At 46.5% G+C, this 71,237-nt stretch overlaps 4 protein-coding genes across 4 annotated transcripts; 1 reads left to right on the top strand and 3 right to left on the bottom strand.

Annotated features, from left to right (window-relative positions):
• Positions 1-37,659: 37,659 nt before the first annotated feature.
• On the bottom strand, positions 37,660-43,626 carry b4galt7 (xylosylprotein beta 1,4-galactosyltransferase, polypeptide 7 (galactosyltransferase I)). Its single transcript, XM_070963221.1, has 6 exons — positions 42,953-43,626; positions 41,152-41,490; positions 40,486-40,711; positions 39,969-40,052; positions 39,779-39,883; positions 37,660-39,529 (listed from the first exon to the last, which is right to left on the bottom strand). Exons 1-6 carry the CDS (start codon positions 43,003-43,005, stop codon positions 39,374-39,376), a joined length of 963 nt encoding a protein of 320 aa, XP_070819322.1. The 5' UTR covers positions 43,006-43,626; the 3' UTR covers positions 37,660-39,373.
• A 979-nt stretch (positions 43,627-44,605) lies between these two features.
• LOC139331627 (transmembrane emp24 domain-containing protein 9) lies at positions 44,606-49,076 on the bottom strand. The gene is made up of 5 exons (XM_070963222.1): positions 48,911-49,076; positions 47,675-47,775; positions 47,448-47,573; positions 46,979-47,125; positions 44,606-46,607 (listed from the first exon to the last, which is right to left on the bottom strand). Exons 1-5 carry the CDS (start codon positions 49,056-49,058, stop codon positions 46,458-46,460), a joined length of 672 nt encoding a protein of 223 aa, XP_070819323.1. The 5' UTR covers positions 49,059-49,076; the 3' UTR covers positions 44,606-46,457.
• Positions 49,077-49,798: 722 nt separating this feature from the next.
• Positions 49,799-53,339, top strand: tmem216 (transmembrane protein 216). Its single transcript, XM_070962228.1, has 6 exons — positions 49,799-49,808; positions 50,603-50,616; positions 50,747-50,840; positions 51,758-51,850; positions 52,763-52,964; positions 53,096-53,339. Exons 1-6 carry the CDS (start codon positions 49,799-49,801, stop codon positions 53,109-53,111), a joined length of 429 nt encoding a protein of 142 aa, XP_070818329.1. The 3' UTR covers positions 53,112-53,339.
• On the bottom strand, positions 51,462-55,716 carry LOC139331628 (transmembrane emp24 domain-containing protein 9-like). Its single transcript, XM_070963223.1, has 6 exons — positions 55,552-55,716; positions 54,704-54,804; positions 54,332-54,457; positions 54,054-54,200; positions 53,838-53,953; positions 51,462-53,134 (listed from the first exon to the last, which is right to left on the bottom strand). The coding sequence occupies exons 1-6, from the start codon at positions 55,697-55,699 to the stop codon at positions 53,131-53,133; spliced, it is 642 nt and encodes a 213-aa protein (XP_070819324.1). The 5' UTR covers positions 55,700-55,716; the 3' UTR covers positions 51,462-53,130.
• Positions 55,717-71,237: the final 15,521 nt, after the last annotated feature.

Below are 71,237 nucleotides of genomic sequence, written 5' to 3'. Positions count from 1 at the left end.
TGGCGGCGTGGGCGTCGGTCTGGATTTGGCCTTCCGTTCAGACGAGTGGACGGCGGAGTGTGGGGACAGATCGTGGAGGATTTTGGGACGAGGCGTCTGTGTGGGCGTTTGGCCGAGCGGCAAGGATGTTTCAGTTTGGCTGAACTGGTTTCAGGGTCGAGGTCTCTGACGGTGATCCTGATCGGTGATCTGCTGAGCTGCACGTTCAACAACGAACATCATCATCATATAAAACGTCATTTTAAGATCATTTCATGGGTTTTTAATGGCTGTGTTCAGGTATGAAGTCTGTAAAAGTGAAATTGGCTCCAGAACAATGATTAATGATATTTTTACGTCAGTTATGAACTTCAGATCTATCAAATGATCCGTATCATCTTCATCCATACTGGCCTCTTCCTGCCGTCAGCTGCTTGTGCTCCTGATGATCTGAATGAAGTGACTGAAGGTGATCGAGGAGGAGAAAGCAGTCTTCTGTCTGGACTTTGTGCCTGTTGGCTCGGCTGGATTCACGTTCGAGGCTCGTTTTCTGGACCGGCGTGATCAGACTGTGCTGATGCAGGTCTTAAACTCACGGACGGTTCGGGTGACGTGAACGCTCTCATGCAGACACAAAGCTGCAGAAAACGAGCGACAATAGTTATTTTAGTGCCGAGAAGTGAAATCATACATCGATACATGAGCAGTATAGCGAGTTCTGGCACAGGCTGAAGTTGGTCAGCAGCCTAGTTGGCCATCGTCTTCAAACCACCTCCATTAGTTCTTCATGAGGGATAACGAACATATGTGATAAACGACACCAGGGAATACTTTCTAATCACAAGGAGAGTGTGTCTTGATGCAGAGAGGTGTTATCTTTTTGGCTGAGCTGTGTTTGTGTTGGAAAAAATGGAAGATAGTCCGTGATTCAATTAGAATTTTCAGCTTCTAGGAACTCAGAAAGTACTGAGAGAGTACTCAGAGAGTACGCAGTACGGAGTACTTCAGAGCCTGTGTGAGCTAAACGACAGCGCTCATTATGCTGAATGGCTTCTTCTTCTTCACTTCCTTCCTCCCTGAAAAGGTCGCTGCCTCAGAGATGGCCCCACTGAGCTGCTGCTTCTTGTCCGAAGCCGAACGTGACGATGATGTAAGTTCTTCGTCTTTGGTTCTTTCGGCTGCGCCTGCTTCGCATCTCGCAGCAGAGACGTTCTGTTTGTGTCGACGGCGTTTGTTCAGATTTCTGTGGGTTTGATTTGAAACCTGTTGCCGTCGTTTGAAAGCCAGTAAACACTCATAATGACCTGAAGTGTTGAATGTAAACGCTGCACACGAGCTCCGGGCCTTCGTGTCACTCCAGTAAATGTTGTGCGCTCGCGTAGAAAGCTGAGAAGCGCCTCCTCGACCACGTGACTAACGCCTCTCCTCCTGAGCTCGTCTCTCCTCTCATCTGCCGTCGGGTCATAAACCTCTCCTGCTCTTTTGTTGTGTTTCTGGTTAACCAGCCGCCGCAGCGCTTGTCGTGAACATCTCCCATAAACAAAGACCTCAGACAGCGTTTACAGTTACTGACACCAGACGTCTGTCGCTGAAAAACTGCAATTATAGATTTCCACAGATTTACTGCTGTCAGAGCGAGCAAACCGCAACACAGACAGCAGATAAAGGCTGGAGATCTTTATCTCGCAGCGTGTGGATGATTCATGTGAAGAGCTGCAGGGACTCACGTCTCACTCGACAGACAGCCGAGAGACACTCTGCTCGCTTTAAAAGACGAGAAGCTCCAAAAGCTTCATTTACAACCTGGAAACGGCGTTTGGCTTTGGCAGGTGTTGATTTGTCCCCCGTGAGGCCGACCTGCAGGCTCCAAGCTCCAAACCAGACGAAAACAAATTCTCACATATTCAATTGAATTTCCAACCGTGAACACGATGAAATGATGGAATTCTTCTACGCATTATGAGCTGATACCTGACAGGGTCCCACCAGCCACGGGCGGTCAGAGTGATTTGTGTCCTGAACGTCCTGCAGCGAAGCCACAGAGCTCCCACTCAGAGCACGGCTGACGTACGGGGTGGCGGCAGGCCGCCATGAGAACACGGCGGAGGACAACGCACGCCTGCAGCTGCTGCACGTCGAGCCTCCAGGCCGCACCGTAACGTCCCACCTTCAGACACGTCCCATCAGTCCGTCCTCTCCGTTGGCCTGTCGAACAGGCTCACGTTCAGTCACTCCAACACTGTCCATGAAACAAAACATAGAAACAAAAGACAGGAACCAAACTGTTAGCAGCATTTTTTCAGCCTTTAAAGCAGAAACACAAACTGTAAAGAACCAAACAAACGTTAGCATAGCCAGCTAACTAGCATTGTAGCATTACAGGCCAGGCGTTAGCGTAGCTTCAGCTAACTGAGTTAAAGTCAGCTGGCGTCTCTGGTCACAGAGAGTCTTTGTCATGGTACCGGCTCTGTGCTGAATTCATGTGCGTCTCCGTCCCTCTTGGAGCTGGACTCCTTCTTGACTCCTTTGTTTTGGTGCTTGGACTCGGGCCTCCGAAAATGGTTTCCAAAGCCAGACGAGAGGAGCGAGAGAGCATGACAGAGAGAGGAAGGATTACAGAGAGCGAGGGAGAGAAGCAAAATGAGCGTTTAGCCGCTGGTGTGAATTGCCTGTCGCACCAGACAGATTTCCTGATCCCATAATGGCTCGAGCTCGCGTTTCCTGGTGCAAATTCTCGGCGGCGCTTGTGTCGGCTGCACATGCTCCGGCGGCCTAATGAGGCAGCATTAGCCAGGGGAGACGCAGTAATTAGAGCCAACGTCAGCGCCGAGGACAGATGGCACGCTAAGACAAGCCTCTCGACTTCACCTCCGCTGCGTGTGTGTGTGTGTGTGTGTGTGTGTGTGTCCTGACAGAAGAGAGAGGGAAGGCAAAATGTGTCAGAAGAGAGAGAAAAGAAAGACGGGAGCCTGAAAACGTGTTGGTGAAGAGAGAGACGGAACAAAACAGAACAGCGCTGACGAGGAAGAAGATGGAGGTTATTTCTGAAAGGATCCACGAGAGGAGGCGCCAAAAGTATGTGGACACCTGAGCTCTGAACTGACGTATGACAGCACCACAAACACGCCATCACGAGCAGAAAGGCTGGATGAACGCTGCACACAGAGAGGGAACAAATATTCAGACGTTTTCAATCAGAATGAATAAAATGAAATAAAAGTGGCACAGCAGTAAGAAATAAAAAGAACTGATCAAAATATGTACAACACAACAGCAGGAGTTAAAGTCCTCGAGACGCCCGGCGGCGTCGCTGAGGTCCAGCTCTGATGCTGTGACGGGTCCGGCCCAGAGGCGTCGGCGGTGTTGAGGTTCCTCCACCCTGTCGAAACAGGAAGGACACAAACTCAAACTGTTGGACAATAAAAGCTGGAAGAAGAAGAAGAAGAAGGTCAGGAGCCGACCGTGAGCCACGTCTGCTTTGTCCTGGTGAAATAATAAAACACTGGAAGGCAAAGAAAATCACTCTGTGGCTGAACAGCTGGTGGATGTTTGTGAAATATAACTGAATGTTTGAATATTTCCCTTCATCTGAACTCAGAGGCTTCGATTCACGAGAGCGATCGATGTGATCGATTCACTGCACGTCCTCCAAATCAATACTGTTACTGTCTTTGAGACAAAACCAGCAACATGGAGGCGGCAAGCTGTGAGGACGATGAAGATGAAGAAATACAAACAAAGAGTGACGTCACTCAGAAGAGCTGAGGATGGGAAGTCTGAGGAAGAGGAGAAAAAGCAACTGATGGCAAGAACAAAGAGGACAGAAAGGAAGGAAGGAAGAGGAAGCAGGATTGCTGAGGATGAGGAGAGATGAAAACAAAAGGAGCATGACGTCGGAAATGTGTGAAAAAAAGAAATGATGGTGAGAAAAGGAAAAAGAAAAAAACAAAAGGCAGCAGGAGAGATTAAAGAGAGGAGCGCTGGAAGAAGAGATGACAAAGGAAAGAAAAGAGACAGGAAGAAAAGAGATGGAAAGAAAAATAGAAGAAAAGCTGGAAGGAAAAGAATGGAAAGAAAAGAGAAAGAAAACAGATGAGAGAAAAGAGATGAAAGAAAAGAAAGAAAAGATGGAAAGAAAAGATAGAAAGAAAAGATGGAAGAAAAAGATGGGAAGAAAAGAGGAAAAAGATGAAAGAAAAGAGGAAAAAAGATGAAAGAAAAGATGGACAGAAAAGAGGAAAAAGATGAAAGAAAAGAGGAAAAAAGATGAAAGAAAAGAGGATAAAAGATGAAAGAAAAGGTGGAAGAAAAAACTCTTGAATGAAAAAGAAAATGAAGAGTAAAACCAGAAATAAGGAAGCGAGAAGAAAAAATGTGTTGGTAATGAAAGGAGAAGAGAGCGAGAGAGAGATGAAGGGTGAGAGTGGAGGAAGACTGATAAAAATAGAATGAGAGGTGAGGAAGAAGAGGAAGAGGAGAGAGCGTGATGAAAAAGAGGCGAAGCCTGGAGGAAGAAGAGCAAAACAAAAATAGAGAGAAAGAGAGAAAAATGACAGAAGGATTGACTGAGAGAGAAAAATGGAGAGAATACGATGAAAAAGAAAGAATAGAATATAATAAAAGACAGCGTTTCACTACTCCTCCTCAAGAAGAAGAAGAAGAAGAAGGAGGAGAGTCTTCCTCTGAATCATGGAGGTCAACACGTGAAGAAGATAAATAATAAATAATAAAAACAGCCTCAAGTTTAAATTCAATGAAGTCTTTTTCTGTTCAGTCAAAGTTTTTTCAGGGGAAGTCGTTTTTAAATGTAGTCTGATTTTAGTCATTTTCAGGCCTTCCAGCCCTCAGGCGTCCCTGTCCGGCCCTGAGCTCACACATTAAAACAGAAATCAAAAAGTATTTAAGCTGTGCACGCAATCCAGCTGTGGTGCTTTTATTTTGAAAAGCCTTTTGACAGAACAAACAGTATTCTGTCCACACAAACAAACAAACAGTGCTCGTTAAAAAGGTGTTTATCTGCAGGTGAAATGTTTTATATGGAACGCAGCCGTCGACAGCTGTTCACAAACTCTCATCTAATCCCCAAAACTCTGAAAATCCTCAGATTATTCTATGAACTACGAACTCCGGCACCATTAAACACGTCTTCATCTTCAGCGTCCACAGCCAACAAGAACCAATGAGAGTCCACGCTGACAGGAAGCGCCTGGCGCTGCTCAGCGGGTCATTTACAGCCTGATCGAAGGAGTCAGTGCACAGAGGGACATCAGTTTCCAGGTAAGAATCAGGTGGACATGAAAACCTTCTACTTCAGGTGTTCAAGCTTCTGTCACTCAGCAGCTCTGACACTGACTCTGAGCTCAGCCCGTTACCTGTCCTCGCTCTCAGGTGACTCTGGGTAGTTCAGGGTCACCTGGGAGCTGAAGCCTGTAGACTCACTTCTGTATTCAGCTGATGAACATGAAGTACTGCAGGTAGACAGCAGTGATTTGCTCAGAGTGATGAATGAATGAACACATTCACCACGTCACTGACCGTACCTCGAATTGGTCGATGGACCTGTCGTCCTGTTTGGTCTTTGTCTCCTGTTCTGTACTTTTCCAGGTTCATACAGTTAATAAAGCGTCGGCTCATTATCTCGTCTGCGCCGTCTCTTCAGGTGTTGTTGACGTGCATGTATAATTGGCCGGCAGACGACCTGGCAGCGCTCAGACTCCTCGTTAAGGGTGATTATGATAACAGCGAGCTCGGTGTTACAGCTCTACCTGTCCTCACCGCCCCCTCTGACACCGTGGTTTTAACTGTACATAATTATCATTGTCACTATTTCCAGCGTGCTTCATGAGCGCGTTGTTGATGGTAATTTATTGTTCATGTAATCAAATATTGCCATGCGCTCTGCTTTTGCCCGGTGGCACATTTAGTGTTAATTAGGCTGCAGGAGAACAGTGTGGATGCAGGAAAGAGAGAAATGTGGAAAGTTGTTGACAGCCAATCAACTTCTCACTTCCAGAGAGAGATGGTACGATGAGAATCAGTGGTGGCAAACGGCTGCAGATCTGCAGCCAAGCACGGCCTGTTTGGGATCATTAGCAAGTTTTTTTTTTTTATGGGGGGGGGTATTAATATGATTTGTCATCTCAACTTCTGAACATATGAATCAGTGTTTGCTAAAGCGGCTCTGTCTGCAGGGAGGCTCAGCTGAGATCACGCTACGCTACGTTAGCGCTGTGGCTTCGATGCTAACGCCTCGGCGCTAACGTGGCAGAGCAGCAGCTTCCAAACATCAGCGACTGTTGAACCTGCTTTCAGTCAGTGACACGAAATCTGTCGGCTGAGAGAGGAAACCTACGAGTGTTTGCATCAAATGTCGGCTCAGACGCAGCATATTGATCAGATATCAGTGATCTTTACAGATGATTACATTTGACAACGTTGTCTTCTTTTGGGAAATGAAAATAAATGAGTTTGTAGAAAAACATATTTCTCAGAATAATCAAACCAAATGATAGCTTAGCTCTTTAGCTGATATTTTCATTAGCATTAGCGTAATATTTGTGTTCGTCTCCTCTAGTGCTGGATGTTTGTTTGATTTCTGTGTGTGCGGCACAGAGGACGTGTTTAGCCTAGCTTAGCACAAAGACTGAAAGCAGAGGGAAACTGTTAGCATCTGCTGTCCCATCACAGTGCTGTTTGTGTCCACCTGATGAGTCTCCGTCTGATGTGGACTCTCTTAGTCCTGCTTTGGTCTCCAGCAGCTCCGACCAGAGGCTCAAAGGTCCACAGAGCCGAGAACTGAACCAGCAACCTTTGTGTCTGTCTGCTGACTGCAGCAGTGTGACACACATCGACAGTCTGCTGGGGTGAACACACACACACACACACACACACACACACACACACACACACACACACACACACACACACACACACACACACACAATCACACATACACACAGATGAAAGGTGCAAAAACACGCATACACACTAACATACATCCTGAAAAACACACACTCACACATACACACACACACATCTATCACCCCACCCACCAACACCTCCAGTGTACATCCTTACACCTGTGGGACACACACACAACCTATACATCCGCTTCATGCCAACACACACACGCACACACACACGCACACACACACACACACACACACACACACACACACACACACACACACACACACACACACACACACACACACACACACACACACACACACACAAAATCACAGCTTACATTTTACAAATACCGGAACCTTTGCAGCTGCAGGGGGACATTTTTCATCCACACACACACACACACACACACACACACACACACACACACACACACACACACACACACACACACACACACACACACACACACACACACACACACACACACACACACACACACACACACGCGCGCAGACACTGCAGCCGGAGGAAGCATCAGTTCTCAGATGATTTCCATTTCTCAGCCTGATTGAAGGCCTTTAATCAACACACACGCACACACGCACACATGCACACACGCACACACGCACACACACACACACACACACACACACAGCTGTGAATGTGTGGAATGACAGGAAGTTGTGCGTGGTGTTACGTGAAGCCTTCAGATGAACTCTTATTGTTCCTGCAGAAGAATCATCAGACCTGAAGACGATCAGCCTGTCAGAAGGCTCCTGGCTCCTGGTTGGTCCACCAGGACCGGACAGGTGTGAATGACTGGAACCAGGGTCGTTCATTCACTGAGAAAATGATTGATTTATGACATCACAGAGACACCCAGCAGTCATCAGGACAGAAATCACAAATGAAATCCAACTGATCAGGGTGTGTGTGTGTGTGTGTGTGTGTGTGTGTGTGTGTGTGTAGATTCATGACATACATGTGTGACTATTTGTGTGTGTTTGGAGGATGTGACTGATTGGGGGGTAAATTGAGTCCATGTTGGAGATGAGGTGTATTCTCTCACGCACGCATGCACGCACGCATGCACGCACGCACGCACGCACGCACGCACGCACGCACGCACGCACGCACGCACGCACGCACGCACGCACGCACACCTTCTTCTCAGCAGCCTGCTGAACAGCTGAGGTGTCAAAGCAGAGGGAGGAGGAGTGAGGGGTTGTGGGTAACTGAGCAGGGTTCAGTTCCCATCAATGTCACCAGGAAGTGGGCACGCACACATGCACTCACACACACATGCACACGTGCACACACACATTCATTATAATTTAAATGTATGTTTAGTCATTTCTAATTCCTCCATTGATAAATATTTGTGTTTCATACGTAGATGCAGATTCTTGTCCTGTCAACCCGACATCTACACACAAACCGCACACATCTACACACAAACCGCACACATCTACACACAAACTGCACACATCTACACACAAACCACACACATCTACACACAAACCGCACACATCTACACACAAACTGCACACATCTACACACAAACCGCACACATCTACACTAAATCCAATAAGATAAGATAAGATAAGATAAGATAAGATAAGATAAGATAAGATAAGATAAGATAAGATAAGATAAATCCGCATCAGGTCGAATTCATGCTCAGCTCCTCACACGTGACTCAGCTGAACGAGAGGAACGGATCATAAAACCAGGCAGCTGTCTGCAGCACGCCTGCTCATGTGACTCGCTGTCATCGATCCATCGATCCATCGATTACACCAGATCCAATAAATACCCTCTCACATCCTGCTGACGTCATATTTACTGGCTCTGTTTGGAATGTGGGTCCATCAGCAGTAACTATTTACTCAAGTACTGCACAATTTTGAGGTACTTTATCCTTCTACTGCACTACATTTCAGAGGGAAATACTGCACTTTGTACTTCACTGCGCTCATTTACCAGCTTTAGTTACTTTGCATGAATTCTTCTATACATTAACGTACCCGGAGATGAACACGTTAATTATCAATAATTAAACTCCAGTCATATATTATTTCTGAAAATGCTTCATTGTGCATAATAAAGACTTGGTCGTATTTTGAGTGCAGGACTTTTACTCACAGCGTTGTATTTGTACACTGTGGTATTTGTACCACAGCAGCTCTGCAGTGTGTTTGTTGTGACATGTTGGTGGAAGAAAGAGTCCGACAGAAACACTCTGAGTCCAGTTTTCCTCCAGAAACACACGAAACAGAACTAATTAGCTTCATTAAAGATGAATTTTGTGGAAGCCGGACGTGACGAGTGAAAGCTGAACAAACGTGGAGCTGATGGGAAACTTTACCTGATGTTGATTCCTGGATGTTTGACCTCTGGAAAAACACTCGAGGTGTCACACATCTTCACTTCCTCCTGTGTGTGTGTGTGTGTGTGTGTGTGTGTGTGTGTGTGTGACAGGCCGGCGTGTTTGGAGTCAGCGCTGGACGACAGATCGGCCCTGAGGCTCTGCAGGTGCTGGAGATGAGAAAGAGAAGGAGGGCGTTAAAGGAGGAGAAAAAAAAAACAGGTTTGTTTCTGAAGAAAAGTCCGTCTCAAAAACGTCTCGACACCAGAAATAAAGCCGCCGTCTTTACTGAGTTTAACTTAAGTTAAGTTAAGTAAGAACAGCTGCGCGTGAGTCACCTATGAGGCCCATAAGACTCAATCTTCCTTCAAACAGGTGAAAGATGGAGAAGGTAAAGCACATTCACACACGTGCACATGCACACACGCACACAGATGTAAACAGGCAAAGTGCATGTAAAATGCATGTGAGCGGTCAATGACAGGGTGTGAAACACACTGCTTCCAGGAGATAGCCACAGCCGCACTGTCCTGCCTCTCTGCCTTCATGTGTTAACAGACTAATAACTGCCAGCAGACAAAGCGAAGAGTCGCGTCTTTGATCAGCCTCAATCTACTCAGAAACCACCGCAGATGAAGTTTAGTCCACATTCGTTTCTTATTTCCAAGAACAGAAAATGAATGTGTAGTGAATGTGCCTGAAATGCAGCAGAGACGAGAATGAGAGGAAATACAATACTACAATACTTAAGTCCAGTACTTCAGTAAATATACCTGCAGACACTCAGATTCATGGTGTGTACTGCACCAAACACAAAGCTTCAGTGTGCAGTACTAATACTAATACTAATACTAATACTAATACTAATACTGATACTCCTGATAGCTCCAGACTGAACGGCTGACGTCTGAACTCGGAGAATCAGACCTGTGAAGTCTTTGCCGGCTCTCTGAAATGATTCTCATCCTGTCTGTGGGAGAGTCGACCGTCTGTTACGGCGGCAATGATGGCGGCTCGAGACGAGACGCGCCGGCCTGAGACTGATAACGTTTCTGCTGCTGAGATCTGACCTGCAGCTAAAAACCATTGTCAAGAAACTGAAGGATCCACAGCAGACGATGGATACCCCACGATGATGATGATGATGATGAGGATGATGATGATGATGATGATGATGATGAGGATGATGATGATGAGGATGATGATGAGGATGATGATGGTGATGATGATGACAATGATGATGATGATGAGGATGACAATGATGACGATGACGATGATGATGACAATGAGGATGATGATGAGGATGACAATGATGAGGATGATGATGACGATGAGGATGATGATGATGATGATGACGATGACGATGACGATGACGATGATGATGATGATGACGATGACGATAATGAAGATGAAGATGAAGATGAGGATGAGGATGAGGATGACGACGATGATGATGATGATGATGATGATGATGATGACGATGATGAAGATGAAGATGAAGATGAGGATGAGGATGAGGATGATGATGATGATGATGATGATGATGATGAGGATGACGATGAGGATGACGACGATGAGGATGAGGATGAGGATGATGATGATGATGATGATGAGGATGAGGATGAGGATGATGATGATGATGATGAGGATGACGATGAGGATGATGGTGAGGATGATGATGATGATAATGAGGATGAGGATGATGATGAGGATGATGATGATGAGGATGATGACAATGAGGATGATGATGAGGATGATGACAATGATGACGATGATGACGACGACGACGATGATGATGATGATGATGATGATGACGATGACGATGACGATGACGATGACGATGACGATGACGATGACGACGATGAGGATGATGATGAGGATGAGGATGAGGACGATGACGATGACGACGATGAGGATGACGATGAGGATGATGATGATGATGATGATTAACCTCTGTTGCTGGATCACATGGTGTCCCCTGAGGCCTGGTGCTGGTCTCTGGTTTGGGACCCTCTAACAGGAGAAGACAGCGGACAGATGGGGGACATACCTGCAGTGCTTCATGCGTGTCCTGAAAGACGATCCTTTGGTTTTCACCCACAAAGCTTCATGTTTGACTTTAACTCGCTAACAGGCTCGAGGGCTAAAAGCAGCCGCTGTGCCTCCAGTGACGAGGCTTTCAGGGCCGCTGGGAAGTTTCGCCTCCATGAGCAGCACGACTGTTAGAAGGCTGACTGTTGTTTTTAGGAGACGTGTCACAGCTAGCCACGCTGCACTGACTTCCTTTTTAGGTATTCGATCAGCTCTGATTGGACGGTTGTTTGCCACCTGATGAATGTAGGTAGAATACTGTCTGTCTTTTTGCTGTGTTTGGTCTCCTCCAGCTCCTGAGGACATCTGAGAACGAGTTAAAAACCAGCAGTTACTGCGAGCGGAACAAAGTACATTTACTCAGCTACTGTACTAGTACTCTGCTTGAGTACTTCCATGTTCTCTTCTTCTGCTCCACCTGAGAAGTCAGTGTTAATTTTGTACTTTTTACTTCACTAACTTTTAAATGCAGGACTTTTACTGGTAACAGAGTATTTGTACACTGTGGTACTTCTACATTCACTGAAGTAAAAGATCTGAAAACTTCTTCACCGCTGGACTTTACAGCAAGAGGCTCTGCAAATCAATCCAGAACCGCAGTGCTGCAGTGTACTGGAGTATACTGGAGTATACTGCAGTGTACTGGGGTGTACTGGGATGTACTGGAGTGTACTGGGGTGTACTGGGGTGTACTGGAGTGTATTGTAGTTTACTGGAGTGTACTGGGGCGCACTTGGGTGTACTGGGATGTACTGGGGCGTACTGGGGCGTATTGTAGTGTACTGGAGTGTACTGGAGTGTATTGTAGTGTACTGGGGTGTACTGGGGCGTACTGGGGCGTACTGGGGCGTATTGTAGTGTATTGTAGTGTACTGGAGTGTATTGTAGTGTACTGGAGTGTATTGTAGTGTACTGGAGTGTATTGTAGTGTACTGGAGTGTACTGGAGTGTATTGTAGTGTACTGGGGCGTATTGTAGTGTACTGGAGTGTACTGGAGTGTATTGTAGTGTACTGGGGTGTACTGGGGCGTACTGGGGCGTATTGTAGTGTATTGTAGTGTACTGGAGTGTATTGTAGTGTACTGGAGTGTACTGGGGTGTACTGGGGCGTACTGGGGCGTACTGGGGCGTATTGTAGTGTATTGTAGTGTACTGGAGTGTATTGTAGTGTACTGGAGTGTATTGTAGTGTACTGGGGCGTACTGGGGCGTACTGGGGCGTACTGGCACAGCCCTCCTCACCTCTGCTGTCCACTGTCATGGAAACAGACAGATCAGAGTGGGCTGACCTCGGGGATCAGAGGTGTCCACTCTGCTCCGTGTCCTCCTCCGTCTCCACTAAACAGGGAAAAGCATATGTGGCTGCATCTGCTTCCTGTGACTCCAGCAGGACCGCGAACGCTCCACGATGGCGTCTCGAGCCGCCGAGGACTGATTTTAAAGCAAGCGGCCATCTGTCTTTCTCTTCTCGGAGTCTTTCTTGGCACCCGAGGGTGAGAACCGCCCCGTCCCCGACACGCCGAGACAAAAGAGTCTCTGAAGAGAAGAAAGCGACTCGTCCAACCGAGCCCGCTGAGACCTGAGAGGACCGCACGTCGGTCCAACTCTGCAGAGCTCAAATCACAAACACCATGTTTCATTTACTCTAGAGGAAGAGGACAACGGAGGACATTTAGAAAATAATAAGAATAATTCAGCAATGAAAAAACATCCAAACAGAAGTACCATCATCAGATCACTGTGTCCCCTGTGTCTGTTGTCCTCTGGTCTCTTTAGATCACTGTGTCCCCTGTGTCTGCTGTCCTCTGGTCTCTGGTCTCTTTAGATCACTGTGTCCCCTGTGTCTGCTGTCCTCTGGTCTCTGGTCTCTTTAGATCACTGTGTCCCCTGTGTCTGCTGTCCTCTGGTCTCTTTAGATCACTGTGTACCCTGTGTCTGCTGTCCTCTAGTCTCTTTAGATCACTGTGTCCCCTGTGTCTGCTGTCCTCTGGTCTCTTTAGATCACTGTGTCCCCTGTGTCTGCTGTCCTCTGGTCTCTTTAGATCACTGTGTCCCCTGTGTCTGCTGTCCTCTGGTCTCTTTAGATCACTGTGTCCCCTGTGTCTGCTGTCCTCTGGTCTCTTTAGATCACTGTGTCCCCTGTGTCTGCTGTCCTCTGGTCTCTTTAGATCACTGTGTCCCCTGTATCTGTTGTCCTCTGGTCTCTTTAGATCACTGTGTCCCCTGTGTCTGCTGTCCTCTGGTCTCTTTAGATCACTGTGTCCCCTGTGTCTGCTGTCCTCTGGTCTCTTTAGATCACTGTGTCCCCTGTGTCTGCTGTCCTCTGGTCTCTTTAGATCACTGTGTCCCCTGTGTCTGCCGTCCTCTGGTCTCTTTAGATGTTTGTTTGGTCCAAAGCTCCACATTATTCCAAACACATTGAGATCATTGAGAGGAAAAGCAGCCAATCAAACGTCACCTGACTCCACAGTAAAGATCAATGAAACCATCAAAACGAGACTTGACTGATTCATTTCCTGTTATTGATCGACTGATTGTTTCAGCTGAAATAGCTCATTTTCATTGTTTTGTTTGAAAGAATCTGAAGTTGTAAAGTCACTAAATTGTCAGATAAACGTAGTAAAGTAAGTGTAAAGTAGAGTACAAATACAGCACTTGAGTAAAAATACTTGCTTACTTTCCAGCACTGTAAAAAGTGTCTGATTGGAGGTTTTACAGAATCAACAAATTTCTTCATGGTTACAAAAAATCCTTCATTTCACTGGTTTAAATGTGAGATTCCACCACAGTCTGTCCCTGCGTTTACCTGTGAGGACGTACAGCATCATATTTCAGCAAGTTAATACATAAGACACGGTCAGATGTCTTCAAAATGGACAAACAAAGCAGATGAATACTTGCTGTGGGATAGCACTCACTGGTACGGTGGACGTTCTGTCCATCTGAGCTCCGTCACGTTCTGTTGGCTGCAGGTGCTGATGGTGTGGTTACTGTTAGCATCACCTGCTCAGGTGAGCCGTGCGAGGACGACACGTGCGGCTGTGTGAGGTGCAACATGTGACCAGTTTCTGCTCTCGGCCCCAAAATCCTGCGTCCAGAGGGGAGGCTCAGCTGCTCGAAACGCTTTATTCTCATTTCTTCAGCCACTTCATCATTTTCTCTGTTGGTATCAGACTTTGACCCCCCCCCCCCCACACTGCCCCTGATCCTGGTCTCAGCTCTCACCTTTGCTGTCCCCCCACACCCTCCGTCTTCCTCCAGAGGGGAGGTGGAGTTGGGGGGAGGGGGCTCCTGGATTGAAGGATTTGGCAGAGTTTAGTCCAGCGGAAATGGGAGGACAAGTCCATCAAAGCCTCCCCCCCCCACGCCTGAACAGGAGACCCATAATGAGGCTGAAAGAGGAGGGAGGAGCTCTGGAGGCCGGCGACTCTCGGCCCGCGTCCCACCGCCAAACGGACGTGACATGAAACCCTCATCGGGGCTTTCAGGGCGGGTTCAGGTGGGGGGAGGCGGTTTGAAGCGGGGAGTCTGATTTCCTCCTCGTGTTCACGCCGTTCACGTCCAGAGGGGGGCGTTTCCCGTCCTGTCGCTGTTCTCAGCGCAGCGCAGCATTGATAACCCCCCTAATGACCGCGTGAACGCGGCCTCCAGGAATGTTCGCTCACCTTCGCGGAGGAAGTGATCAACACAAGCCTTTCTGCTAATTGAGGAGAAGATAATGCGGTGCGCGCCCCCGGCCGCGGCCAACAAATGAGAGAGCGCTTAGGAGAATACGAGGTGGACGGGGCCCGCCGGCGGGGGCTCCATTGTGTCGCTGCAACAGCAAGTGGATCAGCAACCGGGAGGGGGAGGGGGGGGTTTATGAACAAATCCAAAAGGAACAAAGTGGGATTATCAGGTTCCCAGCGGCATGGGGCTATTCCTCCCATAACGTCATTAGCCGGCATTAAAGCAGCCCGCTTTTCTCTCCCTTCAGACCGGCCAAACCCGAGCAGGCCTGCAGGAGATTAGCCCTCTACAAGGTCTAATTGACAAACCGGGACCGCCGATGGTCAATGAAGTGATGTTATCCCCGCCGCCGCTTTGAACAGCACAACAAGAGAGGCACAAAAAGGATTAGTAACGCTGATAGCTGCGGGGAAAGAGACGGGAGAGTTTAACTTCCTGCTCACCAGCTGGATTTATGTTAAGTGAAGATATTTGAGTCATAGACAGAAGTTTCTGTTTAGCCAATATTACACCTTTCACCGCTGCGACGGCGTAATCAGGGACGTTGGCGCCTCAGGCCTCATCATTTACCGGTGTTTTCATTTAATCATGCTCGAGTCGCCTTCTGCTCCGAGTCACATGATCAACAGCAGCATCGCAGCTCCGTCCTCGACAAACGACGGCCAGTCTGAGGAAACATTAAACATCACATTTCACCTGTTCCACTCAGAATACGATCTCTGCCTGCAGCATCCGCGGCCTGATTCATGTGTTCACAGCAGTGGGTGAAGGATGATGGTGTCAGCTTTAAACAGATTGTTCAACATCTAGAGAAACGAGTCAGAGGAGACTGAAAACAAACATCGTTAAATCAGATTAAACAAACACGACATGTTTGTCTGTGAGCTGCAGAGCTGCTGGTTGGTGGATTTTGTCCCCTGTGGACAGAACCAGGCCAGCTGATTCTTTGCTTCCAGTCTTTATGCTAAGCTAAGCTAAGCTAAGCTAAGCTAAGCTAAGCTGGGTGCTGGCTTCATATTTACAGTCCAGACATACGAGAAGAATCAATCTGAACATGTGATTTAAATGTGGAACTATTTCTTTAATCAAAGTGCTTTTGTTGGCTCAGCCTGATCCCACAGAGGACTCTGCCCCCCCAAACAAAGCTCCCTTCAGTGGAAAAAACGCTGCTTGTGAAGGAAATCCAGACAAGAGCTCGGCGTCCTTCAAACGCCCGAGGCCAAACTCATCAGTCATGTAATTTCCAGATAAAAAAGCAAAAAAAGCAAATGTTTCAAGTCGGAAACAAAATGAGCTGCATCCAGTTGAGCATCACTTAAAGTCATCACCTCTCTGATTCCTTGCGTCGGTCGCATGTTACAATGACTTCTGTCAGCCATGTGATCATCGTACATTTATCTTGTGAGCCCTGCTGGTGGTCCTGACCCTCAGGTTGGAAACCAGGAGACCACCGAGCTGCCACAGACGTCCTCAATGTTAAGTCCATCAGTGAAACTCTTTCTGCTTCTCTATCAGGAAGCTGCCAATGAAACTCACCACTTCCTGCAGGTGTTTCACATTAAAAGCCTGCCAGGAAAGCTGGAGATTGTTTTAATTTGAAACATCTATGAAAGAAGTGTTCAGTTTAAAAATTTGGTAAGTAAAAGATCTCAGCGTTAAGTAAAAGATCTCAGCGTTAAGTAAAAGATCTCAGCGTTAAGTAAAAGATCTCAGCGTTAAGTAAAAGACCTCGTTTGGAGGTTTTTCCACTGTGCTCTTTCCACTCATCTTTTTCCTCTCTAATATTTCTAAAGGTGTATCACGTCCCTGTTCACAGCTCTTCAGCGACAGTAATTGCTTCCTGTTTGACACACAGTGAGGTTTTGTGTGCAATCAGCCGACCGGACGGCAGTGAGGCCGCGACAACTCGAGAGCGAGCGTCTGATTCGTCCACTCGAAGGCTCGCTTCAAACCTCTGCAGGGAAAGCAGCCGCGCCTAATGTCCCACTTGAGCTCCCAGAGTGGTAGTTTGTAATTAAAGGGTGATTAAGAGGCTGGGGCTTGATGAATGGGAGCCTAAATAGTCTAAATACCCCATGCTGCTCTGCTGTTGGACACAGCGTGGAGGACTTAATTGATTCAGGCTAATCAGTGGTCAGAATTAAAACAGTCACAGTTGTCTGGGAGAGACGAGAGGGAGGGGGAGAGGGAGGGGGGAGGAAGAGTGAGAGGAAATGAGGGAGGAGGAGAACAGAAGGTTGAAGTGAAAGAAAGAGGAGGAGGAGGAGGAGGAGGAGGAGGAGAAAGAGGGGAGATGTGTGTTATTGTGGAGGGAAGAAGCAGCTCAGCAGAAGGCGTCTTGTATTATCCTGCATAAATTAAGGAACGCACACACGCACGCGCGCGCGCACACACACATACACACATACACATATACACATATACACACACACACACACACACACACACACACACACACACACACACACAGACACAGACACAGACACAGACACACACACACACACACACACACACACACACACACACACACACACACACTGGCGGATATTAAAGGAACAGTTTGTCGGACAATTAGGTGATATGGAGACTCATTAGCGTGGAACGTGACGGCCAGCGACACATCTGACTTTGGCATCTTGACGACTCAAACGTCCAACTGACAGTCAAACAGTCTGATTACTTCATCAGAGGACGTCTTAGTCCCCGAATCAGTGGCTGAGACACGAGGACGCAGCAGCAGAGGGATGAAGGAGGTCGGAGCTGTGGGTCAGATTAGAGGAGTGACGTGTTCAGGAGGAACGTTAAATCAGATTTTATGGCTAAAAATGCAAATGTACTGAAATACTTTACACTCAGCTCAGGAAGTACTCAGAGCTGAGCTACATGTACAAATATCACAGAGTACACACATTCTGTTAGAAGTAAAAATGTACTTTAGTAAAAGTACAAAAATATTAGCATTAAAAAGTACTAATTAAGCAGAAAAATACATATTACTGGATTTTAATGACTGCTGCATTCATGTGCTCATCATTTTAAAGGAGTACTCAGCTGGATTTCCGTCTTCTTCTGTGGTCGGGACGTTTCTGGCTGTGGAGGCTTCAGCCAATAACAGCACGCAGGGTGAACGACGCCAACCAGACTGCACGAGCTCCGAAAGGAAGCTACGAAAATCTGAGTACGGTGAGTAAATGTACTTTCAACCAGTCTGTTACTGTAATTACTTCACAACATACGGTTATGAAAGTGTTGGGAGGAACAAATGTCAGGTACGTCAACGTTTGTATTGTGTGAGCTGAACGTCAGAGAGAGTCAGCAGGTTTAACACGGTCACACTAATATTAGTACTACTACTGCAGTAACTGTACTACTTCTCTCAGCCCCCCACTGTCCAGACTGCTGTGATGGTGGCTAATGCTAGTTAGCTCTGACCGCAGGAAACAAGTCAAACACATTCAGCATGTGTTCATGGATTCTAACCTCCGTCAGCACTGGCTGAAGCAGCAGAGCACTGAGCAGCTGCTGGCCACAAAACAGAGTGTTTGTACCTTTACAGAGTATTTGTACCTTTACAGAGTGTTTGTACCTTTACAGAGTATTTGTACCCTTTACAGAGTATTTGTGCCTTTACAGAGTATTTGTACCCTTTACAGAGTATTTATACCCTTTACAGAGTGTTTGTACCTTTACGGAGTGTTTGTACTTTGACAGAGTATTTGTACCCTTTACAGAGTGTTTGTACCTTTACAGAGTGTTTGTACCTTTACAGAGTATTTGTACCTTTACAGAGTATTTGTACCTTTACAGAGTGTTTGCCCCTTTACAGAGTATTTGTACCTTTACAGAGTGTTTGTACCCTTTACAGAGTATTTGTACCCTTTACAGAGTGTTTGTACCTTTACAGAGTATTTGTACCTTGACAGAGTATTTCTAACATTTACAGAGTATTTGTGCCTTTACAGAGTATTTATACCCTTTACAGAGTGTATGTACTTTTATAGAGTGTTTGTACCTTTACAGAGTGTTTGTACTTTGACAGAGTATTTGTACCCTTTACAGAGTGTTTGTACTTTGACAGAGTATTTGTACCCTTTACAGAGTGTTTGTACCTTTACAGAGTGTTTGTACCCTTTACAGAGTGTTTGTCCCTTTACAGAGTATTTGTACCTTGACAGAGTATTTCTACCATTTACAGAGTATTTGTATTTTTACAGAGTATTTATACCCTTTACAGAGTGTATGTACTTTTATAGAGTATTTGTACCCTTTACAGAGTGTTTGTACCTTTACAGAGTGTTTGTACTTTGACAGAGTATTTGTACCCTTTACAGAGTGTTTGTACCTTTACAGAGTGTTTGTACTTTGACAGAGTATTTGTACCCTTTACAGAGTGTTTGTACCTTTACAGAGTATTTGTACCCTTTACAGAGTATTTATACCCTTTACAGAGTGTTTGTACCTTTACGGAGTGTTTGTACTTTGACAGAGTATTTGTACCCTTTACAGAGTGTTTGTACCTTTACAGAGTATTTGTACCTTAACAGAGTGTTTGTACCCTTTACAGAGTATTTGTACCCTTTACAGAGTGTTTGTACCTTTACAGAGTATTTGTACCTTGACAAAGTATTTCTACCATTTACAGAGTGTTTGTACCTTTACAGAGTGTTTGTACCCTTTACAGAGTATTTGTACCCTGTACAGAGTGTTTGTACCTTTACAGAGTATTTGTACCTTGACAGAGTATTTCTACCATTTACAGAGTGTTTGTACCTTTACAGAGCATTTGTACCTTTACAGAGTATTTGTACCCTTTACAGAGCATTGGTACCTTTACAGAGTATTTGTACCCTTTACAGAGTATTTGTACCCTTTACAGAGTATTTGTACCTTTATTTGTACCTTTATAGACCAGAGGGACGTTTGCTGTCCGTCCCATCGACGGACACAAACACTACGTTCACGTCTGCTCACATTAAACACAGTTAGAAAGCTCAGGTTTTCGTTAATTGACCGCTTCGACACACAATCAGCAGACAAACAGCAGCTTTTAAAAATGAGGAAACTCACCGCTGACGTCTCTCATTGATCTACAGATCTATAAAACTCCAGAAAAACATCTGAAACGTCCACAAAGGTCCAGAAGATCCACTGCGGTGAAGACATTCAGTCCAGAACACGATAATAATCCACAGAAATACGTTTTCTCCTTTACAGCTTCCAGAACATTCACACGGCCGCCATCTTGTCTCCACTTCCTGTGTGGAGTCTCATGTTTTAAATGACACCTCACTTGACCAATCACGATCCAGCACATGAAGCCTAGCAACCAGAACAGCCAATAACAGTCCGAGTTGAACAGAAGGGTCTCACTCTCTTCTTCTGATTGGAGATTGAGCCAATCACAGCCAAGTTTGCAGATGATTGACACTTTGAACAGCCAATGGGATTCTGAACATGCAGGTCAGACACTTCAGTGTCATTTATGGCTCAAATTCAGCATGAACACATTTTACACACAGTTAAATGGCCTCAATATGAAGATACAAAACTAAAATATGAACATAGATACCTTGAATTTAGATTTGATGAATAGAAATATTGATATTTATGCAAATAAATATAATAAATTGTTTTGGAGATATACCTTCATATCCCATTAGAGAAACCATGAAAATATTCAGTTTTTGTCGTATTATCACCAGTTTTATTAAGCTTGGACTGGGGTTCAGTCCCAAGTTCGGTCATGATGAAGTATCACAGCGGACTGTGACCTGTTCTGTGACCTCTGACCTCCTCCTCGCTGCAGAGTGTCTGTGGCCTGAAGGCTGAAGCACAAATGGCTTCCAGCAGCATATGTCACATTAAACAGGAGCTGTGTGAAGAGCTGCCATCCTGCAAATAACTTCAAACAACAACAACAACAACAACAACGCCACTGTGAAAACACGATGCGGCGTGGAAAACAATGGCCGCCTTGTGTGTCGGGGCACATTTGGCACGACGGCGCGGTGAAATATGTCACGGCAACATGTTCGGCCCCGGAGTGAAGTGAAGTCGACGCCTCCGGTTCTCACTGCGCGAATAAACTGCAAATGAATCACAAGTGATGCACACACGAAAAAACTGTCTCCAACTCACAACCACACACGCTCAGAGGTAGACACACACACACACACACACACACACACACACACACACACACACACACACACACACACACACACACACACACACACACACACACACACACACACACACACACACACACACACGTAGTAATTCGGGCACAGATATGCAAACACACACATGCTGTCACACTCATAGTCATATTTAGGCCCAATTACAATCAACAACTTGTTTTTTGTGTTCGCTGCAGCTCGACTGTAACAGCTCCAGGACGAGGACATGTGACTGTTCACTGCATCACACAACACGACGTGTCACACATGACAGACGCTCGCAAACACATTTAACAATTCAATCACAAATAAACCTCCAAATATTATCAGGAGTTTGTTTATTTTCATCTCTGTCGAGTGTTAATTCTACCTTTGGATTCATGTGTCTGCAGTCGCTGCTCTGACGCTGACGTTCAGAGAGGAACTCAGTACATCAGGTACTGCACTGGAGTACAATTCTGAGGTACTTATATTTTCCTTTTCATGCGAGTTTCTACTTCTGCTCCTCTGCTTCTATCTGACGGCTTCAGTTACTCACCAGAAAGACATTTTCACACAGAAAACAAATGAAGAGTTTAGAAAACATCAAGTTTAAAAATGAAAAAAAAAAAAAAACCCCAGCTGAAACAGTTTGTCAATGAATCAGAAGATCAGCTGTCCTGGTCATGTTTTCAGTCATTCTGATTGGCTGCTTCTCCTCTCAGTGATCTGAATGTGTCTGTAATCATGTGGAGCTTTGGACCAAATAAATACTCATTTCTCACTGTTTTCACTACGTTTCCAAAGCAAATGATCGATCAATCGATCGATCGATGGAGAAAACGATCAGCAGATTGATCCAGAATGAAGAGAATCTTTAGCTTCAGTTAAAATGAAGTTCACCTCAGTCTGAAAGGATCGTGATGTGGAAGTGCAGCCTGTCACTGACCGAGCGGTGAACGTACAGCTCGTACACGAACAGGCAGCGTGGACACATGAGACAAACCAGACCGGGACGCCACTGGACACCATCAAACACACTGACAAAAATCAAAAACCAAAATCTGACGACAGCTCACACAAACTGAGGCGACCTATGCGACCTCGTTTGTACGCTCTGGGTTCAGAGGGCTGGGGGGGCTGCAGACTGCTGCAGCATCACGACCCTCTGATCTCTTCCACCATCACAAACCTCAGCGAGGCTTCAGGTGGAAGAGCCACGTCCACCTGATCACAGATCAGTCGCCCAAATCAGCCTGCTGCTCGTCGGTTGGTGTGGAGTCGAGTATCGCATGACTTAATTATTACTTGACATTGTTTGTGTGTGCGTGCGTGTGTGTGTGTGTGTGCGTGTGTGTTAAAGCAGCTGCTGTCGGTCGGTCCCTGATGACGTCACTGTGGTTTGGTTAATGATGGAAGCCAAGCTGCAGGTACAGATGGCCGAGAGGAGACAGTTACCAGCAACACACACACACACACACACACACACACACACACACACACACACACACACACACACACACACACACGCACACACACGTCCCTGTAGGAGTGTATTAGTCGTGTAGAAGGCATTCTGGGAGCTAGTTAACTGTCAGCTCAGGGGAATCAGCTGTGGTCATCTGTGTATCTAAAGTCTCTGCCTGAAGTCTCTCTGATAAACTGAGCAAGCAAACAAACAAACAAACAAACAAATAAACGCTGCTGGCTATACATTATAGATCAGGATAGAAGTTAAGATTTAACTGTACTGATCCCAGAGGAGGGAAGGTACGATGTTCAGACGGCAATAACAGAAAGAACAAGAAGAAGAAACTGAATAAAGATAAAGCGCACACAGTACATGTACATTATATAGAGTATAAAAATAATATTGCCTTAAATATTTGAATTGCACATGGAAGATATAGATAATACACTCACTCCAGAGAAAGAATATATAAGCACAGTAAAAAAACGTGGAATACTGCAGAAGATATCTGAACGGACGAAACCTTTCTGAACAAATGTTCAACATAAAAACCTGTGAGGACGACTGGCTGAGGGACACACACGCACGCGCACACACACACACACACACACACACACACACACACACACACACACACACACACACTCTACAGCAGTAGGCCTGTGTCACACCTGGCAGGAGAGTGTGTGTGTGTGTGTGTGTGTGTGTGTGTGTGTGTGTGTGTGTGTGTGTGTGTGTGTGTGTGTGTGTGTGTGTGTGTGTGTGTGTGAAGCCCATGTTAATTGTGACCCGTGGGCTCTGTGTGAAGTCTGAGTATAATTAACTGTGTAATTGTCGTGTATTTTGTAAAGTGCCAGATCATTTAACTCAGGATTAGCTCTTCTCACCTCCAACGGCCGAGGGCGGTGCTCTTCACCCTCACCCTCGTACACACACACACACACACACACACACACACACACACACACACACACACACACACACACACACACACACACTCTCTCTGTCTGTCCCTGGTGACACCTGAGGGTGCTGCTGCTGCAATATTCATAAGGAGGTAAGGGGGTTAAACCTCTACCCAAACTAATGTCTGCTGTCTACATTCACACACACACACACACACACACACGCACACACACTTTCTCACTTTCTCTCCTGCTCTGTCGTTCTTTTTGTTCTCTTTATGACACATCTTGAGTTAAGGAGGGTATCAAGTCGCTCGCCCATCTGTGATGCAGACTGCATGAAGCTGGCTGGCTGACACACACACACACACACACACACACACACACACACACAGCAGACACACAAGCTGTTAAAGCAAACACACTGATTTCCATGAATATATATTTTAGGCTGTGAAGCGCGCACACACACACACACACACACACACACACACACACACACACACACACACACACACACACACACACACACACACACACACACCCTGACGATGTCCTGCTCATTAAATACTTTGATCATTATTCTTTAAATCAAAGGATCCTCATGAAAAACATTTAAATCTGTTGATTGAAAACACAAATATCTGCCTGAAAAACTCTCCTGATGCACATACTAATACACAATAATATTACAAGTGTGTACAAGTGCAGTTCCTCATTGATGATTTATGGATTAAATACATTTAATCAATTAACGTTCATGTAAACACATATAAAGATCAGCTGCTGTCGTGTGATGTTGCACTAGAAAACAAATAGATATTTTCAAGTGCAAACACACAGTAGGCTTTTATTTTGAAGGACACATGTTGGGGCTCCATCTATATGTTCACGTCCTGTAATCAAAAACCTTCTCATGACGTCAGTGTGTTTTGTGTCATCTGTTTTCAAACCTTTCCATCAGTCTCACCTCCTCGTTCCTGTTTCTGGCCTTTTCTTCACGTGTTTGGGAACGTTTCGTAGTTTCACTCTGTTTGTGGTGTTAACGTGTTTTAAATGAAGAAGCTGCATCGTGTTAACTCACAGTCCAGTCAAAGCTCAGCGTTGGCTTCCTCTCACACAGTCGTCGTCTGTCAGCTGGCTGTCAGTGTTTCCTTTCACAGGTTTGATGTTTTAATCCTTCAGGTTTCCATCAAAGCGCTCGACCTCGCCCAGCAGAGCAGACCTGAGGCCAAAACATCAGCCAGCACAGGAGTCACTTCCTGTTGACTGAAACATGGAGGAGACGCTGTTACGACCTGCAGCTTCTTAATGAAGGTGATGAATGTCTGTTATTGTCATCAGCTGATTCACAGCGCAGGTATCTGATCACATTCAGTGAGTGAAGATCATTAAAGATCCTGTGTGTACGAGCTCTGTGAGGACGGCGTGTCGCTGCGGTGGACGTGCGTTTAGGTGGGTTTTCATTGACTTTAAGTTCACGGGATTCGAACCTGACCGCAGACTGTGAACAGAACAACGCTGGGAAAGCTCACAAACACATCATGATGTGACGACAGCATGTCGGGATCCAAGCTGAAAACGTGTGACGTTAAAAGGATGAAGAGGCGACATTCAGACAGTCCTGAGTCCAGATGTGGATCAGTCTGGATCAGCTGGAACCTTGGACCACGTGTCCAGCTGGAAACTTCTGGACATCAACACTGAGAGACTGCAGACTTTACTGCAGTATACATGCGTATAGAGTATACTGCACATGTTTCCTATTATCTAAAATAAATCACATTACGATTCATGCACAGTTAAATTATGCATGTTCCTAATAGATACTGAAGTCTGACTCTTAACAAATCACTTTACCCCCCAGTAAAGCTTTCAGAGCTGCATTATGGATAACTTATCTATTTGCACAGTTCATATATGGAAATATGAAGCATCTTTACGTCTTGTGTGTAACTCATGTAACTTTTGAATTTCCTCTATTTAAAATGTCATAATTCAACAGTTATTTGATCTGTTTCCTCTCTGTTTACCTTCTGTTTGTGCTGCAGATCAATAGTCTCATCTGTCTGATCTGATCAGGTGTTTTTGTCCCAGACGTTGACGAACCTGCTGGACACCTTCCAAACACAGCAGTTACACACAGGTGATCCCTGTTTAACCTGTGCAAACAGCATGTGGCTGCAGCGCTCATGATTTACATGTCATTTATGCTACATGGACTGTATTTAAATAGTGTCTGTGTTTTACATGTGGACTTAATTTAGATCAGTTTGACGTTAAAGAGTCTTTTTGAAATGTGTGGAGCCCCAACTTTCCCAGAGAAGAACTTCAGTTTACAGACGAGTGCTACATTTCCCTTTAAATATAATAATTTAATCCGCAGATGAAAATGGGGTTTAGCTCAGCATGCAATTAAAATTCCTCAACCTGCTGATGGACAGGTCTATAAAGGAAAGTCACACCCTGGTTCACTGAGATCCACGTTCACACACACACACACACACACACACACACACACACACACACACACACACACACACACACACTGCTGGGTTGAGTCCAGAACAAACAAGGTGTGTGCTGTCAGTGTTTACATACCACAAAGATACATGATTGGCATTTGGCAGGTAGCTTCCTCTCCTGAAAGGATTACACACACGCACACACACATGCACACACGCACACACACACGCACACACAGCTGTAACGTTAAGCGACAGAATGTATCTCACTGAAAAAAACCTGTTGCCTCATGTTACGTTCGTCATGTTCAGCTTGTTGCGATGAAGGTTTCTGCTCATCTTCACAGCTGCACACCTGACCAGCAGAGGACAGACAGACAGGTGGCACATGAGGACCACTGACCAATCACAAACCATCTTGACAGTGCTGACCTTTGAGGGAACAGAGCCGAAAATGTTAGCTGCTTTGCATAACTTGTTTTTCAGATAGCAAACAAGCTAACTAGCTCGCTAACAGGCAGCACAAAGCCAGCTATTGTGACTGGCTGCAGCTAGCATGCTAGCCTTTAGCTTGTCAGCTACAGTAACTGTCTTGATGGTCTTGACAGTTTCAACCTTCGAGGGAACAAAGAGCCTAAACGGAGCTCAGACATCTCTTGAATGACTGCGATAGCTTATTTTCTGAATTACAGTTATGCTAACTAGCTTGGCAGTTAAAAGCCAGCTTGGTAGGCTAGCATCAGCTGATGCTAACGTTAGCTTGCCAGCTGCAGGGGCGCTCTATAACCAGCCTGAGGTGCGCTCACTGTGTTACTGCCACACACTGCTGAAAGGAGACGTGTGAAGGTTCCCAGGGCTCTACGTTCCTCTGCTCATTAATACAACATGTTAAGGAGATCTTATATGTTCAGCTGTATTTTTCCCCATTCCACGTATGTTTCCGTGGGTCAGTATGTTGAAATCACCTACCGCTCAGCCTACTGATGTTATTTTCATTGAAGCTCGATGGTTATTGACTGCTTGGGAACACAAAGCAGCTTCAGCTGTAGCTTGCTAACTAGCTCACTAACTGGCAATGCAAAGCCAGCTAGCACGACAGGCTATTGTGACTAATGCTACCATTAGCTTGCCAGCTACAGTAGCACTGCGACAATGCAAACGCACTATGTCAACAACGCGTCCGTCCATCCGTCCACACCGAGCTGTCGCGCTGGTGCGGTGTGTGAAATCATCGTGGCAGGTTTACAGCGTGTGTGTTGAGAGGTTTTGTAATCAATGCGTCATTTACATCATTACTTATCTGACTGGATCGCTGCTCGTGTTTCTCTGACTGCTCCACATTGTGCTGCGTCCAAAAACGGCAGATTCATCACGTCACTGTCACTCAGGTATGTTGATAGATGGCATCAGTGACTATTTGTGTCAGATGAGTTTTAATGGATGTTCTAAAGAGTAATTTATGGCCACTTGTCACGACCAGTTTACACCTCCAAATGCCAAAGCCCCCTCCCTCCTTCTGAGAAAGAAAATGCCTTCTGCTACAATCACAGACTCATCTTGCTGCTAAAACACCTGTTATTATCCTCGACAGGTATGAAGACCTACAACCCAGTTTCCCTCTGCTCACGTTAGGCAACATACCACCGTGCTGTTCTAGCTCGAGGTGTACCATCTGTCTCTCTTTCCATCTGTCTGTCTGTAAATTTACTACCCAGCTTCTTGTGTCTGCTTAAATATATCATTATTTTCACATTTCCCTCCTGACGTGGTCTGAGTGCACCCTGGAGAAAAACGGTCCCACCAGGAGGATCCGCCTCATGCCAGCACCCGGCTTTCAGGCGTCGTGTAGTGCTAGCAGTGGAAATCTAACAAAACGTTTTTGGGCTTGGTTCAGGTTCACGGCCGGTGGAGGACGGACAGATTAAAGGTTTATCGCACAGTTTTCTTTACCAGGCAAACATGAACGATTCTGACATCAAAGAATCATTGGAGGAAAGAGGAAGAAGTCAGCTTCACAGTCAGTACGAGCCGAAACGTCACGACTCAGCTAATGCTAACGTGTTAGCCGACGCTCACACATAACAGACATGACAGGTGTGTCCATAGGAATGATGTCAGGTTTGTACCTGCTGCTTATTGTTGCTGCTTTCATTCTACTTTGGACGCACTTGCAGGAACTTCATCAAAACTCAAACAAACATCCGTTAAGATCTGTCTTAGAAAGGGAGTTCATCAGGGAACCTGTTCAGGCCCTCTGTGGATGCAGCTTAAACACGGCAGCAGTAATCATATCACACCATCATGTCTTCAACATTTGTCCCCGTTGACCTTTGACCTTTACTTGTAACACCTCTTCCTCCCTCGTCAGTGTCATCTTGTGACTGCCTCCGCTCCGTCAGCTTTCAGATGGATCATGTTCACAACTTTCATTGTGATCTGCTCACTGATGTCTGAGATGGTTGAATGAACCGGTTGAAGATCAGATCACCTGAAGGTCCCTGAAGCTCTCTGACTCTCTGAGTGTTGGGGTGGGGGGGTGGACGGGCTGAAGCGTGGGAGGCGTGAAAGGGGAGGAGGGTCAGTTCTTATCTGATCCAGACCACTTTAGGAAGACACCTGCGGTATCCGGGACGATATATTACCACCTAAGTAGCTGTAAACCCCCCTCAGGTGAGGTGGTGCAGGCGGGCAGAGCCATCAGACAGCTGCAGGCAGGAAGTGAAGACGACAGTCGGGAACGCCTTTTATTTATGGAGCAGTGAAACAGGAAGATTTAACAAGGAGGAGCATCAGACGGTGACGGCGGTCAGGTTCAGAATCGAGAGAAAAGACGACAGGACGTAAAACCAACTGGCAGGTTTACTAAATTTAATTAAGATAAATTAAGTTGTGTCTTCCTGCTCGTCCTCATCAGTCACTTCATCTTCAGAGACGAAGGTTCGGCTCTGCTGCACACAAAAATTCATCCACAACATCTTCTGTTCAGGTTCAAGGATCCGAACGTCCTGCAGCGCAGAACGATGAAATCAAACCAACAAAATGACAAAATGAAGCTTCTCCATCACTGAAGTACTAAATAGCGTTCAGTCAGAGGTTGGGTTTGTAGCTCAGGGTCGACCTTCTCACATCTGTCCGGTCTTCAGTGACGCCGGCTTTGATTTCTGTCAGACGTGAAAACTTCCGAGCTGCTGCATCGAGCTTTGTTTGGCTTTGTGGTGCGTTCAGGTGCACGTCAGACGTCTGCGGGACGCGCAGACCCCTCAGCTCGTCCATCGATCGCTCCGCCGTCAGCATTGATCGCTCCATCGTTTGCTCTGGTCTGGAAGCTGATCTGAGCTCTGTCCTGTCAGCGTGTCTCTTTGATCTGCAGCTCTTACCTGCTGGACGAGCTCAGAGGATGTTTATTCCACACCTAAGGTGTTGACAGGTGTCATGAGGGGGGGCTGCTCAGGTGAGTCTGCTTGTGTGTGTGTGTGTGTGTGTGTGTGTGTGTGTGTGTGTGTGTGTGTGTGTGTGTGTGTTGGTGATAGACACTCCCTTTGGCTCCAGGTGTGTGTGTGTGTGTGTGTGTGTGTGTGTGTTGCTGAGGGACACTCATGCATTTCTTCTCATTTACACATCAGTGTGTGTGTTTCTGTGTGTGTGTTTCGGGGGTGTGAGTCCTCCTCTGTGCCCCTGGGCTCTTCCTGTAGCAGTGTATGTTTCCACCCCCCCAGCCTGGGGATTTTACAGGCTTTAACTGAGGCCATAACATCTCCCGAGTGAAGACAATTAGCTGCTAAACGCCTCCCTGCTCGTCGCTGTTTGTTTACCCGCCGTCCACCCGCCATGTCCACGGCGTGTTTGCTTTTTGTCCTCATCTGTGTTTGAGCGCCGGCGCGGAGGACGGAACGTCCGGAGAGTCGCAGAAGAAGAAGGACAGAAGAAAAACAAGTTTGTTGACGTAAAGAGACGAAGAGCTGAGGTTTCACTTCTTCTGTCGCCGCCTGCGCTGTACTCAGGCCTCCCAGAGACCGGACTCCTTTCTCTGCAGATCAGGATCCACAGCGGCTCGTCACGTTTCACCAAAGTCAGACGATGTTTATGAAAGAGAAGCACAAAGTCAGAAACTCGACATCCAAACACAGAGTGAATCCAGCTGCAGCGAACAGAAGTCACTCTGTGGTCGTTTTTTGTTTTTGTGTTGTTTCCATCCATGTTTACCTGCCAGCAGTCTTCTTCTGCTCCACCTTTATCTGTGATTGTGTTCACATTCTGACCAATAAGTGATCAATGCAGAGAGTCTCAGTCTCTGATGAACCGCTGGGGGACGGGAGGACGAGAGGACAAAGAGCTGCAGAGCACAAACCTTCTCCGAGCTTCACCGAACGCTCGACGCTCAGACGTCTGTAGACTTGTCTGTGATGATACCAGCCACATTTTGAATTGTTCACTTTTAGCACCGAGACGTGGACGCCATTTGCACGGTGCGCCGAGCGACGGCCGAGGTCGTGCCGAGACACATTGTCCATCAGTGTCCCCGTAAACACCCGCTGAGCCTCCTGCACCGCGTCCGGCTGCTGCGTACATGAATATATGAGGTGTTATTTTATAATGGAGTCATATTTTTGATTTGAGTCAAGAGGAGATGAAACCTGTCTGTCTCTGCAGAACTGTACTCTGAGCACACAGACCGCAGTGTTACTGCAGTGTTACTGCAGTGTTACTGCAATACAACTGGATCTGAAGTTGCAAATAAACTCGTGCACACAGTGAAAGTCACAGTGATGCATTTCAGAACCAGACCTCCATCATCACCAATGAATGCACCATCACACGTTACACAGTGAGGACTTCATGTCTCTCTTCATGTCTCTCTTTATGTCTGTCTGCTCACCTGTCTCAGAGTCTACAGGTGGAGAATAAAAACCCTCCAATCAGTTTGAAGTTTGAGTCCTTATTGTGAAAAAGAACATGAGAGAAGTGATTTCACATGAAAATGGAGGAAGTAAAGAAGGAAGATGCAGGAAGGAAAAAGGACAGAAACAGGAAGAAGGAAAGAAGAAACAGATTTCAAAAAGGAAGAGGGAAGGCAGGAAGAAAGGAAAAGAGGGAAAGAAGGAAGGAAGCACTGAAGGGCTTCCCATTAGGAAGGAAAGGAAAGAAAGAAGGATTAAAAGACATGGACTGAGGGGGAAGAAGTGAAGGAAAAAGGAGGAAGAACCAGAGGAAGAAAAGATCAAAAAAGTAAAGAAAAGAAGGAACGAAGGATAAAAGTCTCAGCAGAAACGTTCATGTGTGAGTTCAGTGACGTAGCCACTGCTCACAGGGTTAGCCGCTGCAGCTGGACAGCTAACCGCTAACGCGCTAGCTAGTCGGGCTACCGCTACTCACTCATAGCGTTCAGAGTTTCCGTTTTCTGTGACATTTGTTCACTCAGTGAACAGGAAACTTAAACCTAAATGAATAATTTCCTCGGAGCTCTTCTCGTCTGACTGTTATCGTTGTTTATGTTGTGATGTAAAGCGCCGGGTGAAATGCGGTTGGACGACATTCCCGCCGTAACAGACGCTCGCACACATTAAGACATCACAGCCGCCGTCGTCTGTCAGCTCCTCTCCGACGCCCCGCAGTCGACCGTCAGAAGCTGGAAGCTCATTGTGCTTCCTGTCACTTCCTGTCATCTGATCAAACGCTGATTGACGCCGCGCTTCTTCCTCTGACACCAACGCTCACGTCGGGATTCTTCACTGTAAACAAATGAAGGAAACTCAAGTGCAGCGATGACAGCGGCGACCTCTGAAGTAACATGCCGTCAGCGATGCAGTGACAACAGGTGTACTGCAGTGCTGGAAGAAGTACTCAGGTGTTTTAACTGAGGTAAAAGTAGTAATACCACAGTAGAAATACTCAGTTACAAGTACAAGAAGAAAAGTATTAGCATGAAAATCCACTCAAAGTAGAAAAAGTAACTGAAGGATCAAATAAACGTGTTTCTCTCAGCGGAGTTTTACTATAAAGCAGCAGGAAATGGAAGTACTAAAGTAGCTCAAAACTGTACTTAAGCGCAGTACTTGATTAAATGTACTTAGTTACTTTGCAGCACTGATGTATTGTTCAGAGCAGAGGAAACATCTGTCTGTCTGTCTGTCTGTCAGACGCTGGCGCTCATCCACCCGCAGACTGAAACCTGAACCCCTCAGAGACCAGATCGCGTCCCATACAGACCTCCTCACGCAGTCATTAGAGGCCATCATCAAGCAATCCCATCAGCCCCTGGGAGAGCTGTTTTTAACGAACGAGCTGGAAATATCAGGCTGTTCCACCTTAAACGTGCGGCTCCACCTTAAGAGCAGCAGTATGGAGGTTTGAATGTGAGCTGAAGCCTCCACCTGTGATTACTGAAAATAAAACCAGAGCGCACTCGATGGTGCGAACGTCTCAGAAACTGTCAAACCAGTCAGACCTACTGGTCTGTGAGTTTTCCTCCTAAAATTCTGACAGCGTTTAGGCCTCAGCTGCGATGTTCCCACAGTATTAAAATATGAGATCTTTTCTGATAAAAGTCTCTTTTTCTTGTGAACAAACACTGAATTTTCCCACATTTTTTGTACACGATGAAGTTTCCCATCAATGAAAATGACAGCTTCATTATTAGGAAACATTTTTCTCCTGCTGACTCTTTTCTCTTTTCGCTCTTTGCTGTGTAAGTGCAGAGCTACAGCTGACAGATTAATGAGTGAAACTAAAAACTCTTTTCAGTCTCTAATTGTGGAAATTCTTGTAAATCAAAGCTGAAATGTAAACGGGGACTCCCTCGAATCCCCTCGAGGACCCCGGGGAGTCTCCAGACCTCCGTTTGAGAATCGCCCAGGCTGTCACTCCGGAGGCCTGCAGGCGACTCCTCAACGCTAATTTATGTGTTTCTGTGGAGGACAAATTGCTGCAGGAGGTGCATCATTAACTAAAGTGCATTTCACAGCGACGTGTTTTCACCTGCAGCACAGCTATGACAAAAATGTCATAACTCAGCGCTGGGCTGGGGGGGGGGGGGGGGGGGGAGAGAGAGAGAGAAAGAGGGAGGAGAGAGAGGGGAGAAGAGAAGGGAAGGGAGTGAGGAGGGGGAAGAGAGAGTGGAGGGGGGAGAGATAGAGAGAGAGAGGGGAGAGAGAGACGGTGGAGGGGGGAGAGAAAAAGGGGGAGGGGGGGTTAATGAGTGCCACACATGAAACAGACACTAAACAGGCTCTCATCTGCTCATAAACACACATTAATGCAGGTAACACACACACACACACACACACACACACACACACACACACACACACACACACACACACACACACACACGAAGGTGTTTGTTGCTCTCGTGTCTTTTCTTCTGGATCTCTCTGATCGATCCAGAATCGTCTCACCGATCAATAACTGATACCTGTCGTATCTTCTGTATTTCCTGGTTCTCACAAACATGGTGTTTTACATCATGGCTGCACACACACGTGTTCTGCTCACACCTTCATCACCTGCTGACAGCAGCCTGCGTCTCCTCATCTCCTCGTCTCCTCATCCAGGTCACGGAGACAAACGCTGGTAAAGACATAATTAACTGCGGACGCTCTGAGGACTCTTCACCATCTGGATGAAAGAGAAACACTTCAACCTTTTCCAGAGTTTGAAAACAGCAGCGAGCGTCTCTGAACGACCTTCATTGGCTAATTAACGAGGAGCTGCTGGGTACCATGGTTACCTATGTGACCTGAAGGCCTGCTGCTACACTGTGGACTGGACAGCTGTAAGACATTTCTGTCCCCTTCACAGAGACTTTCCTCTGTCACTACATCCACCTCAGAGACACAGTATCTGTACTTCATCACATCACGTCTGACTCTGTGTGATGGCAGACGGTCTCCTGCAGTCTGACGGGGTTCATCAGGACAGCAGCACGTCTCAGACTGAAAGGTGGAGCGCTCCAGAAACACCTGTTTGATCATTCCACAGGTGAACAGGCTGATTGGTAACAGGTGAGAGGATCATGATTGGCTATGAAAGGGCCGTCCTGGAAAGAGGATGGAGTGAGGTTCACCACTTTGTGAACACATGAAGGATGAAGGAGATGAACACATGAAGCTGCTGTCAGTGAACAGTTTGATTATTGATGATTGATTCTGTTATTGATGTTTCACAGAGTCCAGACTTTTAGGATCAGGTTGTTTTATTGATTCTGTGACGTTTGCTTCACAGCGATGCTGCTCAGAACTCGTTAACATCTGACAGTGAACTCACTGTCGACCGGCGGCGCGTTATTCTCACCCTGATGACGCTAATGCAAACAACAAATTCATGTTGAAATCAGCAGGAGAGTGCTAGCTGTTAGCAGCCGCTGGGCAGGAGAGTCACGCGGTGTGTTCAGATAGCTGAGCTAACAGCTAATGCAGCTAACAGAGCTAACAGCAAACTGAGCTAAAAGCGCCTACAGCTAATGGAGCTAACAGAGCTAACAGAGCTAACAGAGCTAACAGCGCTTACAGCTAATGGAGCTAACAGAGCTAACAGCAAACTGAGCTAACAGCACTTACAGCTAATGGAGCTAACAGAGCTAACAGCTAATAGAGCTAATAGCTAATGGAGCTAACAGAGCTAACAGCTAACAGAGCTAAACACAGCAGTTTTTCCCTTCAGAGAAACTTTGAACACAACAAGCTCACAGTACAGGAAGCAGTTTGGAGGTAAAAGTACTTTGAATGAATATTACTCTTTACATCAGCGCTTATATTTTACTAAACTTCTGTCAGAAATTAAAGTAACCACATAAATTCACTTCACTTGTGTACTAAAGTACACTGCTGAAGTACTTTGAATACACCGTGTGTACAGCTGGTACAAAGAGCTTCACATAAACTGACTAATAAATATATGAAGACACTGAAGTAAACAAACAACATGTTGATTTTAAGATGTTTACATTCACTTCAGGCGAAAAACTTAAACTGCAGCAGTTTCAGGACGATACTGGTCGTGGATACTGTGTGTATATTTGTACTGCTTTCCATGTAGTTTTGAGCTAAATTGCTCCTGGACAGTTTCTGTTTATCTGTACTTTGACTTCGTGTCTCTGGATTGATAAAGAACGATCTGATGTCAGTAAATGAGTATTTAAATGTGTTTCAGTCATTCAGTTTCAGTGTATTTTCAGTGTATTTCTAACAAACTCCATCAGTTGGTGAAGGCAGGCAGACTCTATAATTAGAAGCTGATAAAATGCGAAACACTTTCCAGGAAACTTTTAGGGAACGATGAAGACGCTGCAGCGTCTGAGCAATTCAGCGTTAATGAATATTTTCTTTTCTTTCCTTTTTGTTTTTCTGCACATGTCAAATTAGTCTGAGTCTGTTTCCTTCCACCTCTGCTGCTGTGAAAAGTCCATTAACATCAGCTCTGCTGGCGCCGCACAGAGCGCGTGGATGCTCATTACAAACAGCACAGCGCCCTCCAGTGGCCATGCACGCACACACACACACACACACACACACACACACACACACACACACACACACACACACACACACACACACAGTCTGCCGAGCTGTGCTGCAACAAGAGCGCAGTACCACAGTGTACAAATACTGCGTTCCAGTCAGAATCTGAGTGTAAGACGTTTATGTTTGGTTGTGGTTTAATGATTTTAAGCGTCAGGTGAAGCAGAGGAGGCTCTCCCTCTGAGATGTGGTGCAGCAGAAGAAGAAGAATAAAAGAAATAAAACGATGAAATACTGAAATTCACTAAAGCAAAGTTTCTTTGAGTTTGATGGAAGCGTCCGGCAGTTTGGAGCTGGAGCTGACTGACGAGCTCCACGTGCACCAAATTCAAGCTTCTGTCTGCTTTTATTATGACAGCCATACTGTCCTTCCTATAGACGCCATACAGTCCGCCTGTGTGTGTGTGTGCGTGTGTGTGTGTGTGTGTGTGTGTGCGCGCGTGTCTGTCAGGTTTGGTTCAGAAGCTTCCAGCAGCAGCAGTGAAGCAGCCAATCAGAGTGTGACAGACGAGTGAGAGTCCGACCATCTGTAGGTGGACTGATGCCGACACAGCGACAGACACACACACACACACACACACACACACACACACACACACACACACACACACACACACACACACACACACACACACACAACACTCATAATACAAAACACACACACTTCATTGACAAAGCTCGTGTGTGTGTTGTCAGTAAAAGTACTCCTCATACTGCAGTAAAGTGTCCTGTCAGTGTTTCTGTCTGTGGATTCATGTTCCTGTGCATTCATGTGTTCATTCATGTTCCTGTGCGTTCATGTGTTCATTCATGTGTTCATTCATGTTCCTGTGCATTCATGTGTTCATTCATGTTCCTGCTGTAGATGTTTCAGCTCATTGAACGTCTTTATCTCCTGTTGCTGCTTTAATCTTCATCGATGCTTCAGATTCTAAGATCATCACACGTCTGCAGCTGAGTGAAGTCTGTGAGCTCAAAGACATGAAGTCAGAAAGTCTGTCCACAGAGGACAGCTGAGAGTCCCTGACGCTCCTCAGCTGATCTTCAGCTCTTCTCTCTGGTGTGAGGGAACATTAGAGCGACACTCACAGATGAAGTCGTCTGGATTTCTTCAGACAAACTGAGAGCACACGTCAGATCAGACTGAATATTCCTGCGTGAGACGCAGCAGACGAGACGTTTGGGGGTGCGTTCGCTGCTCTGGTCCCTCAATGTTTTATTAGACATGCAGCGAATGTGATCCCTTCAGTTTATCTTTTATTTTTTGCTAATTGCTGCATAATAGAAGCATAATCCCCCACATTCATTAACACGGGCTGAAAATGAAGTGTGGGCGCCACATCTGCTGCTGCCCCCGCCGGCTCGTCCTTATTATTTTACTATTTCCATTATCTTATATCACTGCTGAGAAAACGCTTTATAATCACCGAGCAGGGAATTCAGGAATTAGCACAAAGCTGCGGCGCAGGAGTGCCGCCGCCACCGCCGTCTATTTGTGGAGGCAGAGAGGTGTTTTTTTCCTCACAGTCACCTCCAAGAAAAGGTGAAAATTGCACCCAGGAGGGTGGAGGAGGTGGAGGAGGGCGGAGGAGGGTTCACCCAGCCTCTTTGTCTCTGTCGCCGTCTCTGGCTTCTACCCAAAAAACCACAACTGCACCAGGAGAGCTGGATCTGACGGAGACTACCTGACCCCCCCGAGCTCAGCCGGAGTCTGAAGCAGGTGTGACAGGTGGATTCAGGACTGCGCTCCTCTGATGGCAGCAGAGTCCTGAATGTCAGCTGGACTCTGAGTCTTCGTCTGTCTGTCTGTCCAGAGACTGTGGACGATGAAGACGAAGGCCTGCTGTTTGAAGCTGCTAGCGGCGCCGCTAACCTCTGACCTCTGATCACTCCAACTTCAGTCCACCTGTGTTTACCTGCAGCTCAGTCACATCGGAAACACCTGAACAGGAAGTGAGAGTATACAGTGCTGTATGACACACGCACGCACGCACGCACGCACGCACGCACGCACGCACGCACGCACGCACGCACGCAGTAAATAAAGAGAGAAGCTGGACATGTTTTGTAGACTCTGGTTTATATAAATACTGGATGTTGTACAAACACACGGTACCGTTGTCACTTTGATATGGAGGCGCTCTGAAACCCCACAGCGCCCCCCAGAGGCCCACCACAACATAACAGCAGAGAAGAAGAAAAGTAAAACTGACAGAGGCGTCAGTGAGGTCGGACTCATCCTGCAGGTCGTCTCAGCGTCTCCTGAACGCTCGTTAAGTTAAATTACTCACATCTGAAACACGAAGTTCGTTGTGACGTCTGCGTCGACTCGAAACATGAGTGACCTGATGAGAACCAGCAACGTCTTCAGAGACGAGGACCGAGCACTTCTAAAGACCTTCTGTTCAGATGGCCTGTGGGCAGCCCGGGCCCTGCGTACCGCCTGCAGGTGTGAACGTACAGGTGTGGCTCCGCCTCTGAGCTCTCAGTGTGTGTCTGTCTACTGAGGACGCTCAGCGGAGAGGACAGCACTTTGTCTACAGCCTCCAGAAACATGATAAGGACTAACATTTCATTTAAAACACACGTTCAAGACATTTCTCAAATCTTGACTCTGAAACTCTTTGTCTTTAAAACCAGATCCAGATGCAGATCCAGATCCAGATCCAGATCCAGATGCAGATCCAGATCCAGATCCAGATTCAGATCCAGATCCAGATGCAGATCCAGGCAGCTCTGTAAAGTTCTCATCAGTTTTGGTTTTTATGTTTCGATCTCCAGCAGCATGACGATGTGCTCTGAGGTCCGATCACCTGATTTCCACCACACTGTAAAAAGTGAAGTGAGGCTCAAAGACACACCTGGCCTCTGCAGGTGTGAGCTCTGTGAGCAGCACTGAACCTCCAGCAGCTCCCAAACTAAAACAACTAAAGAGCTGAGAGGAACCAAAACTCTGCTACGATCAATCACATCAGATCAATCGACAGATAACTGATCACCAGCAGAGCGTCTGATCGGGTCACATGACCTTCATCAGCAGGTTCCCGCCTGTCGTCACACCTTCTTCCTCAGAGTGTCCAGAAGGCTCCCGCTGAGGGAGGTCATGTGATCATGACCGATCAGATCACAGACTGATCATGTGACTGAGGGACGAGCAGGACGCTTCGGTTCCTCCTCGGTCAGAAGCAGGTGGAACGGTCGAGCCCAGAGAGGCTGATGTCTGTGATCGATTGTTTTTCCTCCTTCAGGTGATCTGCTGCAGCTCAGCTCAGTACACAAACAACAACGATGTCCTGAAGACAAACGAGGGACAAGCTGTAAAAAATGAAGGTTCATACACTCAGAAGAAGAGTTTTGACCTCACTGTGGATGAAGCCGACCTCGCTCTGACCTCACAGCGTGCTCGGTGGATGTTCTCCACGCCTGTGGCGGGCTGTCATGGCACCCATCGCTCCATTGCTGCATTTGCACAATCCCACAGTAAAAAAAATAGACCCTGCAGTTTGCTTCCAGGTACCAGCCAATAGGAATCCATCACAGAGCTCAGGTGTGCTGTCACAGACCGCCTCCGTCCGCTCTGACAGATGGCTTCTTCAGGTGAGTTTAATGAACGGAGCGGTCAGAAAAATGGGAACAGGAAGTTGAACAGCAGTTTGACTTCGATGGTCAGCGCCGATCGATCCTCCTGCTCAGCTGAGAATCACTCAATCAGTGATCAATATGTCTGTCGGTACCATGAGCCTCCACTGAAGCGTCTGCCGGCACACAGAACCGACGGCGTCTATCCCAGAAGGCACCAGGGCGTCTGGCTCTGGTCACACTCTAGCTTGGTGTTGATGACGGTGCAGGGAGCGCCGCTGATGGTCAGCTCCTGCCTGGACTCCACCTGGTACCGCAGGTTAGACAGCCCCCCCTCCGGGTCCACCTTAAACTGCTCCTGCAGGGGGAGGGACGTTTTAACGCTCTGCCGAGCTTTAATCATACACCTGAGGTTCTCATCTGACAAACATTCATTTTCTGAGGACAGAAGGACAGATGGACGAGGGGACACTGAACTGCTGCTGTCCCTCCTCCACGGCCTCCTTTACATCACTTACATCTCAGGTAAAACTGAGCTCTGATCAGCTGCTACCTCAGCGTTTACCTGTGAGCCTTCGAAAGCTCAGGTGAGCATCAGGTGAGCTACCTGTTTCTGAGCGGCGACCCTCTTCTGGTCCCTCTTCCTCCAGGCGGGGTCGTGGATGTGGAGGAAGGTTTTGTATCCCGTGGTGATTCCGCTCGGCCTGAACAGCTGCAGAGACAAACGAGGACAGATCGATGGAACCGACGCTTCGTTTGAAGAAACTTTATTTAAAGGACACCTGTGAGACGCTTACCTGCAGCTCAGCTTTCCTCAGTCTTCTGTAGAACTCGTCGTCCTCTCGGCCCCAACCCCAGAACCGGTTGGACATCCCGTTACACTAAAAGAAGCAAAAACAAAAACAGGTTCTGCTCACTGACGTCTGCACAGACTGTCTCCACCTGCTGGACAGTTCCGATCATTACAGCTGTCTGTCTTCAGAGGACACATTCAGAACGTGGACGTTTCTGTTGGTTCTGCTCCTCCAGTGGCATTAAGACTGACAGGTGGGGCGACACCTGACCTCTCAGGTTAATGTCACAATGAGAAATGTGTGTGTGGTCCAGCGGCCCGTTCGCGGCCCCCCCTGGCCTCAGACGGCCCGTTCGCGGCCCCCCTGGCCTCAGACGGCCCGTTCGCGGCCCCCCTGGCCTCAGACGGCCCGTTCGCGGCCCCCCTGGCCTCAGACGGCCCGTTCGCGGCCCCCCTGGCCTCAGGCGGCCCGTTAGCCGCCCCCCTGGCCTCAGGTGGCCTCGGCGTGTGCCGGCTCGTACCATGCTGTACTGCTTCTTGGTGAGCAGCAGGATTCCGCCCACGTAGGTCTTGTAGTGGTACAGCGGGTGCAGCTCCGGCGAGGCCACGTGGAACGGGCCGTCGGCGGGGAAACCGTAGTCCAGAGCGTCGTTCAGAGGCAGCAGATCCACGTCGTGCATCGCCAGGTAGTCTGTGTCGTTCCCGCTCTCCAGGTGACCCACGTTGATCAGAGACGCTCGGTTAAACCTGAGAGAGACAGAAGAGACGCTCTGATCTCAGACCAGCTGAGTGTTGATTAACGTGATACGTTTATGTGAAGGAGGAGTTCATGTTCCTGCTGCAGCAGCCAAAGAGAGAGCACCGAGCAGTCAGCTGATCGATCAGCTGATCGCCAGCTGATCAGCCGTGTTTTGGTTGTACTGAAGGGCGGAGGCGGGAAGGACTCCGGCCATCAAGGACAGGAGGTGAAGCAGGTGGACCTAAATCAAAAGGCTCGCCAGCTGGAGGTGATGAATCAACACGTCAGTACGATGTGGTCATGTGACCTCTGACCATCCAATGAGAAGGGAACGCGTGGACAGCCCAGAGACACGACGCCTGTCTGTCGCTGCTGCAGCAGGATGAGAGTCTGTGCTGTCGTGATCAGAAAGGCGTGGTCAGACAAACCTGCTCAGGTGCTTGCTCACCTGTAGTGATCCACCTGGTTGATGATGAAGATCTTGTGCCGGATCTTCTTCTTGTTGAGGAACGTGTGCATGAAGGGAACGAACACCAGCAGCTCCTCGAAGCGCTCCCTGAAGGGGACGATGAGGGCCAGTTTGTGAGGGCCCCAGGAGGGGTCGTCCACGGGCACCTGAAGGTCGGCCGAGCAGGGCGGCGGCGGCGGCTGGGGGGGGCGTCGGTCTACACTGGCGGCGGCGGACACGTCGCCCGAACAGCTGAGCTGCAGCCAGAGCAGCGAGACGAGCAGCAGCACCATGCAGAGGCCGAACAGCTTGTAGACCGTACATTTACTGGAGAGGAACCTGAAACACACCACGCCACAAACAGGAAGTGACCACGGGATCGGACAGCGCCGGGGATTGTGGGTAACAATGTTTTTTTTTCATCTCTGCAGGAAAATCTGATCACTGTGATTTAATGAGAACAGATGAAAGCACTCCATCATCATCATCACCATCATCATCATCATCACCAACAGCAGTGTTCAAAGAAAGACACACACGCACGCACACGCGCGCGCGCACAGCTCGTAGTGCTGCAGTGATTGGTCGATTGACAGAACACTGATTGAAACATTAAAACACGCAGAGACGTCAGCGTCTGTCCCGCTTTGTGTCCGTCTTCTGATCAGTCTTCGCGGTTCGTCTGTGTCTCTGCGCTCACAGTTTTGGTTCTCTGTCTCCTCACAGAATGTCCTATTACTGTACGTCCCTTGAGACATTTATCCGGACAGACGAGACGAGCTCTGACATATCTGCGTCTGCCGGTGGAGACGGTGGGACATCATGGAAGGATGTTTTTCTGATAAACTGAAGGGACGTCAGGATTTCAGTCCTCTGAGACGTTCACTGATGCCTCGATGTCCGATCAGTCCAGAAAAATCAAACCTCAGAGAAAGACGTGAGCTGAGGACGAGCAGGCGAAGCGAACAGGACGAAGCTGCTGTCCTGACTGATGTCTCTCTGGGACGGCCGCTGCTGCCTCTGGTCACAGCAGCTAAATGCTGATTTGGTCTAAATCTGATTCAGAGCTGTATCGATTGTCTGCGTCACTTTGAGGACGCTCCTGTTGTTCTTCTCACTGGGTGAAGACACCAAACCTGTGACGGACGCTGCGAAGGACGTGAACGCAGCCCGAGACGACCTGCAGCCGTCTGAGGGTCAAAGCTTTGAAGACAAACCAGCCGAGAGCTTGTGAAGCTCATCTTCAGACGTCCAGAGAGGAAGACGACAGCTGAGGCTTCGTCCTCAGCTCGTACAAACTGAAGCGAGTCTGAGGCATCAAAAATCTGATTTTGCTGTTTTAAGGCTGAATTTTAAAAACTTAAAGTTCTCGTTTGACTGATTTTTTTATCCACAGGAAGAAGAAACTCATCAAACCAGTCTAGGATGAGTCTCAGGAGGACATCTGACGCCCTGTCTCACCGGTTAGTTCCTCTTCAGTGATTCCAGGTGTCCTGTGCATCATGAAGCTCTTGTTTCCATCAAACAGAAACATTCGTCAGGTATTTTGCATCTTTTCAGATTCACCTGCAGAGACTTTAAAGACCTCTGATGTCTCTGGATGAACTCACGTCTCCTCATGATGGACAACTTTGGACACCTGATTTCTTAAAGGGCTGAGAGACAGAGTTACTCACACTGTGTTTGTACTCTGTGTGTGTGTGTGTGTGTGTGTGTGTGTGTGTGTGTGAGAGAGAGAGAGAGAGAGAGAGTGAGCAGGTGAGCTCTGACTCACCTTTAAACAGCACACTCTCCGTCTTACCTTCTCTCCTCCTTGAAGTACAGGACGGGCTTCCTTCTCGATGAATACATCATCTTCACCGTCCTGCTTTCTGTCCGCTTCACTCAAAAACAAAGACTTCCGCTTCTTGAACGAGCAGGAAGACACGGTGAGGACTCGTGTTGTCTCTCAGAAAAACGCAGATGTCTCACTCCCGCGTTCTCTCTCCTCTGGAAGTGTCGCCGAGCCCAAACTGTCCTCCATGCTAACTCTCGGCTAACTCTTTGCTAACTCTTCGACCTCACGAACCGTGCGGCTCTTCCGCTTTACAGCTTGTTAACATTAAGCTCTAAAGTTAAAATCCATGTTTGAAACCGGTTTGTTCTGGCTCCATGTCTGTCTCTGTCTGTCTGTCTGTGTCTCTGTCCGTTAGCCGTCTGTCAGCCCCCCTCACATCTACGGCTACTGTACACGTAGCATGTAGCGGTTCACACGCACCGCCGCTCCGGGTCCAACATTTTCTGCTTTACTTTATTTTAATCTGCGACGCCGACTTTGACCGACTTTGACCGAGCGTTCCCGAGCGTCCGTTAACGTCCGAATCCAGACAAAAATGAAAAACGACACAAAAATCACCGACTGGCCAAATGTTTCATGATCATTTCATCCTGGAAAATATCAAACAGAAGCCGATTGTAACGATGTCCGACGTCTTTAGGAGTCCGACCGGGAACGGCGGCAGTTGGTAATAAAGGTTCCTAGAGTTTTTTTTTTACAGCAGCAGAGGAAAATCTGTCTCATCAGTTATTGTCCTCAGTAAAATGTTGAGCTGCTTGGACTTGATTTTGATCTTTTTTATGCTGCACTTCACATTTCATTTCATTCATTTATGACACCTCACCTCCGATTATCAGCTACTTCTCATAAAATCTGATGTCTTGTAGTTGGAAACAAAAACCCGGCAGCCTCTAAAGCAGTAAAAGAAGAGTTCAGTAAAGTATACACTAAAAGCTTTAATTTATTCTACACTAACTTTTACTAATGCAAGCACACTGATTCATCCCCAGCACGTCATATTGTTTGTGACTCATCTTATTGTTGGTATTTTATTCCTTTTTATTTGTGTCTGATTCTGTTTGCCTCATTGCTCCTGAAATATTTGAAACCTGGTTCACAAACAAAAAGCACTGTGACGTTTTATTGAGAAGTGCTGTATAAATAAAGTTTATTACTTTATTATCATTAAAGTAACAAATAAACAATGAAAGTCCATGTTCTGTTTTTAAACCTCCACGCTGCCTTAACTCTGGTCTGGGGGAGAAACACTGAAGCCATTCGTCATTTTGTGGCTTCAGTGAAACTAAATTCAAATAGATTCAGCCTAAAAACAGTCTTCATGGTTGTGAAATGACTCTGAATGTTTGCTGCCATCAGCAGAAACTCTGACACAAACTCTTCCTGTTATTTCTAATTGTACCTGATGAAGCTGATGTATTTGTGGGATTCTTGCAGTTTTGTGTGTCGTATCCTCTGAATGTACCACAGTACATGTAAGTACTGCAGTACTTCCACCACACACAAACCAAACAGATGACAAAGACAACGATCGTCTTTCTTGTCTCGTCTTCGGATGAAAACAAAACGTGAAATATTCCGTCAACACTTGTACTGTTGTTTCAGGAAGCAGGCGTGATTATACTTCTGTCAGTTTTCACTTTATTTCATTTGTTTGCAGTCACATTTCTGTTTGTTCCTCAAAATAAATCTACGTACAGCCTCTGAAAACTCCTCAAAGCGACTTTCCAAACCGGGTTTGGTGGAGAAACTTCACTCAGTCTTTAGACCAAATGTGACAAAACTTTATTTTGAGTGCAATTTCAGACAGATTTCACACGGACAGAATCTCCCGAAAACAACAGAAAGTCGAGCCCCTCGTCCGCCTCGAACAACTGATTTCAACTGTGAGCAGAGAAACGTCTCTGAAATCTACCAGCAACGCAAAGTCCAACACAAACTACCAGAGAGGAAGGAAGGAGGGGACATCTGCCGTCTTTGTCCAAAGCGTCTTTAAAACCTGACAGCTGATCACCATGATGGGGACATTTTGACGTGAATGTTTGTCTTCAGCAGATTCACGCAGAAATCAGGACAGACAACACGAGACGCTGCTCGGTCAAAGCAGAGACAAGTGACCGTGAGAGTGATGAAGACAGAGATCCGAACGGGGAGACGTCTCCGGGCGCTGGACTGGACACGAGCAGATAATCTGACAGGATTAAAGGACGCCTCAAGACCTGACGCTCCGGGAGCTAAAAGTCTCCTCTGGACGTTCAGGTTGTGTCTCTGAAGACTCAGCAGATTAAAAAACGTCTTAATGAAGCCAAAGATCAGAATGTTCTCTGAAAACCTCCACCAGCAGACCAACACCAAGCCACGATCAGACAACAGAAACATACATTCAGTTTGGACACAGTGGACACAGAAGTCACTCACACGCAGGACAAACAGGAAACGTCTCGTTTGGTTGAACGTCACACAAACTGATCGAGTTTTGATCGATCATTCGCCTGAAGATCAATCACCAAACTGCACTTCAGTGAGGCTGAGAGGGGTCACGTGACGAGGACACCTGCAGAGGGACAGCACAGCACCTGTGTCTGGACCCTCTGTGGTCCTCAAGCTCTGCAGGTGGAAGCTGAAACTGCTTTGTCCTCCTTAGTGTTCAGTCGCAGCAGCATCGCCTTCAGCAGGATTCAAAGCAGCGAGAAGCTGCTCAGACGTCACGAACGTGTCAAAATAAAAGCTCTGATGTTCTGACTTCCTGCTGAAAGCTGATGTGTGCGTGATGGACAGCAGTCCTGCGCCTCCTCTCAGCCTCCACATCGCGCAGAAACGAACACTATGGATGCAGTTCATCCCATGACCAGTGGGGGCAGTATTTCAGGACGTGCAGCAGGCTGAACACAAACGACGAAGGACAGTTTGGAGGAGTCTCACAAAGCCGCTCGCTGCTGTCAGATGAAAATATTCCTGCGAGATGTTTTAGGGGCAGAAAATGAGTAAAACTGTCATTTCACGTAAACTGAACCGTCATATCGTCACGCTCTGAACGTCATCTCTATCGGCCAGTAACACATCGAGCACTCATCACAGTGAGTAACAAGGAAGAAAAGGGGCTGATGGGTAAAAAGCACGTCAGATACAAAGAGTCCAGGGCGGGTTCACTGCAGACGGCAGTTCTGTGGTGTCGACAGGAGGAAGAAAGCCTGCATAATAAATAGAGATACGACATTTTCCCTGATAGTCTACTGCAAACGTGAGGGCTCGTTACAAACAGGGTGGTGAGGAAAACAACAACATTAATAATAACAATAATCTAAAGGTGTTGCATTCAAGCTGAATCGTGCAGCAGGATTTCTCTGCTTCCCGTCTCCTCAGCAGATTCTCCTCGGCGCCACCGCTCAGTACTGCATCTATCAGTAGAGACCAAACACACACACACTCACTCAGACACACACACGCACTCACACCCCCCCCCAAAGCAAAGTTACACCAGTTTCTTGGCCTCGAAGAAGCTCTTGAGGTGTCTCATCTGCCAGATGCCGATGGCCACCAGGATGAGGGTCTGGACGATGGACCACCAGAGGACTCGCTGGTTGGTGCTCTCGCTGGTCTGACGGAAACGCTCCTCACGGTACTGAGACAGAGGACAGACAGACAGACAGCGCAGGACACTCAACAGCTGTGGACATTTCACATTCAAACAACCACACTTCAGTGAGGAATCAAAGGTGTCATAAAGAAACAGCTGAGCTGGACTTTGCTTCGCACCTCTTGTCCTTTAACATTTAATGTTTGATCTAAAAAAACTTCAAACCACCTCTAACGTGTGTTTACGCTCGTCGTCCTGCTGGGACAGCGGCGTGTTTTTGACCCCTCACACTGAAATATTCTCAGAGGACTGACAAATGTGTGAGACACCAAACTGTTGAAGGTGTCTCCGTGTAGACGTCCTCCTGACAGGAAGCTGTGACTCTGGACCTGGACTGCTCTCAAACTCAGACTGACCCTCTGGTAGTTCTGCTCCTTCTGGATCTGGTCGACCTGCTCCACCAGCTGTCGGACTCTGAGCTGCAGCTCCGTCAGTTTGTCTTTGGCGGCGATCTCGGCGTAGTTGTTGGCGTGTTCGCCCACCTGAATATCCAGGTGAACCCTCTGAAAAGCAATTCAACAGGAAGCAATGAAGAAGCACCATCTTCATCATCCACAGCAGCAACATTACAGCACTGACAGACGCCATGATGAAAAACCTCCACCAGCAACACGTAAGCAGACAAAGACACGGCGACTTCAGGCAGACTGAGCTCAGAGAAAATATCTCAGTGAGTAAATAACCTGTGGTCATTGTACAAAAGCAAAGAAAGACAAAACGTCACTTTAAAGCCCCTGTGACTGTGTGTGTGTGTGTGTGTGTGTGTGTGTGTGTGTGTGTGTGTGTGTGTGTGTGTGTGTGTGTGTGTGTGTGCGTCCTCCTCACCAGCATGCCTCCGGCGAACAGGGAGAACTTGGACGAGTTGGAGTGCAAACAGATCTGATGCTCTCCAGGTGTGTGTGACGTGAAGGTGAATCGTCCCTCTGAGCCGTACTGCCGGGACAGAATCACCTGCAGGAGACACAGAGGACACACGAGCCAGTTCAGTCAGGGTGAAACGATGAGCGGAGGATGATGACGATGAAGAGTGCAGGACGCCTCTCTTTGCTCACCTTGTCATCAGGATCTTTGACCTCCACAAACATCCCCAGACCCTGAGTGGCCGGCAGGTACTCCTCCTTCTGCTTATCGTACAGCTGAGTCCGATAGTTACCTGCAGAGAGACGACGGCGGTTACACGTTTCATTCAGAGTACTGATCAGTCGTTAAGACGTGGGACAAAACAGGTCTGGTTCAAGGATCTGCTTTGAAGTGAAGTGCTCATAAATCTACTTCCTGGCTCCAGCTGAAGAGGAAGCTCACGGTGGCTGAGAGCGGTTCACACTCACAACTGTTAAAAAGCTTCAAAGAGTCGAGTCATATCCAGTGACAGAGGCTGCACCTGTCTGAGGTGAAGTTCTGCCTGAGTGTACGAAAGCAAACCTGCTGTCGTGTCACAGATCGTCAGAGACAAAAGACAAGTGGACATACGCACTGCTGTCCAACCACGACTGTCCAGAGAAAGTCTTCTTCCGCAGGCTCACAAACGCACATCTGATACATTCAGCAGATAACGATCTCAATTAAACGTTAATTCTATCACTGTGATCCTTTAGGTATGACCAAAGGTAAAAGGTGAGCTGGTCAGAGGTCAGAGGTGAGGAACCGTCATCACACGCACATCTGCTTCCTCTTCTTCTTCTCTTCCTTCATTTCTGCTCGGCGCAGATGAGCAGGCTCCACCGCAGATGTTTACAGAAGTAAAAGATACCACAGTCACTTCCTGTCAGCGTCACCTCTCTGAGTCACACAGGTGAGCTGTTCGAGGACAGTCAGGTATTCAAACAGCTTGCAGCTGCACCGTGAAACAGACTCAACACGTGAAACACTTGTTTTTGATATTTTGAAGTTTCTTTCATGACGGTTAAATGTTACGTAACTACTTTCTACTGCTCAGTTACTTCACATGAGTTTAACGCCGTGTTGGTGAAGCGTCCTTCCTGAGGTAGAAACGCGCCATGACGAACAATTCTGGTCATGTGCGATAACCAAGAATGTAGCTTCATAAATGCGACCACTGCTGTTGTACTATTAATATTTGACTTCACGCTGAGGAAATATTTAAATCCATACGATGGTTAAGTTGCTTCTGACTAAATCACCCCCTCGGCACTAAAGAGCCGTTTGTGTTCACCCTCCACGAACACCAAAGACAACTTGAGCTCAGTTAGCCGATTAGCTAACTAGCCAAAGTTGGTGAGCTAGCAGTTAGCATTAGCCGGTGACTTCCTGTCCCCGCAGACACTCACCGATAATCATCGTCTCGTCTGGGATTTCCTCAATGAAACATTTCTTCTCGGTCTCTCCGATGTGAAAGTACAGGGAGGAGACGACGCTGTAGAAAACGTTCAGAAGTAAAAGTGACAACACACACGACTGCATCCTGACAGACACCATCTTCCTGCCGGGAGAGACACGACTGAGCGTGCGCGGATCCAGCAATGCCACGTAAACCATTGATCGAGTCTGACCAATCAGAGCGCCGCTACAGGATGCTGGGTGTTGTAGTTCTTTTCGCGTTGGACCAATTCATTTGGATAAGATCGACTTGATCCCACGCCGGGGAAATTCTCTTGTTGCAACAGCAGAATAAAAGGAGATTTAGAAAATGCAGTAGACAGAGTACAAGCAGACGAAATATACTCAACTACACTAGTTTCTAGTTAATTGAATAAAAGTACAAGTATTTGTTATTTTGTACACTGTAAACTGATGTTAGACTTAGACTTTATTTATCCCAATTTGGGAAATTCCTTTGTTGCAGCAGCAGGTTAAACATACACATGAACATAAAACATATACAATAAAGAAGAATAAGGATGAGAATAAAACTAAGAGAAAAAGAATGTTCTCCAAAATATAAAAAATATAACTAAGCATGTAAACACGGAAGCGTGTGAAAGAGCATTTCTACACTGTGTTGGTACTTTTACTTAATCAAATAGTCTCAGTACCTCTTCCAGCACTGGTAGTAGTAGCAGTAGCGGTAGTAGAAGTAATAGTGGTAGTAGTACTCGTAGCAGTACTAGTAGTAGTATCATACACAGCCTGTAGGGGGCAGAAAGTCATACCCGCTCCATTTTACCCAACACGAAGAAGGCGCACTTCCGCCCAAGCTGTTTCCATGGCAATCAGACATGGCGCCTGGTAAGTCACACATTTTTGTAGAAAATAAAACATTTAGACATATAACCACAGTTAAAGGTTGAAGTATTTGCCTGTGTGGCGGTTCACAGTGAACCGTGTGACAGAAAGAGCGGGAAAGAAAAGGTTCGGGTGTGAGGTCGGGACCTCCGTTAGCATCCTTTAGCTAATGCTAGCTCGTAATCCAGGCAGCGTTTTCTATTTAACATCATAACGTTACAGAAAAACGGCGATTAAACTCTCAGAAGGTCACAAGAGATTCATGTCAGAGGGTTATTCTTGTCAGACAGGTTAATTAAAACCTCGTTTGATTATCATGGTTCACCGAAGATTTAACCAGATAATAAACTGGCGCTGGCAGAAATAAGCTAACTAACTTACCAACAACGCTGTCGTATAGCACGATACTGACTTGACTACCTCTATGATCTCTGATCAGTGCTGGAATGTAACCAAGTACATTTAGTACAATTCCGGAGTACTTGTACTTTACTTGTATATTTCAATTTCATGCCTTTTTGTACTTTTTTGAAGTCATTTTACTGCGCCGCCCTCGTGTTGCTGCTTAGCATCACGGTGATAAACTACAGCAAGTTTAACACTATAAAGTCAAACTCTGAAACTAATAATTAGTAATACGAAATATCTGGTTTAAGGCCACCATATACAATTATTCATTTCAGAAAAAAACTACTCTCAATATTGCTGTTAGTATTGCGGAATCAACCTGTTGTTACTTCATTTTCAGCTTTGATACTTTGGGCACTAACAGCTGTATTTTTCCTTTTTGCCTGCAGGGAGTCAGCCAATCGTATCCTTCACGTGAAAGTGATGCAGAGCTGCAGCACACAGCTGGTCTGAATCTGTGTGTGTGTGTGTGTGTGTGTGTGTGTGTGTGTGTGTGATGTGCTCCTCTGTTGTCCTTGACTCGTCCTCCTCAGCTTTCGTCCACTCCTCTGCAGGTCCTCCTCTACCTGAACAGCTGGTACTTTGCTGCCTTCTACCTGGCAGAGATCCTGATATTCATCTATAAAGGTGTGAAAGAAGCTTGACTACCTCCACAGTCTGCACGGCAGCATCAGTCACAGATGAGGCTTTCTCTGAGCTTCAGTTCATTGCTCAGTCAGTACACTGCCTCCTGCTGGACGAACCTCGATATTACAATTGTCATGAAGCAAAACCTCAGCTTGATGAGCTCAAAATATTATGAATATTTTTACAATAATTAAATCAAGTAATCCTCATTATACCACTAATACTGCAAATGTCCATCACTTCTCAGAGATTTTGTCTGCAGCGTCTGAAATCTCTCACCTGATGTTGCTGAAATCAGATTGGTTACTGATGTGTGTGGGAAATGTTTGTCTCCTATATTTGTCTTTGAAAGCAGCATCAGGGTTGAGATCATGTGTTTTCTTTGCAGTTAATACTAATTCTTCATTGTGCGGTGTGGTTTGGGTTCTTTTTCCACTCAGCCGATGCCCATAACTCCACTGTCTGTCTTTATCTTTGGTTTTACATTGACTCTCTTCAGTTTCCGGGTCACTGGAAATCCCTGTTTTTCACCAGGTTGAAGCTCTTGTTGGTTGCTGTTAAATTAACAAACGTTCTGTATGAACACTGATCTCTGTGACAAACTCAGGACTGAGGCATCAGGAAAGATTTCAGTTTTTATTCATTAAAGTCAACCAACCAGAGGCACAAGCTAGAAAACAAAGTGCATGTCATGTAATCAGATTACATTCTAGAAACCTCAGGCACGAGACACAGTGAAGCGCAGGCAGCTTTAAAGACTAAAGATGTCATCATAAAATACAAAACGGCTGCCATGCGCGTCAAAGAACCTTCCTTTAAAATGTCTTTGAAATTACAGGCAGCTGAAGGAAGGAGGTCAAAGGTCATAGTGTTGGCGTCACGTTTAAACCTTTCCCCCTGCTCTGTTTGTCGTGCAGGGATTTTACTGCCCTACCCGTCAGATAATCTGGTTCTGGACGTGGTGCTGCTGCTGCTCTTCCTCGGTCTGGAGACTCTCAGGATCTTTTACGGTGAGACGCCAGGACACACGCATCATCTACAGGGTCCATTCTGTCAGAGGCCACTTCCTGTTTGCTGCCATCATGTGGACATCGTTCATGGAGAGCGTTTTATCCACCGGCAGCAGCGTCTGTGCTTTCACTTTAAGGACTATTTCTAAGAACAAATGACATCAGTGCTTGAAGTTCCAGTTTTCTGTCCACTTAAATTTCGTGCTGTGCTTTCTAATAACGGTCAGCGCTCGTGACGAACCGTCGTCACTGTGCAGTAAAGTCGTAGCAAAAGTAGTTTTGTTTAGTCAGAGAGCTGCGAGGTCGCTGCTGCTGACTCAACACAATGACGACAGAAGTGCTCGTGTAGCTGATGAAGAAGGCTTGTGGTCATTGGCTGTAGTTGGGTGGAGTTGGCTGTAGTTGGGTGGAGTTTAACAGTGAAGCGCTGAACGATCTCAGGTCTTTGTGGACTGAAGGCGCTGAGACGTGAATCCTGAGACGTCTTGTGATCGAGCTGAAACAAAGCGAATGTGTTTTCTTTTCTGTCTGAACAGCTGAAAATGATCAGGATCTGTTAGCTGTCCACATGTGGAGGAAACTGTGTGTCTCTGTCCACACTGCACGGTGGGACAGACTGTCCTCTGCTGAGCTGTGAGGCGACAGAGTTTTCACTTCACTGTCACACAGGCGTCACTGCTGCGAGTGAAAACAGAGACAAACAGAAATCTAAACGTCTTTCTATTGGACGTTGGACACCTGGAGCAGCGGACGCAGACTGTTGGACTCTCGGGTGTTCAGAGTGGACAGACGGTCACACTCGGTGTAACGGTGTTCTTACTGTGGGAGCAGCAGCTTCTCCTGAAGGGCTGCGGTCATGTGACCTCAGCGCTGACCTCATCGATGACCTCACTGCGCTGTGTGTTTCCTCAGGCTGGAAGGGGAACCTGTGCGAGCGTTCGCTGGCCTCCTGCGTGTCGCTCTTCATCCTGTTTCCCTGCGCCGCGCTGGCTGTTTACTACCTGCTGCTGCAGACCTTCGTCCTGCGGCTGGAGGTCATCCTCAGCGCCGTGCTGCTCTGCTTCTACAGCCTGGAGCTCCTGCTCGGACTCCTCTCCGTATCCGCCTTCTCCAGGTGACCAATCCTGCGCGTCCTGGTCCCGACCGTCTCGTGTGGGGGTTCTCCGTTCAATAAAAATCATTCATTCTGTTTCCACATCTGGAAAAACACAAGTTCTACTGTCTTTTTTTCTGTTTTTCTTGCAGGTCCAAAGCGTACTGAAGCAGGAACGTCTGCGGCTTCACCTGAAACAGAGCAGCAGCAACACGGGATGTAAAATGTTGATTTCTTCACGCTGTAAATAAAACATTGTTTATTTTCATAATATGAAGTAAATCTGTTTGTTACTGAACGTTTTATTCTGTTGGTTTTATGCAAACTGTAAAATTGTACCAATGCTGACATCACGGTCTGTTTGGGATTTTCTTTTTTGAAAAAAGTTCTGTAAATAAGAGCTGAAGTTTTCTTTAATGGCTCAGCATCAGAAATATAATGTCCACCTCCAAACAACACTTTATGGAAAAGATCCTCTGCTGAACTTTGGGTGCACAGAGTCACAGAAAGCCTCAGAAGGTGTTAAAAAGTCTGATTTGATTGACAGAGTATTGAATGTTGTCTCTGTGCTGTCAGAAACATTAATCATCAAGTGTTTCTGTTTGTGACTGCAGGCTGAAGCTCACCGTCTCATAATGGAGCTGATATTTTATCAAAAACTTCATCTAATCATTTCACTCAGTGGATTCATCCACTCATCTGTCTTCAGGCAGACATTTAATTATTAGAAATAATTTAAAAATAAATCATTTTAGCCTGAATGGTTCCTTTAAATTAACCCTGTGACCCTGCAGAGACGCAGCAGAAGCAGTTTGTGAAGGTTAATTATCTGCAGGACGATCGGCTGCCTGACTGATCAGTCCTCAGTTTGGGATGTTTGGATGGACGTGTTACCAGGACTTGGTGCTCCAGGTGACGATGGCGACCACGTAGAGCGAGCGGACGACGGGCCACCAGAAGATCCACATGTTGGTGTTATGGTCCACCTCTCGGAAATCTTTGTCTCTGAGCTGTGAACCGAACAGGAAGCAGAACTTCAGGCAGACGTCCGGCATTTCTGTTACAACCTGACACACACACGCACACACACACGCACACACACACACTGACCCGCTGGTACGCCTGCTGTCTCTGGATCTGCCACACCTGCTCGCTCAGCTGGCGGACCCTCAGCTGCAGCTCCGTCAGCTTGTCTGTGGCAGCGATCTCGGTGTAGTTGTTGGTCTGTTCGCCCACTCTGATGTTCAGGTGAACCGTCTGCAGCGACACGCCAGAACACGTCAGGCAGGACGTTTATCCTTCAGCCGAAGGTTTACAGCAAGACATTTGACAGAAGCACAAAAGCACAACTGAGGAGGACCAACGTGGACAGAAATCCGTCTTCTCACCCGCATTCCTCCGGCAGACGGGGGGCGCTGTGAGGAGCCTGGCTGCAGGCAGATTTGGTGTCTTCCTGCTTTGCGTGTTGTGAATCTGAACGTCCCCTTTGAGCCGAACAGCTGAGACAGAGCCAGCTGCAGGGAGCAGAGGGACAGACTGAGAGGACAGCAGACAGGAGACACAGCAGAGTCCAGCTGAAGTAACAGCGATGGCCGCTCAGTTACCGGATTAACGTGAGATTAATTAACTTAAACTAATCTGACGTTTAAAAATCTTTTCTCCCAGCTCGGGTTTCAGGTGTGAAAAACGTTGGTTTAGTGTGGACGATCGGCCAATCGGCTCGCCCGAACTGAACAGATCACCTGTGATCTGGGACAAACCTTGTCATCTGGATCTCTGGCCTCAACAAACATCCCGAGGTCCCGGCTGGCCGGCAGGTTGTCGGCCCTCTGTTCATCATACAGGTGAGTCTGAAAGTTACCTGCAGAGAGAGAGAGAGAGACCAAAACAGGAGGACGAGTCCAACACATCACTTCCTGTCCTCACTGGATCCAGATCAAGGTTTTTCAGGCATGTCTGTCTCTACGTGGACGCGCGTTTACAGTTCTACTCACGCAGGGAGGGATCCACTCCCAGACACGCACGCACGCACGCACGCACGCGCACACACACACACACACACACACACACACACACACACACACACACACACACACACACTGGAATAATGTAGATTATATCATATTAGCATCACTTTTATGTTGCAGCTGGTAAATGCGGAGCTAACTGCACTCATTTCAAATCCTGCCCGGTAGCTTCTGGATTTCTCTCTGGGGATCAATGAAGTTTATTTAACTGGGACACTCACAGTACTAAACACTACTGTGAATGTACTTGAGTACACGAGGCTACTACCAATCTGCAGTACCTCCAGATCCTGAATCTTGATAAGTATGTACAAGTACATCATTTTTTTGTTTGTAGATTATATTTTGTGATCTAAATCTGCAAAGTATAACATCTCTCTGCATAAATGTCTATAAATACATTCATGCATACACAAATACTGTGTAAGTTACACACGCAGTACACATGAAGTAAAAGTATCTGTTGTTTTACTGCTGTAGTAACGCGGAAGTCACGTTAGCTGGTTAGCTAGTTAGCTAAAGTTAACGTCGTTAGCTGAAGCTGTGTGCTAACAGGAAGCGTTGTCCCGTGACAGACTCACCGATAAGCATCGTGTCGTCCGGGATGTCCTCTATGAAACATCTTTTCTCGGTCTCTCCGAGGTGAAAGTACAAAGAAGAGACGAAGGTACAGAAAACGTTCAGAAGTAAAACTGTCACCAAACTCATCTGTGTCCAAACAGGCGCCATCTTCCCGCTGCGACTGCGCCTGCGCGGAGCCACAGCCCGCTGGGTGTTGTAGTTCCTACAGCGCCGATAGTTCAGAGTTCAGGGACATCCAGATGTTTCTCCTGGTCCAAACAGAAACAATGAATGATGCGACTTCAGGACAGATACCTGCGTGTTGACCTGGAAAACAAACTGGAGTGGACAAACAACACAGATGTCCTCTGCAGGAGGGCCAAAGTCATCTGCACCTGCTAGAAGACTGAAGTCCTTTGGAGTGTGTAGGACACTGTTTCTATGCAGTGGTCTGCTGGACCTGTGGGAGCTCTGAGGGGGACGGGAAAAGACTAAACTGGTCAGGAGAGCTGGCCCTGTCCTGGACTGCCCTCTGGACACCATCAAGGAAGTGTGAGAGGAGGACGCTAGCCAAGCTGACATCGATGATGGACAACCCATCCCACCCCTGCATGAGACGGTGGGGCAGCAGCCCCTTCAGTGACAGACGGCTGCATCCAGCCTGTAAGAAAGAAGCTGCCGCAGGTCCTTCGTCCTCCAGCTGTCAGCCTGTTTGACTGCAGCGTCGTGTGATGAAGCTCTGTGTTATCAATGCTGACGTCTGCTCACATCGTCCATGTCATCTGCTGCAATGTGCAGCAGTACAAACACTGTATTTGTTATCCGTGTCGGCAGCAGTATTTTTAGAAAGTGTACAAGACAGTGAAGCAGCTCTGGATGCTCCTGCGTGGAGGTGGACAGGACGGGTGGAGTCTTCAGACTCTGCGCTCACTCATATGAGCCACACACTGATTCACCCGTTCTTTATGCTAAGCTAACCACTGACTCCAGCTCTTCAGCATGAGCCTGATCGTCATCTGAACATCTCGCCTCCAGAAAGACAGCGAGTATGAGTGTTTCCCAGAATGCTTTGCAGTGTCTTCTAAAACACGGTGCTTCATTTTTTCTGCAGCTGGCGACAAAGCGTGAGCAGGAAACTGGAAAGGCGGGTGCTTTCGTGTCAAGAATACCTGGCAGGTGATTGGATGAACCATCTGTCTATCACTGTGTAGCACAGGTTAACTTCAGCCAATCAGATCAGTGAACCATGTGATGTAGTGGCAGAGTGAACGCCAGTCAGTTCTGACAGAAGTGATGCTACAGCAGCAGCTATGCTAACGTCCTTAGGAGCCGCCATTGTTGTTTACACACAAACCGTGGTCACACCTGAACCACACCTGCACTCCCTGTAGTTCCTCACAGGACGCTGATTGGTCCAAACCACAGGTGCATGACCTGAGATCCACCTGTGATCTGGTGTGATCTGGTGAGAGCTTCGAGGTGGCCGAGCTTTGACCTCATCTCGCTCTGAACACGAAGTCAACCTGATGAACTTCATTAACTCAACAACAAACAAAATAAGTTTGTGTGAAAAACTTTCCAGCAAAGACAAACTGTCACATTTTGTTTTTGCATATGTTCAGTATACATAAAGTTCAGAGCTTTTTTTTAGAGCTTTATCAACTTTTGAGGGAAAACTTTCCTTCCTTAAGCCGCCTCTAATCTCAGATGACTAATTTAACAGTAAGCGAACAGGCAGAATGTGACTGCCGGCGTTGAAAAGAGGATAAAGAAAGTTGAATTCTGCCTCGGCCATCAGCGCCGCTCCTCCTGACCTGCACATGTTTGTGCTCGCAGGGCATTTGTTCTGCTTGTCAAAGTCAGCGTCCAATTGGGTGAAGGCCGTATTAAAGAGATCAGTGTATTTGCATGTCTCCACAATGGCTGCTTCGCTCGTTTCTCTTTGTGAATATAAAGTAGACAGAACTTAAAGCTGAGAGGTTTCATTACTGAGTCTATCGCAGCCGTGCACTTCCTGACACACAAATTAAATTGTGCCACTTTGCTGAGCACCGACCTCTGTTCATAACTGCAGTTTCATCTCCGCGGCGCGTCCACGGCCGTCAGCCCACAGACGCTTCAGCAGAAGTCACAGCAGACACGAAGCGCTTTACATTTTCACATCGTTCCTGTTAGATCTGGATCCTGAAGGTGGAACTTCATGTTTCAGGTCACATTTTAAAGGAACAATAGAAGATGAAGTGAGTCAAAGCTGAAGGTGAACAGGTGGACCGTGTGGATGAGAACACAAACCTGAAGCACTGAGGAGCAGATCAGAACATTTTCTTACTCCCAACTTTAGTTTTCTATCATTCTATCATCGACGAAACCTCAACATTTGACTCTTTTAGGACATCAGATGTAAACCTGAGTTAAAACACGATGGCAGGGTTCAGTGTTTACATCCACAGCATCACATCGTAGCAGCGAGGAGCTTTTAAAGCTACAGAATTGACCGAAAATGTGTCTGAACACTTGAATGAATGAAGTGGAAAAGAAATGTGGAAATGAAAGCCTCGCAGTTTATTTGGGGGTGTCGTGACTGTGTAAAATCCTGGCTACAGACGTGTTTATTCCATGTAAAAATATGGAAAATATTGCATTACTCTGGTTTTTTCAGGCCATGATCTACTGATGCACCAAAAGTCTAATAACCTGCAGAAATGTTCTTATTCAATCTGCTTATTTATTCCTAATGAACTATTGAAATGATTCTCATTGAACATTTAAAGACAAGTCCTTCCTGTTTTTTTATTTAAAATAACACAATAATGGCGTGTTAATAACGAGGGAAGCTCTTCAGTTCAGACCCTGAAGATCCTCCTGAAATGAGTTTCTGTTGCAGTCGGTGAGGATGAAGATCCTCCATCAGATCATCAGATCAGTTTAGACGAACACACCTTTAAAGCAGCCCACAGACTGGACGTCGACACTGACGGCCATGTTTAAACTGATGGACAGCCTCGTTTTCTAACTGAACCTCCTCAATGAGGAATAATTAAGACATGAAAAATACAAAATCTATTCTCCGTCTTGTATCGAGGCTTTTCACCTCCTCTTTGTATGGAGACAAAAAGTCCCTCAAACATCAACGACATGAGGAAATACAAAAACAGCTGCAACATGTTGGTCCACTCTGGGCTTCTGTAGAAACATGGCGGCGCAACATGATGGACATGAGGAAGAGGAGCTGCTCCGTCTGTGGACATGAAGACTCACTGTAAGACGATGAAAACACAAAGATTCTGATTTTCAGGCAACACTATTAAGAACATAATTCTAAATGTTATATAAAATTTCATATAACTTAACTAATTACTCAACTGTAAACTTGAATATAATGTAATAAATATACACAAAATAGTGCAGTATACACACGCTCCAATAAATATAACAAACAGCAGGTTTTCCAGCTCACGTTTCTTTAACATCAGCTGTGAAATGTGGGATCATCACAGGCTTCGTATTCTCTCTCTGAGACTGTTGAGTTCAAAAACAGCAAAAATGATTCACATTAAAATCTAAAGTCGACTGTCTGGAGGTCAGAAATGAGTGAAAGTCCAGACGGAAAGATCATCAGAGCTGTCGTCGTCTGAGTAATGTTTCTGTTTTTCCTCTCTGAGAGCCTTCATGCTGGGCTGCTGCAGTTCTGCCAGTTAACCAGCAGGTGTCAGTGAAGCTCCATCAGACAAGAGGAGAGCTGAAGAGGAAGCTGAGGAAGACAGAGGAGCAGAGGGAGTGTTAGAGAGGAGGAGGAGGAGGAGGAGGAGGAGGAGAAGACATGTAAAGTAAGAGGAGACAGAGAGGAAGAGGAGAGATGAGAGGAAAAGACATGAGCAAGGGAGATAAAGGAAGAGGAGTAGATGAAGAGAAAAAGGGGTAACAGAAAGATGGAGCCAAAAGAGGAAGATGAGGAGAAAATGAGAGACAGGAAGACGGGAGAAAGAAGGAGAGGAAGAGGAAGAAGAGGAGGAAGCTGCAGTAATGTGCATTTCCTGTCAACACTGTTTATGTTCAATTAAAGAATAATTAAATAAAACCATTAACTGGCACTTTTAATAACTTTGGTAATCCCATCACTTAAAGGCAAATTGAATTACGAGCATTATAAATCATTTTCATATAAGTCTATAATCATAATTAATGAGTAAAATTGTCTATAATACTTAACCTATACACTTAATGAGTCTGGAGGCTGAGCCGGCCAATCAGAGGTGGGGCTTCCTAATGAGCAGCGGGGGGCGGGGCTTGCAGAGAGGATGGATGGACGTGTCTCTGTCCTCTCCTGCTGTGTTGACAGAAAGCAGAAAATGATGATTTACTAGGTGAGCTTTTATTCACGCCGTGTCCCAGATGAATAAAGATCAAATTAGAGGTTTATGAGCTCCGCTGTCTGCGCTGACATTTATATGAGCTCTGGGCTCAGCCTGCTGTGATTTATGTTTACAGCAGCGCGGGAAGGAAAAAAACAAAAAACAAATGAAGTAGCCTGAAATCATATTCTAATGCCCTGTCAACAACAGCAGCGACGCACAGAGGCATGATGGGAGCTGAGAGGTGAGGAGGCACAGACGAAGATGGAAACGTTCAGAACTGATGAAACGCTGCAAAACATTTAGTGTTCAATAAAAAGAGTGAACGACGGGGACGAGTCTCAAACCTGTTTTTAGTGCTGACACCAAATCTCTGCTCAGATTCTTCTTCTGTTGACTTTTAGGTTGATAAAAGTTCAGAATTTCATTAAAAGTTTTGAGATTTTTAGACAAAAATCTCACACAGCACCAATATATATACACACACACACACACACACATATATACCCATATATACCCTAACCATATATATATATACACACACACACACACACACACACACACACACACACACACACACACACACACACATATGTGTGTGTGTGTGTGTGTGTGTGTGTGTGTGTGTGTGTGTGTGTATGTATGTCTGCTGCAGGCTGTAATAAGCTCATCTCATGGCCTACCTGCCTGCCTACCTATGTACACCTGACGGTTTGAGGCAGTATGTATGTGATGAAGAGGAGGGGACCAAGTATTGAACCCTGAGGGACGCCATGAGTGACGAGGGCTATGTTTACAGTTGTTTCTTAATATGAAATAATATCTGTTGGACCAGCTTCATCATTAAAATGCTGCTCACATGTCAATTAGTGAGTGATAACAATCCATTAATATGACACAGGGACAGGGACCATGTTGCATGTACACAAGTACTTTTACTTAGTGGACAGTAACAGATCAGCCCACAGCTCTGAGGGAGAGTACTCCTACTTTACTTAATGATACTCGTCCGTAGTACTCTATTTCATTCATACTAGATCTGTCTTTCTTTAATGGAAGTGAGATCTTTAAAACATATTTTTACTGTAATGGAGTAAAGTTTCCTGCTGAGCTGAAAGAGGACGACTGGAAGCAGATCTGAAGGCCAAACTGACACTGGATCAGTTTGTTCAGTGCTGCAAAGGTCCACAATCTGCAGCCACTTGATGGCAGTGAAGCTCCGTGACTCAACAGTGGGAGGAAACAGAGAAAAAACAACTGCATTTGTCATAAAAGGTGGTGAAAGAGAGGAGGAGGAGGAGGAGGAGGAGGAGGAGGAGGAGGAAGAGGAGAGGCCCGGAGAGCATCCATAATGTATGTGATCAGTCAGAGAGAAACACTGGAGGAAGATGCATATTTACAGGGGTTATGATACTAATGATGACACAGATGGTGAAGCAACTGAGAGGGACAGACAGAGAGACAGAGAGGGACAGAGAGAGACAGGCAGAGAGACAGAGAGAGACAGGCAGGGAGACAGAGAGAGACAGAGAGACAGACAGGGAGAGACAGGCAGAGAGAGGGACAGACAGAGAGGGACAGAGAGAGAGACAGACAGACAGACAGACAGAGTGAGCTTCCTGTCCTCCATCGGCTCTAAAATCTGACTTTCTTAAAACAGGAGAAGAAGAATCAGCCAATCAGGTGAGACCTCTCACCTGATTGGTCTCTGGAGCTTGAAAGGGAATTCAGAAAGGTGTCAGGAGGCTGAACTGAGGCTGCTCCGCAGGCGGCGTTCACCTGAGACAACACATCCAGGTGAGACGACTGCACGTCCTTCAGGGCGGTTTGGTGGAGGCAGACTTTTGGGTGGAGGCGGCTGGAGTTATGCTAAACCTCCACCAGGGAATAAAAAGGAGTCATTTATGTGTAAAAACACCAAAACACACAGCTCTCATTCTGCAGAACGGCTCCTTTCAGAATAAAGTGCATCAAATTATCCAATGTGAATTATTGCTGCATCAATTAATTACGGCATTAATCCCTTTAACGCTGCAGCTGGTCGCTCCACCGAGGGATCAATCAAGTCTCATCGTTATCCACAATAAAACATCCTCATTTATTTGTTGATCATATTTTCTAGTATTCATCTGAGTTTACAAAGAACTGCGGTTGAGTAGAAGTACAGCGTAGCATGAGTACTTGTATACAGTACGTGAGTAAATGTACTTCAGAGCAAAAACACTGAAATACTCAGTGGTATTCTGACTGTCCTTAAAGGTCTTACCTGCACGTCACGTTACACACAAATGATGGACACGCGTGCAGCTACGTATTTAGCACGGTCAAGTCTTCAGCCTGCGGAGGAAGAGGAACCGTTGTGGTCTGAGTCCAGGTCCTGGTTGATGTTGGTCTGAGTCCAGGTCCTGGTTGATGTTGGTCTGAGTCCAGGTCCTGGTTGATGTGGACCCAGAGGAGCCTGAACCTGCTGAACACAGTGTGAGAGCTTGAAGGAGTCCACCTCATCGTGATCTCCACACCTCCACCATGAAACAGATCACCTGTCCATCTCCTGAGATCACATGATCTGATCCTCTCTGACAGAAACTGACCTGAAAACAGCTCAACCGGTTTGGATCGTTCCACAGGTAAACGGGCTGATTGGTGACAGGTGAGAGGATCATGATCGGGTATGAAAGGGGCGTCCTGGAAAGGCTCAGTCGCTCATAGAGGAGGTTCACCACTCTGTGAACACATGAAGGATGAAGGAGATGAACACATGGACTCAGTAAACAGTTTGTTTGTTGATGACTGATGGTGGTTTGGTTTTAGAAGCAGGGTCGTACGTCCTCTCTGTCATCTTGGGTTGGACCGTTTCCGTGCTTTAGGCCCGAGGACGCGTCGGCCTGAACGCCGCCTGCGCTCCAGCTTCAGTCGTCTTCTCGGTCGTAGTTCAGCTTCATGCTCAGTCATAGAAAACACTGAAAAGAGCAAACCGTCGCCACTTCCTGCTGTCGCCCTTTTCTTTGGTGCTGGTGTGAAGAATCAGCTCCATCACGTCGTTTCAGTGATCCGCGCTCTGCTGAATACGTTTTCACTGCATGTATATCTTCTCTTTCATGTGCGAGAAAAGAAATATGGACTCAGTTTAGGCGACATAATGAAGCCGTCTTCCTCTGACCTCGCTTCCCTTCACATACTCCCTGGTATGAAAAACTGCCCGAAGCCGCTGCTGCACAACAAAGTGATGCTTCTGAGCTGGAAACATGTTTCCATCCACATGTTTTATCAACATTTTCAATGCATGCATCATTTCAGCTGAATGGAAACACGCTGCACTGATAAACATGCAGCCTGGTGAGAGTTCAGACTAATGTAACACGAGGCCAATTAACCCGTTTGTTCCCTCCATTCAGTCATTTATGTCCTAAAATTTCTGAATTTATTAGCTCAGATCCATCATCTGTGCTCGGAAAATAAAAAAAGCTCTCACATTGGGTTCATTTATCCCTCCTTTATGTCTTGCAGGAGCTGGATAACGTCCACGGCGTCTTCATGTTTTCACAGCCAAACGTTCTGCACATTATAAAACACATTCAATGGATGTTAAAAAGAAGAGTTTCAAACTGAAAATTGATGCTGGAGCTTCTTCACGGGGAAAAATATGAACTCGTAAACGTATTCAACATTTTCATAAACATCTACGTATGCAGGTGTGTGTTGACACGACATTTTAAACAACATTTAATTGATTGATAGACTCAAATTAACTGTTAAATTAAATTAAATATGTTTGAGTCACTAAAAATCTTCAGCGTGTCTTTTATAGAAATAGGAAAACATGAAGGCTGAAGGTTCGTCTGACTCGATGAGTGAAATTAAAACAGTCTGAATGCCAACAGAAAAAAACAGTCTGTCAGGAACGCCTCCGAGGAGGAAACACGTCACGATACTGAAATGTGAAATTTGTGTTGAGCTTTAACAGATATTTCATGTTTCCTCAGACGAACAGTCACTCAGCAGCAGCCTGAAAGTCTTTCCAAAAAGCAGCTGTTGGAAAATGTTTTGTCGTCTGATCGTCTCGTATTCTGCAAAAAGCCCAGTTTATTATGATAATATACTTTATTTATAGTACAATTCATGCATAAAGCTCAGCACAAAGTGCTGAAAATAAAATCAAATGATAATAATACGAGTGATAAAACAATGCGAACAAGGAAAATAAAGATAAAATAAAGCAGAATTCAAACAAAATAAAAGCGCAGTGAGGGAAAAATGAAGACACTTCAGGACAAAGTGATGTTAAAAGACACGTCTTAAGACCTCGTTTAAAGGCGAGACAGATTCAGACCCTCAGACCTTCACGGGGACTTTATGGCCTCAGTCAAAAGGTTTGAGTCAGAGGATCTAAAGGACCCAACAGGCACATAAGTCTTAACCATGTTGGACAGACAGGACAGGACAAAGCTTGAGTTATTTAAAAACCAATAAGAGACGTTTAAAATGAGCTCTGTGACAGACGGTGACCCGTGTGAAGGTTTTCAGGTGGACTAATGTGGACTCTCAGCCTGGATTTGATCTGAACTCGTGCTGCTCGTTCTGTACGAGCTGAGACTGAGCAGCAGCGTCCTGAGACTCAGCAGACAGACGAGCGTTTCAGCCGTCCAGGTGGATTCAGGTGTTCAGACTCTCTCAGCTTTGCCTCCATTAACAGTCGTCTGCACACTGATGTCTGAGATACATGCAGTCGAGCTGTTGATAGAACTGGAGTCTTTTGAGCTTACAGACACACAGAGCTGGATGTCCTCTGCATGAAGAGGAAGAAAAGAAGTGGGCCTAAGACAGAGCCCTGTGGGACGCCGCATGTCTACTTCACTGGAGGACTGTTCACCCATAGAACTGTCGACCGGTTAGAAAAGACCTGAAGCTTTTAAGAACTGTGTCAGAGAGAGGTTTGGTGACAGAAAAAGAAGGCAAGTGTCCATTCACCCCACGTCCACACTGTCCACCTCTGGACGTGAAGGACACGTCACTTTCTGCAGAATCGCCAACATGGTCGTGATTCTTTGGGATTTTTAACGCTGAATAATAACATTGTTGGACCTCCTTCTTCTGCGTCTGTCTTCATGGACGTGTGGACATCAGTGTGTTGATGCACCTGCGATTTGACCCTTGCCGTCCACTAAGAGGATGAAACAGTGGTGATGTGGACAGAAGACGGAGGGAGGATTTTTGGTCTTTGACCCATTTTGTCTCTCTGAGAGGACGTTTTTGGAGTTTCAGCCTCACACGGCGCCTCAGAGACGAGATGGACGTCTCGGTGTCAGTCAGTGTGGAGATACTGAGCTGTTAATGCTCAGCCTTATTAGACCGGACACTGCTCGTAAGTCTCCGTCTCTCTCTGGTGGATGTTTAATTCATGTTCCTCTCAGTCTGACACATTCAGCTTCATTTCAGCTCCAACAAAGAGCAGCTGCTAATGGTCTTTTATTCAGAGAGAAGGATTAAAATAAAGCACACCGCCGGACGGCGACGTGCGGCAAGAAGAAGAGAGCCTGTCACATAAATACAGACCCTGTCAGACCAACGTTAACCCTTTGGTTGTGTTCAAAGCCTGACGTTTCAGCCGGGAAACGGAGCTCCAAACACAGACTGTGTGATCGCTGCACAGTCAGAGTTCGATGGCTCCGACAGAGACGCAAAAATCCCAATTAAAAGTGAGAAACTCTGCGTGTTGTGTGATTTGTTTCTCTCGTTCTGAGACCGGTCTGCACATCGTCTGACTCTGATTAATTCAAGATATTTACTCGAACTGAGACGAGCGAACTACAGCGACAAACCTTTTCCAGTTGTCTTCTACTGGGCGGCTCCTTGTTCCCATTTAAACCCATTAGCTGAGACTCCTTCAAACGGAGCCAAACAACAAATCAGCTGCTCGTCAAAGTGCTCATCTGTGAATTTACTTTACAAACAGCTGGTCCCAGTGGTGGCAAGTTACTAAGTTAACCACAATTTCAGGTACTTCCACTTTGACTATTTCCATTTTATGCTACTTTATACTTCTACTCCACCAATAGCAAAAGTACAAATACGACAGTGTACAAATACTCTCATAAAGTTCTGAATCCATAATTCTACATAAGTAAAAATACAAAAGTATTAGCATCAAAGCATACTTCAAGCACCAAACATGAAAGTCCTTCCTGTTTTCAGACTGGAATCCTGATCAGGAAAAGTTCCTTCAGCTACGTTAAAGCTCCATCAACCAACCAACCAACCAACCAAAACCAACCAACCAACCAAAACCGACCAACCAACCAACCAACCAACCAACCAACCAACCAACCAAAACCGACCAACCAACCAACCAAAACCGACCAACCAACCAACCAACCAACCAATCAACCAACCAACCAACCAACCGACCAACCAACCAACCAATCAACCAACCAACCAACCAACCAACCAACCAACCAACCAACCAACCAACCGACCCTCATCGGGTCAAACCCTCAGAGCCTGTAGCCTCCTTCAGATCCTGGTTCAGGGTCTGCAGCTGCACAGAAATCCCTCAGTTAACGTTAAAACTGGTGAACCCAGTGGAGCATGTAGCAGCTAAAGAGCCTGATGGAGCTGGTGGAGACCAAACATGGAGCTAAAAGAGAGAAAACTGGACTGAGTCGTGTTTCTGATCCTGTAGAGAAAACTAACCCTAAATATAACTTAATGCACGATGATGAAAACATTTCGAAACTCTGCCTCACGCGTCAGACCACACACGAACTCTGAATACCAGCCGGGACATTCGCATTCAGGTCGTCCACTTTCACACTGCAGGAATTAAAGACAAAGAAGAAGAAGGAGTTCAGAGCTTCAGGAGCTGCATGTGTGATTCTGACTCCGTGTCTTTCATCCAGAATCAGTGACTGTGAGAATACTAAAGAGGAAGCACAGAGCTGAGGCCTGAGAGGCTGCACTGAGATCAGCATCTGTCTGCAGAAGCACAAGAACCAGTCAACGAGCCGGCGAGTCAGTTAAAGGCTCCTGAAGCTTCAGACTTCAGGACGAGGGCGCGTCTCATTCTGCGTTCATGGTCCATAATCCTCCCGTTTCACATCAGGATGCTCACGTTTCCACTCAGGTCAGAACAGATTTCTGTCTGTGTGCGTTTGTTCTGTGATCGTCCAGGTGAGAGCAGCTCTGCAGGTCTCCTCACCTGCAGATAAATGTACCTGTGAGCATAAAAGCAGGAGCCTCATGGGAAATGATGCTAAACGCTAACAAAGCGATTCTCATACAGGAGTGAACAAATCAAATCTTTCATATTCAACACCTGCAGAGAGTGAAACCAGACAGAGACGCTCCGAACTTTATTCTACCTCTGAAGCAATGCATCTTTTGCAAGATGCATTATGGGAAATGTAGGATTTGGATCCATACTAGACTAAAATTTGTCCTCTGCTGCTTTGATTCTTTGTGAGTTTATGGAAATACGATAATAATATCCCACTCTTGTATATATACTTGTTTTGAATTTGCATTGCACTTGTTCTTAATACTTTATACACTTTATTGATGCTGCTGTATATCGGAATTTCCCCTCGTGGGACTAATAAAGGAATATTGAATTGAATTGAATTGAATAATAACTTTCTATAAAAATGTCTTTTAAGGACAATACTTGCAGAAATTTGCTCAACGCTTGTGTCGGGGGTTAACAGGCGTCTGTAACATGGCTGAGGCAGAAGGTCAGTCACAGACAGGAAGTGGGTCAGCTAACATCCCATTTCAGAATAATCCATGTTGTTATATTCCTGATTATTGATGCATTCATGCAGCTTGCAGTCTAGTGTTGTAGTGTTTTGAACAGAAGCACCAGAATAACAACAGTATCAGCGTTTCTATTGGTCGAACGTCTGCAGGTCAGAGTTGAACTGAAGTGACCCATAAACAAGATGGCAGGGAAACAGGAAATGGATGCTTTGGATGGATTCATCCATCAATCAGGCGTCAGAGGCGAAAGAGAGGGAGACTGTAGGTTTACTGGAGCCTCCACACATACAGTATGTTCTCCTCGTGTTAGCATAGCAGCGGCTAATGTTCAGGTCGGCTCGGTCGGCGTCTTTTAAAGAAGTCCAGAACTTTTGTTGCACGTTCTGTAAACCGTTTTTTCAAGGAGGCATGGTGATGCTGAGGAGAAGGGGAGGTATTTACAGCGAGTGACGGACAGGTGTGCAGAGAGCAGCAGCATCAGGTGACTCTGGCGGACAGTTGGACAGTTTCTTGGAGGCCGACGGACAGGCGTGTTGGCCGTGTTTGCCAACACGCCTGTCTTCCTGCCAAAGCTCCATGTTGAGAACAATCAGAGGATGCAGCGAGCATGTGTTCATTAGCATATCTGCAGATATTCAGCTCTGGCTCTCCGCCTGCCGATAGCAGCCGAGCCTCCATCAGCCCGATAAACGCCGCAGTAAAAGCAGGAAGCGGAGCCAGAGAGGGAGCGTTCAAACGCTCTGATAATGTTGTCTCGCAGCTCTCTGTTTGAACACGAGTCACATGTTCGGCGTGAAGAGGACTGATAACTCCTCGTCCTCCTGCTGCACGCTCTGCTGTCAGGAGATCCCAGCAAATAAGCATCGACATCCGAGTCTCCAAATGATTCTAAGGTCACATTTTTTTAGGTCTGAGTTCTCAAACAAGCTGCTGCAGGAAGAGGAAGCACTCGCTGCCCTCCCCGCCAAAGTAAGAGTGGTACAAATGTCACCGCTAGATCTGGGTGACATTTGAGAGACACTGAAGCCAATAAGACACCTGAGTTTCAGTGACGGTGCCCAGATGACACCTCTGGTCTGTACAATGACTGAACTTTGACCTCGTCACTGTTTCCTGTTTCAAAATCCTGAAATCAGCATCAGAGCGAAACTCTGCTCCTTCCTGATGAGCTGGAGAAGCACAGTTTAAGTGACTTTATTCTGAAATATGTGGATATTGAAGGTCTGAAGAGTTATGGGTCAGAAGTTTCTGCTTTTATTTTCAGTTTCATTCATAAAAATTGAGCTTTTGCGTTAATATTTTTCAGTTGCATTCTGATATTTATGGTTTGACGGCTGACTTCTCACCAGTCTGCTTCCTTTTCTCTCAGAAATCCAAAGTCTCTTCTGCATTTTTTAGATCCTGATTAATGTCCAGATGTTCAGAATGAAGTCACACAAACTTTGTTTTGTGTCTACGAACGCGTCGCCGCCTCAGGTGATAACTGGAGAATATTTTAATCGTTTTTTACCTTTCAAACTTTCTCCTGAGTTTGTCTAATACTGTGCTCCGCTCTCATTTGTAATCCTCCTCGCTGATAACCTCTCGTGTCCTCCTGTGAGGTGGAGAAAGAGGGGATGACGAAGAAGAGGAGGTGAGGGAGAAGAGAAAAGGAGGAGGTTTTCAGAGCAGCAGCGTCCTCCCTGAGGATCCTCAGCGCCTCCTGGCGATCCACGCCGCCTCCTCCGTCACTCACATGTGGACGACGGCGGCTCACAAACCGACCAAAGCCTCTCAGTCTCTCCAGAACTTTATTATGTTTTCTCCACACGGCAGTCGTGCTTTCTCGGCCTGATGGACAGATCTCTCCGGGGATCTCGGCGTCGAGCTCAGAGGAGACGAAGGCGCCCGCTGGATGAATCCAATAACAGCTGAAAATATGAAAAAAGGTCTTTTTCTGTGTCTACTGCCGGACTGTGATTAAAAACTAAACTCTGTATTTACTCTGTGGGAGGAATCATCCAGCTTATTAAAAAACAAACTCAGGTGATATTCAGCCTGCACAGAGAGCAGAAGACCAGAATAAGACCAGGCCATCAGACACGCAGGTGAGAGGACAGGTGAGGCGATCACAGAGCGAGGCGGGACTTCCTGTTCCTGACACGTCTGCAGCTGCACGAATTAACAGCTCTCAAATCCACATATGTGAAGAGGACGGACGCAGCAGGGACTGATCAAAGCAAAGCACACCCCGTGACTTTACTTAAGATAAGATAAGATAAGATAAGATAAGATAAGATAAGATAAGATAAGATAAGATAAGATAAGATAAGACAAGATAAGATAAGACTTTCTGGATCCCACATGAAGTCGTGGTGATCCGGTGGTCTGAGGCTACGTTTCGTTTTCCGAGTTGTCTCCAGCCTGCAGCTGTTGGACTGTCCTTGAACACAACACAAACATGACAAAAGCAGGAATGCTGTTTGTGATGGATTATTGATCTGTGGCACATTTCGTGTCTCTGCTGGTTAATTTTTCTGCTGAACTGAAACAAATCGATGAGGTAAAACCAGCGATGCCTCGTTTTACGTTCGGACCACAAGCTGCTGTTTAAAGTTTGGCTCTTTAAAGACTCAAAAATCTGGAAACATGTCGGCGGCCGACTCTCTGCGTCTTTCCTGCAGAGACGTTTCTCTGCTGTTGCTTTCAAAGACACTCCGACGTCTCAAACGTGAGAGTCAGCGTGAAACAACAACCAATTGTCTCTCAGCTGTGTCCATGTTCGTCCTCTGAGATGATTTTCTGACAGAAATAACGGTTCAGCGTCACTTCTTGTGGTGTCCTTGAACACACCGTGAAGGAGACTGTGCCAGTTAAAAAGAGGTGACTTAGTGTTGACTGTGAAACAAACTGATGGTTTTCTATGTCAGGGAAGCGTCTGGATTAAGACGACCGTCCCTTTAAATGATTCACCGTTAATGGGATGAAACATGAAAAGCAGCAGTCGCTCTTTAATCAACACTTCTAATGTTTGTCTGTGACAGCCGGCGTCTGCAGGTCTCCTCTCCGAAGCTAATGTTTCCCACAGAACACACACACTCACACCGGTCTCTGTCAATAAGTGACACTTGCCATCACAGCGTTTCTCTTTTAACATTAAGTCATAAAATTCAGATGTGGCTGGATGAATGTGAGCCTCAAAGCAGCGGATCCTTTCACTTGAATTTTGCTGACATCTCGCTGAGAGTCTCTGGTTTTAAAGTTTAAACACAGACGTGTGCCTGCCTCGGTTCACTTTCTGAATATTTTAAAGAGGAACTTCACAGGAGACAGATGAAGGTGAGAGGCTGCTGCCACCCAGATTAAACAGAAAGCATTAAAACCGAGTTAACGCCGACTCTCCGCCTCTGCGCTCAGGTGTGATGGTTTTAATCCGAAGGCCGGATTTCCAGATAGCTCTGCCTTTGTCAAATCCACTCCACAGTCTTTAAGCAGCCGTGCACCTGTGGTCCAAAGTACACCAAAGGAAAGTTTTAATTAGGCCAAAACTTCTTCTTCTTCTTCGTAAAGGAAACAGGAAGAGAGTGGAGATCAAACTTTGCCCAAAGACAATAAGATAAAAC

This window comes from Chaetodon trifascialis, chromosome 5 (assembly GCF_039877785.1).
Source record: "Chaetodon trifascialis isolate fChaTrf1 chromosome 5, fChaTrf1.hap1, whole genome shotgun sequence".
Classification (NCBI taxonomy): domain Eukaryota; kingdom Metazoa; phylum Chordata; class Actinopteri; order Chaetodontiformes; family Chaetodontidae; genus Chaetodon; species Chaetodon trifascialis.
This window is presented reverse-complemented; position numbering and strand designations above follow the sequence as displayed.

Bases quoted from the DNA above. Each gene is read 5' to 3' on its own strand.
- tmem216 (XM_070962228.1), top strand. The intron at 50,841-51,757 runs GTGTGAAAGAAG...TTTGTCGTGCAG, and splicing joins CCTGATATTCATCTATAAAG to GGATTTTACTGCCCTACCCG. The intron at 51,851-52,762 runs GTGAGACGCCAG...GTGTTTCCTCAG, and splicing joins GACTCTCAGGATCTTTTACG to GCTGGAAGGGGAACCTGTGC.
- b4galt7 (XM_070963221.1), bottom strand. From the start codon at position 43,005: ATGATGTATTCATCGAGAAGGAAGCCCGTCCTGTACTTCAAGGAGGAG. The intron at 40,053-40,485 runs GTACGAGCCGGC...TGCTTCTTTTAG, and splicing joins CCAAGAAGCAGTACAGCATG to TGTAACGGGATGTCCAACCG. The intron at 39,884-39,968 runs GTAAGCGTCTCA...TTGTCTCTGCAG, and splicing joins TGAGGAAAGCTGAGCTGCAG to CTGTTCAGGCCGAGCGGAAT.
- LOC139331627 (XM_070963222.1), bottom strand. From the start codon at position 49,058: ATGGTGTCTGTCAGGATGCAGTCGTGTGTGTTGTCACTTTTACTTCTG. The intron at 47,776-48,910 runs GTGAGTGTCTGC...GTCTCTCTGCAG, and splicing joins AGACGAGACGATGATTATCG to GTAACTATCGGACTCAGCTG. The intron at 46,608-46,978 runs GTCAGTCTGAGT...CCTCTGTCTCAG, and splicing joins AGGAGCAGAACTACCAGAGG to TACCGTGAGGAGCGTTTCCG.
- LOC139331628 (XM_070963223.1), bottom strand. From the start codon at position 55,699: ATGGCGCCTGTTTGGACACAGATGAGTTTGGTGACAGTTTTACTTCTG. The intron at 54,458-54,703 runs GTTTGTCCCAGA...TGCTCCCTGCAG, and splicing joins CCAGAGATCCAGATGACAAG to CTGGCTCTGTCTCAGCTGTT. The intron at 54,201-54,331 runs GTGAGAAGACGG...GTGTCGCTGCAG, and splicing joins CGTCTGCCGGAGGAATGCGG to ACGGTTCACCTGAACATCAG.